The sequence below is a fragment of the Moschus berezovskii genome, chromosome 8 (genome assembly GCF_049115385.1).
Source record: "Moschus berezovskii isolate FMDL1 chromosome 8, NW_MosBer_1.0, whole genome shotgun sequence".
NCBI classification, from domain to species: domain Eukaryota; kingdom Metazoa; phylum Chordata; class Mammalia; order Artiodactyla; family Moschidae; genus Moschus; species Moschus berezovskii.
Window position 1 is genome coordinate 782,952 of NC_142467.1, and position 72,089 is coordinate 855,040.

Below are 72,089 nucleotides of genomic sequence, written 5' to 3' on the forward strand. Positions count from 1 at the left end.
GTTTAAGATTTCCTTTAGTTCTTTGTCTGTGGTTTTCTTCATCACCTTGCGTATATTTAATGCAGTTGATTTAACTCTTATCTAGTAAGTCTAGTGTTGGGTTTCCTCAGGGCAGCTCTATCAACTTCCATTTTCCTCTCTAAGGGTCATACTTTAATGCTTCTTTGTATGTCTTGTGAGTTTCTTTTTTTCTTTAAGACTGGGCATTTTGGATATTAGCATGTGATAATGTTGGAAATCAAAGTGTCTCTCTGCCCCAGGGTTCTCTGCTATTAATCATGACAGGCTGCAGCCATCCAGCTGTTTGGTGGCGTTTCCAAACTACTTTTGCACAGACTACATCTGGTGTCATGTCTGGACACTAGAGTCTGCTCATGCTTTCAGTTTCTTTGCTGGAACCGGGATGACGATGACAAATGCTGCTGTCTAAGTCTTTGCAGCTGAGCTTGATCACTGCTTCCCCACATGCCAGGCTGCGTCCCCTCTGCCCCAGCCTCTGTCTGCAATCAGAGAACAGAGTCCAGAGTGTGCAGGTCTGTCAGAGCAGTGAGCCTGTAGTCCTCTTGGGTCCGTTCTGATCGTGTGTCTGGTTCTGGGTCCTCAGGAAATGAGCTGACTCTTCTGAATATTGGCCTTTCCTTCTGCCCAGAATTCTTTCCCAAGATACTCATAACGCTCACCCTCTTCTTCCTGATCTCTGCTCATTCATCTCTTCAGAGACAACTTCCTTATTACAGACGTCCCCATCTGGTCAATCTTTATTACTTTGCCTTGCTTTGCATTTCGTGATAGCACTGATCACTCTTTAACACATAACCATTCGTATTGCTTTCCTCATCCACTTTAATGTAAACCCTATAACAGCAAATACTTTTGGTTTTCATGGCTGTATCACCAGAGTCCAGAATAGTATCCAACATGTGAGGATCCCTCAATAAATGAAATGAAAAATTCAAGTGAATTTAATTGAATTTAATCAAATCAAAATTTAGATGAAAAAATTAATAGAAAAAACATCACTAATTAATGGATAATTTTAATTTCTCTCAGTTATCCACATAATTTATTTATTCTTGTTGAGACAAGGTAGAAAAAAGAGAACTAACAATTTTTAAGAAAATGAAATTCTTGAAAAATTGAACTTGAATATTAGAAAATTTATAAAATAAATTACTTGAATTGATGCATATTTTCTGTTTTTTTATTTTCATGCACTTCTCTTATTTTTAATACAATTAATTGTTCAAAGTACCACAAAATTACTTCATGTTTAATTTTTTGTAAGAATTTTTCCTGCGACATAATATACATGTGCAGTTATTTGATCACATTATATGTCAGGAAGAAAATTGTTACATTCAAATTTGGTCATAACAACATACCTGTCATATGTTTTACTTTTCTTTCAGTTCAGTTCAGTTCAGTCGCTCAGTCGTGTCCAACTCTCTGCGACCCCATGAATCACAGCATGCCAGGCCTCCCTGTCCATCACCAACTCCTGGAGTTCACTCAAACTCATGTCCATCGAGTCGGTGATGCCATCCAGCCATCTCATTCTCTGTCGTCCCCTTCTCCTCCCGCCCCCAATCCCTCCCAGCATCAGAATCTTTTCCAGTGAGTCAACTCGTCGCATGAGGTGGCCAAAGTATTGGAGTTTCAGCTTTAGCATCAGTCCTTCCAATGAACACCCGGGATTGATCTCCTTTAGGATGGACTGGTTGGATCTCCTTGCAGTCCAAGGGACTCTCAAGAGTCTTCTCCAGCACCACCGTTCAAAAGCATCAATTCTTCGGCGATCAGCTTTCTTCACAGTCCAACTCTCACATCCATACATGACCACGGGAAAAACCATAGCCTTGACTGGACGGACCTTTGTTGGCAAAGTAATGTCTCTGCTTTTTAATATACTATCAAGGTTGGTCATAACTTTCCTTCTAAGGAGTAAGCATCTTTTAATTTCATGGCTTCAATCAGCATCTGCAGTGATTTTGGAGCCCAAAATTAAAGTCTGACACTGTCTTAAACCAACTCTCTCTATGATTTTTAACTTATCCTTGTTCTAAGCACTAATACTTCTGAAATCACAACGTTGATTGTTAGTTGCAGGTTTTAAATATACAACAGGCTAAGTGTGTGTTTGTGAAACAGAAGCCTGTCTGGGTCTGCACAAACCCTGCCGTGTGCCCTCAGCACAGCAGCATTGGGCACAAGTGATGGAGAATGGTGATGGGTTACGGCATCAGATGGGCACCAGGGCCTCTGTGACACTCCCTGAGGCTCAGCTTGTTCATTTACAAAATTAGAGGATGAAATGGGTGCTCTCCAAGTTCTTACCCTTCTCACAGTCCTCCTTCTAGGAGTGATGACTGGATCTGGAAAAACTTCTCAGGAAAGCGGACCTTGTTTCCTGGCACCCCAACTCACCCATGAGTAAGTAAATGACTCCACAGGGCCTTTTCTCAACCCTACATCCTAGACACTGAGAAAATCGGGGCTTTCTCATGGAATTCCAACCATATCACAGAAGATTTAAGTACATCTGCATTTGTAGTATGACACAAAAATGCAAAGCAATTAACTACTCTTCCTAGAATATACCTCATTTCTCTGGAAATTTTCTTAAACTTTTTGAGGGAGTTGAATTATCTGAATGAATAGCTTTCGTTTCTTCCTTCCATGTAGGGACCAGATTTTGGTAAAGTGTTCTCAACTAGAACTTTCCTGAGGACCACACCCAGAACAAGAAGCCCACAGTGAGCATTTCACATGCATCAGAAAATTTCCTTAATACTGTCCGGACGAGGACAGTGTTCCCAAGGCTCATGCGTGTTAGGGGAGACGTGATCAAGCACGAGCACCCCACAGTCGCTGTGAAGCTTTCATGGAAAACTAGCGTCATGAGTCACCACCAGATGTGGCACCTGCGGCGGATTCCACTCCACGTCAGGAAATCCCAGAGGCGGTGTCTGCTTCCACACGGGTGGCCTGCTGCCCTGGGCTTCTGTCTGCAGCCACTGTGGCAGCTGCAATGGCAAACCGCAAGCGAATTCCCCTTGCTCCAGAAGTACCAGCATCAAACCTTGGCGAGCAAGGCAGTTTCAAAGCAGAGGGCCTCCAGTGGCCACAGCATTTGCTGCTCCGCCTACCGCGGAGCGGCCTCTGGGCAGCCCTGCTTGAACGTGGCAGAGAGCTGCACACTCGCTCATAGGCGGGTGTTTGGGGGAAGCTGACTCCGGGGTAAAGCTTCATTGCTCTTCGTGCTTTCTCTCAGAACTTTCCACCACGTGCTCCCGGGAGCTCACCGCCATGGTGTTTTATCAAATTGATTCTAAAAGCAGTTTAGTGACAGCTAAACCACACATTCGTATACCCTTTCTATTTTATGTGCTGTGTAAACTGATGTACTATTATTTGACATATATACCTTTCTATTTTTACAAATGTGAACGAATCTTCACAGTATTTCTTTGTGGAGAGCAGCTGTCATTAACTCCTTTTATAATATAACGTTTATAAAAGAATACTAAAAGGGCCAAGGTGACTGTGGGGAAACTTGGTTTTCATTGGTGTCCTTTTGCCCCATGAGCATAATTATTTTATTTCTGGAAAAAAATGATAAAGTATGAAATGTAAAAATATATTCATAGGGAAAATAGGAGCACACATTTGAAGTAAAACTGTTCTAGGAATTCTGGTTGCCTGATTATGTGGCTGCTATCTAGGGAAAGATGAGCAAGTGAGATTTGGGCCTTTCATCAGTACCTTATTTTTCTAATCAGTTAGTTGAGCCAATTTTAGTTACAAGTTTTAGAAACTTAATTCAAATTACCTTAATTCAAACATATTTTAGAAACTTAATTCAAACAATGCAAATGATAAAGAAGTGATTTATTGACTTGCATTGAAAAAGCATGAGCAGTTTTCGGTCAGTCAGGTTAAATTCAGGAATCCAAACACCATCTTCAGGGTTCTCTCTCTCCTCACGCCTCTCTTTGGCTCCGTCTCCTCCCACATATATGCACTTTTTCACAGGTGCCACATCTCCCCGCAGGTGCCAATAGTAGCTAAAGATTACATAACCCTGCACCTTTCACAAGGCCATCAGAAAAGCAATTTATCTTTTTTCATACATAGATTCATACATAGATAACATTCCTGGATTTTTGTTGTTTGGCTCAGCATAGAATCTCTGCAACATAGAACACAGTGTGTAACCAACCAACCCTTGAATGAAGGAGGCTGGATATTATCCATCTTCGCTTCAACCACATGCACTGAAGCTCGGGAAGGGAAGCATCCTCCAAAAGCCACCAGAAGAAGAAGGGGACGTGTGCAGCAAAATCTCCACCAGGCTTGTGTCCACCAGCCCCTGAGGGTCCGGGTGGCGTCCTTGAGCAGCTGCGACTCTAAAGTGGGATCCCAGTCCTCACAGGGTGCTGAGTGGGTTACAGACAGCACAGCGCTGCGGTCTGGAATTCGCGGTTTTTACCTTCATACTTTTGAACTCGTCCCTCAAAAAGCGCAGCCTCATTCTGAAACTGCCCCGAGCACCCTGGATGGTGCTGTGAGCTGCCCGAGAAACGGTGCTGAGAGTGGGCACCAGGTTCCAAGAGACAGACGGGGGTGGTGGCACCCCCAAGGCAGGAGGAGCCGTGCCGCCCAGGAGGTCCAAGGGCAGGACCGCCGGTCAGAGACGAGCCCTGCAGGCAGGGGCAGCGGTGGGAGCCTGTGCCAGGCGACCTGCCAGCGACGATCACCAGAGCTGCTGCTCGGAAGCCCCTCTGGGAGCAGAAGGAAAAAGCCTTAGCCCCCTTGCTTCCTGCCCTCCATCCAAACTGGGGTTTAGTTCTAAACCCTTTACTCAGGGGACAAAACCCAGCACCACAAGAGAGCATTTCCTGGCTGCTGGAGAGTCTGGTTCACAGGTGACCTACAGGCGGCCTGTTGTGTACTCCTGGGGAATTAATACCTGCTTTTGGATAATAAGATACAAGCTGCTAGTAACTGATCTCAGAACTGCTCAACATTCTTTTGCAGAGTTGAGTTTCTTAAAGTTCTCCTTCATCTTTTATTTAGCCATCTTTACTATCCCATTATGGGGCTTCCCTGGTGGCTCAGTGGTAAAGATTTGCCTGCAATGCAGGAACCCCAGGAAATGCAGGCTCTATCCCTGGGTCAGGAAGATCCCTGGAGGAGGGCATGGCAGCCCACTCTAGTATTCTGGCCAGGAGAATCCCACGGACAGAGGACCCTGGCGGGCCGTAGTTGATGGAGTCACAAAGAGTTGGACACAACTGAAGCAACTGAGCATGTATGCCGGCTGGCACTATACCATTAAAAGTAAACACAAGGGTCTGGCATAAGGCTAAGACCACTGTTACTTTTAAATACTATGTATTTTATCGATATCTAGTTGACATATAGACACAGGTCTCAGAAGACCATTTCTATCCACAAGGGTCAAATTCACTCCTTTAATCCCACTCAGTTACTATTTCTGTACCCTCTCTCAGCAAAAGAGGAAATCAAAAGAAAAATTTTAACTTGCACCTCTGATCTCATTGCCATTTAGTGGAGGAAAGAAGTATGTAAATAAATGTTCAGAAAGCAATTATAACAGGAATAGTTGCAAAACATTATCTGGAGAAGTCCAAGGGAAAAAGCTGCCTTTGCCAGAAGGATTTGAGTAAAGCTTTCCTGAAGATTTTATCTGATCTAAATGAAGAGAAGGTGTGAAAGTCGCTCAGTCATGACTGACTCATTGTGACCTCATCGACTGCAGCACGCCAGGCCTCCCTGTCCATCACCAACTCCCGGAGGTTACTCAAATTCTTGTCCATTGAGTGGATGATGCCATCCAGCCATCTCATTCTCTGTCATCCCCTTTTCAGATGAGTCGGTTGTTCGCATCAGGTGGCCAAAGCATTGGAGTTTCAGTTTCAGCATCAGTCCTTCCAATGAATATTCAGGACTGATTTCCTTTAGGATGGACTGGTTGGATCTCCTTGCAGTCCTAGGGACTCTCAAGAATCTTCTCCAACATCACACTTCAAAAGCATCAATTCTTCGGTGCTCAGTTTTCTTTATAGTTCAACTCTCACATCCATACATGACTACTGGAAAAACCATAGCCTTGACTAGATGGACCTTTGTCAGCAAAGTAATGTCTCTGCTTTTTAATATGCTGTTTAGGCTGGTCATAACTTTTCTTCCCAGGAGTAAGCGTCTTTTAATTTCATGGCTGCAGTCACCATCTGCAGTGATTTTGGAGAAAAAAATAATAAAGTCTGTCACTGTTTTCATTATTTCCCCAACTATTTGCCATGAAGTGATGGGATCAGATGCCATGATCTTAATTTTCTGAATGTTGAGCTTTAAGCCAACTTTTTCACTCTCCTCTTTCACTTTCATTAAGAGGATTTTTAGTTCCTCTTCACTTTCTGCCATAAGGGTGGAGTCATCTGCATATCTGAGGTTATTGATATTTCTCCTGGCAGTCTTGATTCCAGCTTGTGCTTCATCCAGCCTGGCATTTCTCATGACGTACTCTGCATATAAGTTAAAGAAGCAGGGTGACGTACTTTTTTTCCAATTTGGAACCAGTCTGTTGTTCCATGTCCGGTTTTAACTGTTGCTTCCTGACCTTCATACACATTTCTCAGGAGGCAGGTCAGGTGGTCTGGTATTCCATCTCTTGAAGAATTTTCCACAGTTTGTTGTGATCCACACAGTCAAAGGCTTTGGGATAGTCAATAAAGCAGAAGCAGATGTATTTCTGGAACTCTCTTGCTTTTTCCATGATCCAAGGGATGTTGGAAATTTGATCTCTGGTTCCTCTGCCTTTTCTAAATCCAGCTTGAACATCTGGAAGTTCACGGTTCATATACTATTGAAGCCTGGCTTGGAGAATTTTGAGCATTACTTTGCTAGTGTGTGAGATGAGTGCAATTATTTGAGCATTCTTTGGCATTGCCTTTCTTTGGGATTGGAATGAAAACTGACCTTTTCCAGTTCTGTGGCTACTGCTGAGATTTTTAAATTTGCTGGCATATTGAGTGCAGCACTTTCACAGCATCATCTTTTAGGATTTGAAATAGCTCAACTGGAATTCCATCACCTCCACTAGCTTTGTTCGTAGCGATGCTTCCTAAGGCCCACTTGACTTCATATTCCAGGATGTCTGGTTCTATGTGAGTGATCACACCAGCATGATTATCTGGGTCATGAAGATCTTTTTTGTATAGTTCTGTGTATGGTAATCACGTTCCAAAGTGAAATATGAAATCATATTTCAAAGCATCACCTAGGAAATTATGGTTGTGTATTTTACAAATTAAATGAAGAAATAAGTCTGCTAGGTCTTAAAAGTGTTCAGGTTAAATGGCAAGTGAATGTTTGGAAAATATATTTAATGGATTAAAAGAATATTTCAAATGCTTGATATGTACATCATAAATATGTAGTTTTTTTCCCAAAGTTTGATACGATCTATTCCTAGATAATGTAAATTAAAATTAGCAAATTATAACTTAGTTTATGTTTACTTTCGTAGCCTCTGTTCCTTCTCACTATTATTTTCCTTATTTTATTCTCCAGAACTTTATGTCAAGCAGGAGAAGCAAGGTTCCATTGCCTAATTGTTATTATTTAAGAAATTGTTACTAAGTAAATAATGTTTTCATCTCTTTTGCTGAAAGTTATTATGTCATAGGCATTATACTATGTAATGTACAGATATTAAATTATTAATTCTCTTTAAATGCTTCCCTGGGGGTGCAGTGGTAAAGAATCCGCTAGTGAATGCGGGAGATCACGAAATGCAAGTTCAGTGCTAGTCAGGAAGATCCCCTGGAGCAGGAAACGGCACCCACTCCAGTGTTCTTGCCTGGGAAATCCCGTGGACAAAGAAGCCTGGTGGGCTATGGTCAAATGAGTCAGACAGGACTTAAAGACTGAACAGCAGCAACAACAAAAGGGCTATGAGTAAGGCAGCATTAACGACCCGTTTTTGAGTAAAGAGACTAAAGCTCATAGACGTTAACGAAGGACCACACAGCCGTGGGGGTGGCTGTCTAATTTCGGGTGTTGGAATAGGAAGTTGTAGGGCAGCCTGCTCTGAGCGTATGAGCTGCACAGAAAGGTGGAGCCCCCAGACCCGCCCTCAGCAGCCGGAGGACCCCGGGGAGCTCGGGGAGCCGCGCGGAGGACCCCGGGGAGCTCGGGGAGCCGCGCGGAGGACCCCGGGGAGCTCGGGGACCCCGGGGAGCTCGGGGAGCCGCGCGGAAGACCCCGGGGAGCTCGGGGACCCTGGGGAGCTCGGGGACCCCGGAGAGCTCGGGGAGCTCGGGGAGCCGCGCGGAAGACCCCGGGGAGCTCGGGGAGCCGCGCGGAGGACCCCGGGGAGCTCGGGGAGCCGCCGGGCCGCGGAAGCGCAGCCCCGCGCGCAGTCGGTGCCGAGCCCCGCGCCCCGCCGGGCCGCCGGGCCACGCGGGAAGGGCGGCCGCAGGGCCGGCGTGCGGCGCGGTCTGCGGGGCCGCTCGCGGGGCGGCCGAGGCCGGAGGCATCGTCTCAAAGGACTTCTGACTGGAGAGGGTCACAGATGTGCAGTGTTCGTCGTAAATAAACTGAAAACCCCCAAACAAAACAGAATATTTGTTTTGCGATGACTATTTTTAATACTTTCGTAGCTTAAGAAGAATAAGTTTGTTCTCCCAAACGTTTTTCCCAGTTCATAAGATGCTTCAGTTTCAAGATAAGTTTTCATGCTTATTTTCCCCAAACATCTAAAGACATGACTAAAACTAATGTTACGCAAAAATATTTTGAATCACAAATCAACACAGATCCCAGATAACCAAATACTAACCCATCCTTTCATAGACCGAGTGTTTTCCTGAATATGGAAGAACTTGGTTGTTTATAAGCCTTTTCAAAAGCTTGTTCATTTCTTCTAAATGATCTGTATATATGAGCCCCAAATGATCTTTCTAAAACAGTAAACTGTGAAAACACGATTTCACCTCACTCCTAAGAACATTTATTAACATGAAGACTAAACACCCTATGAACTCACTTATATGTGGAACCTTTAAAAAGCCCCAGACTCTTGGAAGATCAGATGTGTGGTTACCAGTGAGAGGTGGACTGTTTCCTGCCGTGTCAGTACACAGAGGCTATCACAGTCATGTGAGCTGCTGAGCCCCAAGGGAACTCAGGACGTGAAAACACAGGATCCCGGCCTCACATGGTGACATGCATGTCACAGGAATGCTTTCAGTGAGCCCGGGTCCTGCGCGTTCCCACACAAAGAAAAGTGCTAAGTTCCTTAGCATGGGGTGTCTGAATTTCTTTAACTCACAATAACCTTTTGATGCTCAGACTAACCGGCCTTTGTTGCGAAACTTCCCGGTGACCTGTCCCCTTCCTTTGCCCCCTCAGAGCGGTTCTCTCGTGTTACCTGGGATGCTCCCCCAGGATTTAAGTCGTAAAAATTCCCACTGAATAACACATAACTCTCAACTTTTAGGTTGTGAATATTTTTTAAGTCCACATCAGAGATGGGGAGTGGAGGGAGGGAGCGCTGCCTGAGAGTGATAAAATGTACATACAACCTTCTCCTTTGCAAGCACCGGAGATGTAACGCAGGATGCGGTGACTATCAGTCACACTGCTGTACGGTCGACTTCAGAGTTCAGAGAGTAGGTGCTCAGAGCTTTTATCACAAGGAAAAAACATTTTCCTTCCTTTTTATATCCACAAGAAATTACGGAAGCTAACACAACATAATCTGGTAATTATTTCACAGTATATGTAGGTACAGTCACTGTGTCACACACTTTAAACTTAAAAGTGCCGTATATAAATTATATCTCAAGAGCGGTGGGAAAAAAATTAATGAAGTCTCTGATACATGAAGAGTTGATGGGAGATCTGCCAATTAGGTACTGGGCTATACATAATATGACAGTTTGTGTGGTTTAATAAGATATATTATAAAAATAATAATAACACAAGTGATGTAACAGCTGGTAGCTCTCATTACACCTCCAACTCTTATATTGGGTGTTGCAACCTAAAGCTAAACTCTTGAATGTTCCCCCACTTCCTTATTTACTTGGGCACCCACCAACTGTTGGACAGGAATGGTAAACAGAGGCAGCGGAGTCTGATGGCAAGAGCTCTGGGAGGAGAGCTATGCGAGGTGGAGGTCCAGGTCAGGTCTGACTGACTTGCTGTACGACCCTGGACAGACAGCAGGCCTCTCTGGACCTCAGTTCAGTTAGTTCAGTCGCTCAGTCGTGTCCGACTCTCCGCGACCCCATGGACTGCAGCACGCCAGGCCTCCCTGTCCATCACCAACTCCCAGAGTCCACCCAAACCCATGTCCATTGAGTTGGTGATGCCATCTAGCCACCTCATTCTCTGTTGTCCCCTTCTCCTCCTGCTCCCAATCCCTCCCAGCATCAGAATCTTTTCCAGTGAGTCAACTCGTCGCATGACGTGGCCAAAGTATTGGACTTTCAGCTTTAGCATCAGTCCTTCCAATGAACACCCAGGATTGATCTCCTTTAGATTGGACTGGTTGGATCTCCTTGCAGTCCAACGGACTCTCAAGATTCTTCTCCAGCACCACAGTTCAAAAGCATCAATTCTTCGGCGCTCAGCTTTCTTCACAGTCCAACTCTCACATCCATACACGACCATGGGAAAAACCACAGCCTTGACTGGACGGACCTGCCAGGTTCCAGATCTGTAAAGGAGAACTGATGGCCCTGACATCTCTGCCTCTAACAAGGGTGAGACTGAAGCTTGGTGCTTAACGTGAAAAGACACTGCAGTTATAAGATGCTAGCTTTTTTCTTGTTTTGATTCGCTATAAATAACTTCATCTTATCCCTCTTTCTTGATCAGTGCAGCTTCTCTATCAAGGTACTGCAAAATCACCAACTAAATGTATGAGTTACCTATTGTTATGTAACAAGCCATCGCAAAGCTTAGCAGTTGGACAAAACCACCCCCATGCATTACCTCACTTAGTTTCTGAGGGTCAGGCATTGAGGAGCAGCTTACCTGGCGGTTCTGGCTCAGAATGTCTTGGGAAGCCACAGGCTGGCTCTCAGACAGGGTTGCATGCATGACAGTGTTTGGCCAGAGTTAAAGGATCTGGTTCTAGATTCTCTCACATGGTCTTAGTAGGCCCTGGATCCTCAGCAGCTGCTGACCAGATAACACAATTTGTCAGTATAAGATCCCTTCCCCTCCATGGCCTTATGGTATGGCAGCTGGCTTCCCCCAGCTGGAGCGGGAGAGAATTTTCATTAGCGTAAGATCCTCCAAGGCAATCCATGTTGCAAATGGCAAAGTTCCATTCTTTTTTCTGGCTCAGCAGTATTTTACTGTGCATGTTTTTAAAGCTTTTTACCCACTCATCTGTTGATGGGCACTTGGGTTGTTTCCATGTCTGGGCAATTGGCAATACTGCTGCTGTCAGCATTGACGTGCATGCATATCTTTGAATTATTGTTTTCATTTTCTTCAGATATATACCCAGGAGTAAAATTTCTGAGTCATACTAGTTCTATTTTCACATTTTTGAAGAATTGCTGCATGATTTTCCACAGTGGCTGCATTGATGGGCATTCCCAGCAACAGTGTACCAATTTCCCTTCCCCAAGTCCTCCCCAACGTTTGCTATTTGTATTCTTTTTGATAACAGCCATTCTGACAGGCGTGAGGTGATGTTTCACTGTGGTTTTAATTTGTGTTTCCCTGATGATCAGTCACGTTGAGCATTTTTTCATGGACCTGTTGGTCATCTGTATGCCTTCTTTGAAAAAATGTCTATTCAATTCTTCTGTCCATTTTTATTTGGGGGATTTGTATTTTTGATGCTGGGTTATACTAGCTGTATGTATATTTTGGATATTAACACTGCATCGATTAGGTCATTAGCAAATATCTTCTCCTATTCAGGGTTGTCTTTTCATTTCCTTGGTGGCAACAACCTTGGCTTTTGGAATGGTGTCTGCAGGGTAGGAGTGTATGGTGCGGAAGGCGGGCTTGTGGGGCTGCATCCTTAACCTGTGACATCTGATGCTATTTCCAGGTGAATAGCATCAGAATCAAGTTGAATTCTCTGATGCTCTGCTGGTGTGCAAGAGTTATTTGTTTGGTGTGGTGACCCATGTTGGAACTGGGACCGGGGAACTGAAAAGGTCTTCCTCTTGACTTACAGAAGGTTGGGAATGATGTCAGTGTTGTGGATTTTTCAGTAGCTATTTTGGCAGATGTTGTAACAGAGAATGGGCCTCCTTTTTTATTCAAGACTTGATCCTGCCAAGTTTATCTTTCCCAGGCCACAGATCTTTCTTTTCTGCTTGGCTCAGAAGTACTTCAGCCAGTCCAAAGAAGTATCTGCTCAGGAGCTGCAGCAGATCATTGTCTTTTTAAAGAAATAAAATGTACTTGGGCCCTCTGCTTCCATTGTTGGAGACAGGAATCTTCTGACTAAATCAGTTATCAAAGAAGTTGCTATTTCAAACACGTATTTGCCCTGAGCACTGGTGTCAAAGCGGGTCATGGAAAGTTTTCCTCTCTCAACAGGTTATATCAGGCGAATCAGATTTTACAACAGCCAGAAATGGGCTTTGTTTAGCACACGTTATACTTCTGTTTACGAATAGTTTTCAGTAGATCCCAGGAGAGTCCACCTGGGAGTACAGAGATTCTCTAAGCAGTCTTAAAAGTTTAGGTCTGTTCTGAGGCTGTGAGCCATTCATCAAGGTAGACCTGGGGATGCACCTTAGCCCCAGGGCTGGGTGTCAGGGCAGTTGTGGGAGCTCTGAACTCACTTTCTAGATTTGAGAATTTGATTATGAAAAGGCCTTTTCTTCACTGTAAAATTATGATCTTAACAAGCTACGTGCTTGTAGTAAATACAGTTTGTATTTTTGAGTACTTCTATGTGCTAAGTGACGTGCTATGTGCTGGAGTGGGATGGAGCAGTGAATCTATTTCTCACTTGAGATGTTTGGAAGGTGATGAAGGTCAGGGGTCGGTAATCAGCCAGAGCTTCTGCCACCTCAAGTGCTCGACAGACTTTGGCCAACTTAAGGGTATTTTTAAGCTTCAATTTTCTCCTACTAAAAATGATATAATAATGTATCAGTCAGTTCAGTTCAGTTGCTCAGTCATGTCCTACTCTTTGCGACCCCATGAACCACAGCACGCCAGGCCTCCCTGTCCATCACCAACTCCCGGAGTTTACCCAAACTCATGTCCATCGAGTCAGTGATGCCATCCAGCCATCTCATTCTCTGTCATCCCCTTCTCCTCCCGCCCCCAATCCTTCCCAGCATCAGAGTCTTTTCCAGTGAGTCAACTCTTCGCATGAGGTAGCCAAAGTATTGGAGTTTCAGCTTTAGCATCAGTCCTTCCAGTGAACACCCAGGATTGATCTCCTTTAGAATGGACTGGTTGGATCTCCTTGCAGTCCAAGGGACTCTCAAGAGTCTTCTCCAGCACCACAGTTCAAAAGCATCAATTCTTCGGTGATCAGCTTTCTTCACAGTCCAACTCTCACATCCATACATGACCACTGGATATAGCATATTAATATATTAAGAATAGTTATATTGATATAATTGTTATTAAATTATATTACCATAATAATTATTTAATAGCATAGAAAATAAAATGAGGAGGATAACCCTCATGGGGTCTCAGGAATGACCAGATGGGATAACACTTGTAAAATTTATAAGTAAGATTTGTAAAGCATTTAATAAGTGTTTGGCATACATCCAACCCTCAGTAAAAATTAGCCATTATTGCAATGGAGATTATAGTCTTGTCAAAACCATTATAAACATAGTCATTAAATAAGAAACCCATGATACCTGCCAGAGATAAAGTAAAGGTGTTCATGTCTGAGATGCTGGGAAAGATTGAAGGCAAAGGGAGAAGGGACGGCAAAGGGAGAAGATGACATGGTGAGATGGCCGGTGTCCCTGCCTCAGTGAACCTGAATCTGAACTAACTCTGGAACACTGTGGAGGACAGAAGGGCCTGTGTGCTGCAGCCCATGGGTCTGCAGAGAACTTAGCGACTGAGCAACATTTCTGTGAGATTCCAGGAAGGGCAGGATCAAGAGAGAGCCTTGCTGAGCGCCCCTTGTGCATGGCAGTGTCTCACCCTTGCTCTGCTCCTGGGTCAGAGCAGTTACCCGATGAAAACGTGCTCACTGCCATACAACCCAGCAATCGCACTCCTGGGCATACACAGCGAGGAAACCAGAATTGAAAGAGACACGTGTACTCCAATGTTCATTGCAGCACTGTTTATAATAGCCAGGACATGGAAGCAACCTAGATGTCCATCTGCAGACGAATGGATAAGAAAGCTGTGGTACATATACACAAGGAGTATTATTCAGCCATTAAAAAGAATGCATTTGAATCAGTTCTAATGAGGTGGATGGAACTGGAGCCTGTTATACAGCGTGAAGTAAGACAGAAAGAAACGCACCAATACAGTATACTAACGCATATACATGGAATTAAGAAAGATGGTAACAATAACCCTGTATATGAGACAGCAAAAGAGACACAGGTGTATTGAACAGTCTTTTGGACTCTGTGGGAGAGGGCGAGGGTGGGATGATTTGGGAGAATGGCATTGAAACATGTATATTATCATATGTGAAACGAATCGCCAGTCCAGGTTCGATGCATGAGACAGGATGCCCGGGGCTGGTGCACTGGGATGAACCAGAGGGATGGGATGGGGAGGGAGGAGGGAGGGGGGTTCAAGATGGGGAACACATGTATACCCGGGGCGGATTCATGTCAATGTATGGCACCAACCAATATAATATTGTAAAGTAATTAGCCTCCAATAAAAAAAAGAAAAAAAAAGTGCTCGGAGGACTTGCTGCTGCTGCTAAGTCGCTTCAGTCGTGTCCGACTCTGTGCGACCCCATAGACAGCAGCCCACCAGGCTCCCCCGTCCCCGGGATTATCCAGGCAAGAACACTGGAGTGGGTTGCCATTTCCTTCTCCAATGCATGAAAGTGAAAAGTGAAAGTGAAGTCGCTCAGTCGTGTCTGACTCTCAGCAACCCCATGGACTGCAGCCCACCAGGCTCCTCCACCCTTGGGATTTTCTTGCCTGGAAAATCCCATGGCTTTGAACTATGGTGCCATGGCATATTAACGCACTCTCTGAGCCTCAGTTTCCTTGCCTGTGAAACGAGGAAAGACATACCTCCCTGAAGGCCAAATGAAACAGTTTCTGTAAATATCCTGAAATACTGCAAGGTTTCCCCTCTCCCATCTCCTTTCTACCCCTGGAGTTTTCTTCACTGTCTCACATGTGTGTAGCAAGCTTTCCTTACAGCCTCACATTTTAAGAATTCTGCAGAGGATGAGTGGAGAAGGCAATGGCACCCCACTCCAGTGTTCTTGCCTGGAGAATCCCATGGATGGGGGAGCCTGGTGGGCTGCTGCCTATGGGGTCGCACAGTCGGTCGGATGCAACTGAAGTGACTTAGCAGCAGCAGCAGGGAAGGAGCGAGTCAGTTGGGAATGAAGCAAAGCGGAGGGTGGTACTGGAGAAGCTGATGAGCCTGGGAGGGGGCGATGCGGGGTTGCAGCACCGGCTCTGTCTTCCTGTGACCTTAGGAAAATCACCAAACATCTCCAGGTCTCGGTTTGTAAATTTGTGAAATGAGAGGTTTAGTTGAGATGATTTCCAAAGGTCACACTCAGTGCTGACATTCTAAGCTAAGAGAGAGTAAGTTTCAAAATATATAGACAAGATTAGTTACAAGAGTTTACAACATTCATGAATGCATGCAATGTCTATTATGCCTGCGTAATTTATTATGTTTATGTGTAGTGGGACTGGGGAGAAAGTATGATCTCTAGCATAAAGTTAGATAATGTAAGAGATGTTCACAGATTACTGTAGCTAGAAAGTTCATACCCTCTAAGAAAGAATTAAGAGGCTGGCTATGAAAGCTAGGACAAAAAGAAGAAAGTTATTTTCATCCTGGAGAATGGAGGGGAATGGTGAGGACGATGGAAGACCCAGCAAAGAGCTCTCAGGAGTCTTCCAGTGTAGACCCCAGTGCAGACTAAACTGAGAATTATTCAAAGCAAGGCAAACTTTGACCTAGTGACCAGCCGAGGACTGAGCAAGGTGTAAACCAAATCTGAGCTGCGCTGCTTCCTAACCTAATGGTCTTCGTTGCTGTTCACTTTCTCAGTCGTGTCTGACTCTTGGAGACCCATGGACGGCAGCACGCCAGGCCTCCCTGCCCACCACCAGCTCCTGGAGCTCACTCAAACTCATGTCCATCGAGTCGGTGATGCCATCCAGCCATCTCACTCTCTGTCATCCCCTTCTCCTCCTGCCCCCAATCCCTCCCAGCATCAGAGTCTTTTCCAGTGAGTCAACTCTTCGCATGAGGTGGCCAAAGTATTGGAGTTTCAACTTCAGCATCAGTCCTTCCAATGAACACCCAGGACTGATCTCCTTTAGGATGGACTGGTTGGATCTCCTTGCAGTCCAAGGGACTCTCAGGAGTCTTCTCCAACACCACAGTTCAAAAGCATCAATTCTTTGGCTCTCAGCTTTCTTTATAGTCCATACATGACCACTGGAAAAACCATGGCCTTGACTAGATGGACTTTTGTTGGCAAAGTAATGTCTCCGCTTTTTAATATGCTGTCTAGGTTTTTCATAGATTTTCTTCCAAGGAGCAAGCATCTTTTAATTTCATGAATTTAGTCACTGTCCACAGTGATTTTGCAGCCCCTCAAAATAAATTCTGTCACTGTTTCCACCGTTTCCCCATCTATTTCCCATGAAGTGATGGGACCAGATGCCATGATCTTAGTTTTCTGAAAGTTGAGTTTTAAGCCAACTTTTTCACTCTCCTCTTTCACTGTCATCAAGAGGCTCTTTAGTTCCTCTTCACTTTCTGCCATAAGGGTGGTGTCCTCTGCATATCTGAGGTTACTGATATGTCTCCTGGCAATCTTGATTCCAGCTTGTGCTTCATCCAGCCCAGTGTTTCTCATGATATACTCTGAATATGAGTTAAATAAGTGGGGTGACAATATACAGCCTTGATGTACTCCTCTCCCAATTTTGAATCAGTCTGTTGTTCCATGTCCAGTTCTAACTGTTGCTTCTTGACCTGCATAGAGGTTTCTCAGGAGGCAGGTAAGGTGGTCTTGTATTCCCATCTCTTAAAGAATTTTCCAGTTTATTGTTATCCACACAGTCAAAGGCCTTAGCGTAGTCAATGAAGCAGAAGTTTTTCTGGAAATCTCTTGCTTTTACTTTGATCCAATGGATGTTGGTAATTTGATCTTTGCTTCCTCTGCCTTTTCTAAATCCAGCTAGTACATCCGGAAGATCTCAGTTCATGTACTGTTGAAGCCTGGCTTGGAGAATTTTGAGTATTACTTTGCTAGCGTGTGAGATGAGTGCAATTGTGTGGTAGTTTGAGCATTCTTTGGCATTGCCTTTCTTTGGGGCTGAAATGAAAACTGACCTTTTCCAGTCCTGTGGCCACTGCTGAGTTTTCCAAATGTGCTAGCCTATTGAGTGCAGCACTTTCACAGCATCATCTTTTAGGATTTGAAATAGCTCAACTGGAATCCCATCACCTCCACTAGATTTGTTCATAGTGATGCTTCCTAAGGCCCATTGACTTCACGATCCAGGATGTCTGGCTTTAGGTGAGTGATCACACCATCGTGATTATCTGGGTTGTGGAGATCTTTTTTGAACAGTTCTTCTGTGCATTCTTGCAACCCCTTCTTCATATCTACTGATTCTATTAGGTCCCAATTATTTCTGTCCTTTATCGAGCCCATCTTTGCATGAAATGTTCCCTTGGTATCTCTAATTTTCTTGAAGAGATCTCTAGTCTTTCCCATTCTGTTGTTTTCCTCTATTTCTCTGCACTGATCACTGAGAAAGGCTTTCTTATCTCTCCTTGCTATTCTTTGGAACTCTGCAGATGGATGTATCTTTTTCTCCTTTGCCTTTAGCTTCTCTTCTTTTCTCAGCCATTTGTGAGTCCTCCTCAGACAACCATTTTGCCTTTTTGCATTTCTTTTTCTTGGGGATAGTCTTGATCCCTGCCTCCTGTACAGTGTCATGAAACTCCATCCATAGTTCATCAGGCACTCTATCAGATGTAGTCCCTTAAATCTATTTCTCACTTCCACTGTATAATCCTAAGGGATTTGATTTAGGTCATACCTGAAGGGCCTAGTGGTTTTCCCCACTTTCTTCAAGTCTGAATTTTGCTGTAAGGAAATGATCTTGGGCAGAGCTTAAAACTGCCAGCCTCAGTTCCTTCATTTATAAAGTGCAGATAGTATCTGTAACTACTTCACTCATAAGGTTACTATAGGGAATATATAAGATAATGCATTTGAGTTCTTAATGATCAGGCTGATACTGAGTGCTCAGTAAATGTTAGTCATTACTCTTTTCCTAAAGGGCAGATATTATTAGACCATCTCCTCCTGCCCAACTCTGAGAGGGCCTGTTATGGTAGGACACTGAACTAGACCATCAGACCTGTTTGATTTCTGGCTTTGTATTTAGTTTGCTTCTTAATATGGTGGTTGGTTCTGTGTTGGGGTAGTCCTTTAATCCTCAGCCCAGGCTCTTTACAATTTTGCCTCAGCTTTCACTCCCTGCCTGTCCCGTTTTTAGGTCATCCAGGAGTGAAACTCAGGGTCTTCTCAGTGTTTTTCTGAGCACGTGTCCTTCCCTGGGCATGTAGGTGGCTCTCTAAACTCCCTCGTATGCGTAACCACTTTCGAGTGCCCAGACTTTGGGAAGAAGCCATCTCCCGGACTGTTCCCGTGTCTTAGGGGGGTTCTCACATGTTTCAGTGAATTCTCAGCTCTTGGTAGCTGCTGGTTTTTCTGATTATTTTACTGTTTTCAAGCAATGCCCACCACCGTATCTATGTCCTCCCTAGACAGCACTACTCAGAGAATTGCCTGAGAGCAGCTATAAGGATCAAATATAGGTCTCTGCAATAACCAAAGAGTATACATAGGCAATTTCATGTAAGAAGTATGATATTTGTTTTGCACACATCACAGACATCGGCATTTTTTAAATAATGGGCAAAAATGTTAAACTTTACACAGATACTTTTCTTGATCTTCATTTGTACCTACACAAGTGTAACTTTTACTGCTGTCTGTAGGTGTAGGCGGAGAAGGCAATGGCAAGCCACACCAGTACTCTTGCCTAGAAAATCCCATGGATGGAGGAGCCTGGTAGGCTGCAGTCCATGGGGTCGCTATGGGTCGGACATGACTGAGCAACTTCACTTTCACTTTTCACTTTCACACATTGGAGAAGGAAATGGCAACCCACTCCAGTGTTCTTGCCTGGAGAATCCCAGGGACGGGGGAGCCTGGTGGGCCTCCGTCTATGGGGTCGCACAGAGTCGGACACAACTGAAGTGACTTAGCAGCAGCAGCAGCAGGTGTAGGACAACCTTCCCTTCTAGGTCTTTGGCTGGTCTCATAACTCAACTGGCATGAGACTGATTAACAGGAGAAAAGTTTTAATATGTCCAGGAGCCCCATATATGAGCCTTAAAGGAGGGAACCAGAGTCAAAAGCTTTAAAGCTTTTAGATGAAAGGCAGAGGCGTTTGTGGCAGGGGCGGCGAATGGTGAAGAAGCGACAGGTTTACTCACACAGCTTCCTCAGCCCGAAGTGCCCTCTGCTGGGGCAGGCGGGCTGACTTTCACACGAAGAATCTGCTTTCAGCGGAGCAAGGAAGGGTCCGAGTGTCCTTTGGCACTAGCTGTCTCTCAAGTACCTTTAATTCAAAATAATATGCCAACATCACATATTTTGGGGGGACATATTCTGAACCTCCTCACCACCAGACTTAGTAGTCTTCTAGCATGAGTAAGAGAAGTTAGTATTTTATTTCAACGTTTTATTTAACCTTTTCAAATTACACAATTTGCTGAAAACATTTAAAATACCAGTGAGACAAAAACAACTTAAAAAAAGAAAAAACTCACAGACCAAATACCTCTTCTAGCTGAGGTATGCTACATAAGATTCATTGTCAAATCACAAGTTTTTGTTACGCAATTATACAACTTGGAAGCATATCAATGATACACAGTCACTCAAAAGAAAGACATTATATACCCAGTTTATATGAGAGAGAGAGAAAAGGAGAGCAATGTACAGCTACTTGAAAGAGAAACCAGAAATGCCAAAGTTAAGTATCACTTATATTCTAGTGCAATGTGAGCTGTTACCAACGGGATTTTATTTCCATAATATTATTGAAAATAACTAATTCAAACCTATCTTCAAGAGCTGGCAGATTATTCATTTTTTCCCCATAAGATCTGGGAAGCAATCTAAGGGCAAATACCCTCCACAATGTCAATTGAAAAAACAAATATCCAAGCACTGTGTGTTGTTTCCTGAGCAGATGTATGGATACACGGAAAGACTGAAGTATCTGTACCCGTCAGTTAAGCGAATGCTTTGTGCGGTTTTAACAAGCCCGGTGCTGAAAAGACAGCTGTGAACAGGCAAGCATACCTTGCAAAAATGAGCGAGACCGCTTGCCTCTCCGTTTTACTTCTGAAAACACTATCAAACCCCACAGTTCACAGTCATCTTGGAATTTGTTTTGACGCATAACATCCAGTGCTGGAGTTTAAAGACTTATACTATTTACACTAGAGATTATTTTGCAAGAAACCATAGAGTCCCTCAAAGGAAAGAGATTTAGAAACAGATTTGGTAAGCCAGTTCATAAACTCACTTAACACAGTTAAGTGATCTTAACCAGATGTTTCAGTTTTTAATTGCATTGCTTTCAGACTATTCGAATTAAGAAACCCAACAATGTAAGTAAGGCAAGCCTATGACGCTTCAGCTCCACGGCCAAACCTAGCTTATGGAAGGGGACCATTGGGACTGTGAAATATTTTAATAGAATATTATTCATGATACTACTAATAACACTGAATTAAAAATGTTATTCTAAGGTATTATATTAAGAACTATAGCCTATGGGTATTTGACTTTGGCAGCTAAAGAAACAAAGCAATTTTTAAAAGGGAAAGAGCATGTCTAATGTTTATTTTGCTTATTCCTTTCTAAATTCAGTTAAACATATTTGGCCAACATTTAAGTGCTTCAATTTTAAAGATTTCTTTTTATATTTCAACTAATTTGGAATGGTAATAAAAAACCAGTATTTTACTTGCCACATTTCAACTTTAGTTTTAAGTTGTACTCTTTCTCCAAAGAGAAAATAAGACCAACCTACTTGTGTGTGGTTCAGCTTATCAGTCTTATGATGATTTCATAATGAGACAGTACTATATAACTGAATCTTCATGATAGCATCCATAAAAGAATCTTGAAATATCTAGTTTTTAGCTAGATAAAGGATCCTAGATTTTCACTAGTAGATACTTGATTCCATTCAGATTCTGTTCTATAAATTTTCTAAAACCTGTAATTTTCAGAAGTTTACTCTTTTCTGAAACCATCTTTGATTATAATAAAAATGAAAGGGTTTTTAGGAAGTTGGACATATTATAAACATCTAAAACTTTACTCAGTAATTCAACGGCAATGAAAACAATTTATATGCTGCAAATTAGACAAATCATTATCTGAAAGTGTATAACTTATGTTTAATTTTATTTTCCCCCTCTTGGTAGAACGGGAAAATAGAAAACCTGTGTGCTTTAGTCAGCAAAAAAAACCAAAACGCATTCACGTGATCGTCGAGAGCTGCCACATCCATACCGTTTGATACCGTTTGATCCTGTTTGGGTATCTTTTGGTTTCAACATTATTAATCACAAAAAGTGGCCATTTCACTGACATTCAGCAAGTAAAATAGATCTCAGTTTGTATGCATTCTAGGTTGGACAAAATCAGTGCAGTCACCATACTCCAGCTTGCTAAATGGATCAATCAAATGCATATTATTTTACTATACAAAGAGCCTCACCCACCAAATTCAATTTAGGGACAGAATTTTTTAAATTAAACTGATTACCAACATTGTTGCTTATTATTTGTTCAAATTCTTTTCTTCACCCATAAAAAGCAAGGACAAACTTCCTTTAAAGTTTCTATTTTTCATCAGTATTCATCCAAACAAGTTTCAATAAAGGGTGATAAACCTGCATTTCCCCCTTATGTATATCTAGTTTAGAGAATACAACTATGAACAAAAACTAGAAGAAAATAAAAATTAAAGCCATTATTTAATGATGACTCTATGAAAGGCATGAGGCACAAATTCCCAGGTAAATTTTAATCATGTCTTCTCTAAGACAGGTCATTCAGAAGTGAAAAGGCAAGTGACATTCGCTTTTAGTACACAATTTGTAAATGTGGAAACAGGAATAGTCGTCATGATTATTTTCTGTCTCTGTTAATAACAGTGGCTCTAAAAACAGTCTGATGATTCATAAAACTAGGTAAGCAAATCAAACTTTATAAACGTATGACAGATTATAAAGTTGCTGGCACTGCAGTGGTGGGTTTGATATGGACAAGTATGCCGTTTGCCTTTAATCTTTTGGGTAACTTGCCTTTTAATGCTTTGTTCTGATATTCAAGCAGAAAGTACCTAACTTCGTTTTATACAGTAAGCTGATCTAAGAGTGGAACATATGTAGGGATGAAGGAAATTCCAAGTTATGTGTATGCATATAAATGGCTTTATAATAATAGATGTTCAGCCATTAAAGTTCTACAGGGACAGTGCAATTCAAAACTCAGCTTCTGCTTACAGACTGCCAAATCTAATCCTTCTTGTCTTTATTACTGACAACATAATTTGCTTAAAGGTAAAGTATGACCTCCTGCTACTATAGGCTGTACTAAGAATGACACACTAATGTCAATCCAGAAGGTGAAATAAACGTGTAATAAACATTAAAGTCAGATGAAACAAATTCAGCTCTGTGAAATTTGGTTTTCAATTTGCTCACAAATATTTGCTTCTTCCCAAGATTCTTTTTAGTTTGGCATTAGTGCAATACTAGCTAGAATTTAATTCATACGAGTGTTTTTACTGAGTTTTCAAATTTGGAATACTGTGAATCCAAAATATGTATCTATGCCTTTTTTAAAAAGTGGAGAATCAATATAATCATCATGGGCTGTCCTGCCAGTTTCAGCTCTTATCCATTTTGAACCCCCAGTTTTTCACTTTTGTCCTTCATAATTTCATAACGAAGTATCCAGAGGATGTCTTTCAGACTAACCAGGACTCTGAATCTCAAGCGCTATTCTGAAGCAGTGTGGAGTAGAGGATTTTGGTAATCTGTAGCACGGCCGCGTGCAGCGTGTACTGGACGACCACGGCGCCGAACCCTTTGTAAAAGCCGAGCGCGCCCTCCTCCCTCCTGATGCTGTTGACGCAGTCTCGCACGCCCTCGTACTGCGTGTTAATCGGCAGCACCTCGTAGCCCAGGTCCGTGTTGTCGATGATGGTGCGCGTCCCCTGCACGTGCAGGCGGTGCAGAACCGTCTCCAGCGGGTAGAGCGTGACGTCAGAGCAGAGGCTGGCCGCGAAGTTGGCGATGAGCTCCGGAAAGTAGGCGTCCAGCACGCTCTGCACTGGGCTGGCGCTCTCGGCGAGGTGGCCGTCGTAAGCCCTCCTCTTCAGGACGAGCAGGACGACCTTCTGGACGACCGAGCTGATGACGTAGTGCAGAAGCCCGTGCAGCACCGTGGGGAAGACCAAGGCCAGGAGCGGCAGCAGGCGCTTGCTGTGAGGCACGCCCAGGCCCATCGCTCTTCCAATCCCCTCCTTCACACACTCCAGAATCCCGGCGCCGTCTCGGATGATCTCACTCTACGAAAGGGAGGAAACGACTGAAAGTCATCATCTGCTTCTCCCGCCACAGAGGAGGATTCTTCTTAGGCCCCTTTAAATCCCTTTTAAATTAATGTTCTGACTAAAGGGGAGAAACATCAATGGTTTGCAAATGACAAATGTTATCTAGGCACTAGATCCTTTTTTCAAATAAAATTTCACAAAACAGCAGCGAAGCTGGGAGCTATTCCAACTGGGGAAGGGAGACAGGGAATGGGATGTGGAGGGGGACACACCAGGTGTCCCATCCTCAAGAAGCTCCCCAGGGCTCATCTGAAAAGCAGCAACTACCGTACACGAGGCGGCTCAGTGCTTGGGTCGAAGGCACGGCTTTACCCCCTGGCTCCAGCACGGACTGGCTGGTTCTGTGATCACTGCACATTCCTTTACTTCTCCTAAGAGCCTACTCTTCTACAAAAGTGGGATTAGGCCGACCCACCTTTATGCACAGAGCTGCTGGGAGCATTAAATGCAAGGCCTGGTGCACAGAAAGCCTCAGGAGGTGTTAAGTCATTATCACCCACAATGTCTCTCCTTTTTATAATTACAGGATGTGTATAAGAAGTTGTGATACTGGTTACAGAGGCGCAGACAGGCAGAAAAGGACTTCCCTGGTGGCTCAGTGGTAAAGAACCCAATGCAGGAGACAAGGGTTCGATCCTTGCATCAGAAAGATCCCCTGGAGGAGGGCATGGCAGCCCACTCCAATATCCTTGCCTGGAGAATCCCATGGACAGAGGAGCCTGGCAGGCTGCAGTCCACGGGGCTGCAGAGGAGCTGGACACTTAGCGACTAAACAACAAAGAGGCCAGCTTGGCTGCAGCAGTGACTGAAGAGAAGAGCAAAACGTGAAGTTAAAAGGTATTCTGGGGCCACACCGTGCCACCGTGCAGACTTCGGTCTTCAGTCAGATGGGATGACTAGCTGGTCTGAAGCCTGAGGCGGATAAGATGTAATTCGTGTTACAGTGGCTGTGGTGCAGAGGAGCCTGACAGCAGAGGCTGAAAGATGTGATGGTGCACTGGAATAGCAGGCGCAAAGGAATAAGGTGCTTCAGTTGTGCTTTCATCATAAAATTACAGCCGACAGGAACTCCTGGTGGACGGGACGTAGGTTATGGGAAAGGGAAGACAAGCATGAGCTCAGAGCCGCCAGCCAGAGGAGCTGCAGGGACAGCAGTCCTCTCACTAAGCCGGGCTGGCAGCAACCGGAGAGCTCCAGAGTTCAGAAAGGAGTCTCAGCTGTGAGCTCCAAGTGCAGTTTATAGTCTAAAAAGAAAAGGTTGGAGCCGGACACATATAATGTGCGAGTTTTCAGTAAAGCTAAACCGTGAGACTAAGATGACCTAACCTCGGTCATTCCCTGCCTCTGTCTCCCTTCCCTAGCAGCCAAAGAGATCCCACTCAGGACCTAAGTCAGATCATGCCATCCTTCTGCTCAAGCCCACCACCGACTTCCCGTCGCCCTCAAAGCAGAGCCCAACCATCACAGTGGTCTGCAGCGTCCTGCGTGTGCTCTGCCCTTTTCCACCTCAGACCTCACCTCCCCGTTCTCCCGCCCCGAGTCAGCGTCAGCTGTGCCGGCCTCCCCTCTGCTTCACAAAGGTTCGTCGGATGCAAGGCTCTCGCGGGGTCTCAGATGCTCTGCTCCCAAACACCCGTGTGGCTCTTATGTTCACACCGTTATGCAAAGGACCTCTCCTTCTGAGCGAGAACTTTCTGGGTCTCTAAATAAGAGTAGTCACTCCTCTCTACCCATCACACCTCTTAATTTCCCTGTTTTATTTTTATTCTCTTTGGCACTTAGCACCATGAAGTATCCTTTTATTTGTCTTGTTTACTCTGCTGAGAAGTCTGAAATTCATCTCAGAGAATGAGTCAACATGGATCCGTACTCAGCAAAAGGATGTGAGCATTGCAACTTAAGGACACTAACCCTGCATGAGAAAGTAGAAAGGCCTTTAAATCCAGGAAACAGAACAAGGGGTCTTAGTAAAGGACAACAACGCACTAGGAAGTTGATATTTAAGAGCTCCAGGAAGTGTTCTTTAGGAGATCTATGCATAAATGTGTGATTTCCAAGGCAAAGACTATTCTCAAAGAGATCTAAGCTCCCCAGACAAGCAAAACCCCCACCGACTATGAAGCAGGAGCAGACCACCTCAGACACTCCCTGAAGTCAGAGCTGAGGACAAGGTGACTGCCTAGTTACGAAGGGTGAAGGAAATACGAAGGCGAGGCTTCTCTAATTCTCAGACTCATAGAGGTGGGGCTGAAAGGAGTACAGCCACTGTGGCGCAGAGCCGGGGGCCACGGCCTGCGCCCTGGAGCGCAGCGAAGACGTTGGAAAGACTGCACTCAAGCAGGGAGGGCGCGCCAGAGAGTGGAGATCTGAGGAGGGGAAGAGAGAACCAGGAGGTCAGGCAGGAGGAAGCGGTCAGCAGGCGGGAGCCCAGGCAGGAAGACATCGGAGATGCTGGGCCAAAAACTCAGAATCAACAGCTAGTGAGCCAGGAACTCTACACAAATAATTCACTTAATCTTTGTAGTTCAGTTAAAATACTGTTCCCATTTGATGGATGAGAAAAATAAGATTTAGAAAGGCTAACACATCAGCTCTAAGTCACACACCTAATTTAAGCAGAGAAATGATTGTGATGCGGGGCTGTCTGACGCTAACACTTGTTTTCCCCAATGTATCACCCTGTTTGTTTTTCCTTCATTATCTTCCTGCGATTGTTTTCCTTAACTTTGAAATGATGCCATCTTATAGTGATAACTCTTTAAACTGCAGCCCCATACAAAGATTATACCATTTTCACACTGTCAAGTGCAAGGGGATAGGAAACACCTGGGTAGCAAGACATTAATGTCAAATAATAATCCTATAAAATACATAAAGAAATCAATGATGTGGCCAGAAAAGCACCTGAGTGGACAGAGTACTCTGAAGAGGTAACGCTGATCCGGTGAGGCTTTTATAGAGAAAACTCGTACACGCCAAAGACAGAAATATGCTAGAGCATCTGCCACTGGAGACAGAGACGGGGGCAGGCAGCTGGACTGTGAGGAGGGTAAAACAGGCTCGCTCAGGGTTTCAAGGGGAGGAACGGCATTGAGAAAGGACCTGAACTCAGGGTGCCCGCGGCGCCACCACGTGGTTAGAAACAGTGTAAACTGTGAGCAGGAGACTGCTCCAGCTTCCTTAGCACACAGCATCAAATGCTCCTTAAAGGGAGTGTTTAAAAAGAATGCTACCTGGTAACTAGCTATGGGAACTACTCTTCTCACTGTTTCTCCTTCAAGCAGTCATTTATTATCTGATAAGCCATAACCATTTGAGTTATGTATAAGCGTCTTAAAAAGTTGGGGGGAACCCTATAGATTTTTTCCTATTCAGAGCCAGTCACAGGCTGGGTTCTGAGACATCTGAATGGACAGTATAGCTGCCTATCATAAGGGATAAAAACCATTAACACTAGAGGCATAAATTAAATTTGCAAAGAAAACTGACACACTGGCAATGTACCTAGTATACAATCTCTGATATATGTACAGTATCTGTGAAAAAAAATTTTAGAAGGATATTGTCTTAAATTTTTATTACATTATCAGACATACATAATATACTGAATATTCCAAGACATTTTTAATGAAAAAAATGACAATAAAAAATAGCTCACCTGTACTGTTTCAATTAGACTTGCTGAATAAAAAGGCATTGCCACTATATAAGTTAGGCTGTAGAAATTAAAACAAACTTATCAGTACACTGAAACAAGAAGCTTACACTAAATTTTTTAATACCTATTTTAATGTATCATCATAATTTATATCAAGCTTGGATAACAGCTTCAAGGTTTTCAACTATTAATATCTATAGCCTGAAGATATCCAGAGACCTATAACGTAAGATGCTTTACTCAACAATTAGAGACGAAAAACTATGTATTAAAATAACACAGGGACAGCCTGCAAAGAAAATAACCTATTTTGGACCAGTAAAATGTCGGCTTGTTTATGACGCACTGTTGGAACATCTACCTGTACACAGCTAATGTAGCCTATGAATCAGATACTTCAAATTTAGGATGAGGGATCCATTCCATTGCTTGCCTTTTTAGTGACATCTGAACAAGGCTACTGTTCTGCTATTGTCCTATCTATTATCATTATTCATTCCCAGATTTCCCACCCAGCAGAGCTAACTAAGCCAGTCTTCCATGGTGAGTGAAGTCCCCTTTCATTATTAAAAAACAATATTGTACAGCTTTGCAAAGTTGCTTCCTATTGCCACTGTTGAGACATACAACTTTGCAAGCCTGCAAAATATAGTCACTTAAAATAATGTCAAGGTGGGACTTACCTAACCCCATGGGCCAGGTCCTGGCAAGTAGTGGTTTTCAAGGTGAAGGGAACATCACTAAGTAATAATGTGCTGGAATGTCCCACAGAGGGAGCCAGCAAGCTGGGGGGTTTCCAATTCACAATCTTCAAGAAAAATTAAAAAGTGAAGAGTAAAATTCTAATCTATAAAAATGGTCAGTGTTGTAATGTCACTAAGTGCCTTTAGGACTACATTTTAATGACACTAAGGTTTTGAGTTTGCTCATCACCATACAAATAAATTTGTATGTCTGCTTACCAATAAAATAATGATAATAATTATAGTAATAATAATTTTCCTGGCAATTCAGGTTTAACAAGTTGACGATCCTTGCTAACTTCCTAAGAACACAAAGAAAAAAGTTGTGATTTCAGCCTTCCAAATTAGAAAGATTTGAAAGATAACATATATTTCAGGATTTTATTCCTAAACTTTGTTAATTTTCTTATTAAGTTTTAGTCCCACAAATATTCTTTTGCTCTTATTTTCCTTAACTTTTATTTAATAAGTTTTTTTAAGTTCCAACACTATAAAAACTGGTTAAATTTCAATACAAATGCTGCTTTTGATACTTACGATTTCAATAGAAGGTGTTCCCCTATTTGTTTAGGATTCCATTTATGTGAAATCTCCCTAAAAAATAAATAAAACAAAAGCCATGCTATTTAAAACATCCTGAATTAGCTCAAGTTTTAAAAAGGTAATCAATTTTTTTTTTTTTTAATCTGTAGGAGAAATATATTCTAAGGTTGAACAATTTTCTTTCTGGGACCCGTCAAACAATTACAGTGGGTTGGAAAGAAAAAAAACATAGGCAGTCTTTCTGTCTGCGCTGACAAAGGAGGAAGCATTATAACTTATGACAGAAATAGACACGGGGGAGCTCCCTGGTAGCCCAGGTTAGGACCCCATGCTTTCACTACCGAGGACCTGGGTTCAATCCCTGGTCTGGGAACTAAGATTCCAGCAGCCATGCAGTGTGGCTGCAAAAAAAATGGCAGACAGGAGAACAATGGATGCGGAAGGGAAAGGCAGACAGGAAAACAGAATAAAGGAAGGAGCGCTAAAAGACATATACATTTGTGTAGCAGCTAATTTTCAAAGTGCTTCTACTTATTAAGATGGCATTACTTTTGTGCTTTTTATTGTATTCTATCATCTTTTTAAGCTCCTGCTCTATGCCAGCCATTGTGCGAAGCACTTCAGATAAATTATTTCTCAGCGTCACAATGAACCCGTAACCCTCATTTCACAGATGAGGCAACAGGCTCAGAGATGGTTCGTAACTCACCCAAAGCCACACAACCAGTTAGTGGTGGAACGGGCTCTAAACCCTGGTCCACATGACTTGAGGTCTATACGGTCTGCCTGTACTGCCTCTCATCTCACTTGACAGAAGAAGGAATCCTGTGAGATAAACAGATATTGCCTTGTATATCTTACTGCCTCGTAACACCTATGAGGTATTGCCTTTGACTTATGAGAAAAGTAAAGGTCAAAAGGATCACAGGGATATGTTCGAAGGAGAGGGACAGAATGCCAGGTCTGGGACCGAGGTCTAGGACTGTGTGCTTCCTGCGACTTAGGTTACTTCTGGAAACCCGAAAAGAGAAGAGAGGCAAGGTGAATGGAGAACAAACAGGGAGAAAGTCACATCAAGAGAAAAGCCAAACAAGAGAACATACGGAGAATAGAGGGGAAATCGAAACAGAGGCAGAAAAACACGAAGAGGCGGACAGAGAGGGTGCGAGGCGGGGGGGGCGGAAGGTGCAGTCACAGAAAAGGAAAACGTACAGCCAAAGGAGACTGGCGGCCAGCAGCTCGGCGATTACACTGGGCACGTGCCAGACCCTACAGCCAGAGCGGGAGCCCGACAGAAACATTCTGTGTGAAACGAGCAAACATGACATAAGGAGACAAAGGTATGTTTCATATGCGAAAGGTTAAGGAAACCACTGATAACACAAGTGCTCTAGAAACAAAGCCAGGACACTCACGGCATGCGTGACACATGGATATTGCTACATTTTCTAGAGACTGAAAGGTCTGTAGAGAAACTCTGGGAAAACAACCATCTCTGATTTTTAACACCTTAGAGAATGTTCTGGGTCCCATTCTGATGAAATTATCACCAGAATACTATACTAGCTCTGAACAATTGTAGAAAAACAGCTGGAATGACATTTAATGATTCTATGACAAAAACTGTAAAAAACACTAGGCTACTCATCTTACTGACAGTGACTTTATGATTATAATGCAAAATATGCTAAAAGGTCTGTAAATCTATTACTCTTGCGTGTGTGCCAACTTGCTTCAGTCATGTCCCACTCTTTGTGACACTGTGGACTGCAGTCCAGCACGCTCCTGTCCATGGGATTCTCCAGACAAGAATGCTGGAGTGGGCTGCCATGCCCTCCTCCAGGGTCTCTTCCCGACCCAGGGATCGAACCTGTGTCTCCTACATCTCTTGCTCTGGCAGGTGGATTCTTTACCACTAAGGGCACCTGGGAAGCCCTCTATTCTCTTATATGGCCTCAAACAGGGTTACCACAGGTTATTATGATGTTAATTTTGAGCATTTCATTAACATTATGGATACGCGGGTCTGTAACCTGCCTTTCTGTAAGGACTGGGACACCTTTGCTTTGAGCACTAATTGTTGTTCAGTCACTAAATGTTGTCTGACTCTTCGCGACCCACGGACTGCAGCATGCCAGGCTTCCCTGTCCTTCACCATCTCCTGGAGTTTGCTCAGACTCACTGAATACTAATTATTGCTGCCAATTCTTAAGATCATTAGGATTAAGGTAAAAAGAGCAAAAAGAGAAATTTAAAACCAAGTATAAAAAAAATGACACACTCTTCCTGGTATCTGGTATCTATTCCTTTATAAAATGTGTAAAACTTACTGCCACAGCTCTAGAAATTTAAACTAGTGCATTTAAATCCTTCAGGAAAGAGGGTAGTGTAAAAGTCTACTTCTGATTAAACCTTTTTATATTTCATCACCAAATACCAGAATATGTAGCTATTTTTAATTCACTATCTTCACAAGCAAACACTGCCCTTCAAACGAGCAACAATATTAAAGAGAAGTGACTTGCTTTTTATCAGGCTTCTTATTTGATATACACACACTCCCATCACAATCAATATACAAAAGCAAGAGAATTCTGAAATAACTCTGTGCAGCCTTTACTTTTTAAAAATAATTATTTACTTATTTAATGGCTGTGCCGGGTCTTGGATGCGGCACTGGTTTTGCTCTAGTTGTGGTGCACAGGCTTCTGACTGTGGCACTTCTCTCGTAGTAGAGCACAGGCTCTGGGGCACACGGGCTCGTCAGTCGCGGCTCGCTGGCTCTAGAGCACTGGCCCAGCACTTGTGTCGCACAGACCCAGCTGCTCCATGGCATGTGGGATCTTCTTCCCTGCATCTCCCACACTGGCAGCAGATTCTTTACCGCTGAGCCACCAGGGAAGCCCCCAGCCTTCACTTTCAATTGCTTCTGACTTTCCCATGTTCAAAGAGCTACCCTCTTTAAGAAAAAACATCTAGCCCAAGCCCCTCACCTTCCAGCTCCTTCTCTTCTTCTCTCCTCTTCCCAGCTGACTGTCAGAACTTACTGTTTCCATGCCCTAACTTCCCACTCATCACGGAGCCCATTCCAAACTGGCTTTTGCCCTATTATTCTACAGAAACCGCTCCTGCCAAGGTCCCCGTGGCCTCCATCCACACTGAATCAAATGGGCATTTTCAAGGTTGTGCCTTATTTGACCTCTCAGCAGCCATCGCACCTGTGCTCCCCGCTGCATCTGCACGCCGTCCCTGCCCCCGTATTCCACTACCCCAGACTCTTCCAGCCTTCCCCTCTCTTCTGGTCTCTACTTGGGACTCCTGTGCAGGGGCATTTTTCTTAGCTCAGTGACTTACGCTGGAGTTCCTAAAGGCGGAAGCCCTCTTCTTTTCTTGCTTTATGTGTTATCTCCTTCCCTAGGCAACCTCATCCAACAGGACGCTTCAGAAACCTCCCAAATCTGTTGTCTTCAGTTTAGACTTCTCTCTGTGTCAGAATGAACTTGTCCAAAATCAAACTTACGATTTTTCTTTCTTAGCCTCTTTCAGTGTTCCCTAAGGGAGAACTGTTAATCAGAAAGGAAATCTACTCAACTGGAGAAAGATTTCACTGGATTTAAATTGGAATGTGCTCAACGTCAGTGAATTCAGAGCAGTCATAAGGAGAAACAGACAACAGGAGAAGAAAACAGTAAAATGTACAACTGCACACGAGAGATGAGTCAGACTAGCAGCCAGATGGATTCCGTGAGAGACTGGACTACACAGGCAGCCTTGGGTGCGGTGCTCCTTATGTGAGTGACCTGAGAAAGGCCACTTCAGGGCAGAGCACACAAAGTCTGACTGACTCTGCCTCAGGGAAGGTTTGGGGAAGGCCCGGGATGGATCTGGGCAGTAGACAAAGAACGATCCCAGATGATGACCCAGGGTTATAGTCATTTTTTTTTAGGAGTAATAAATACTGAGCAACTATAAGTGTGGTGACTTAACAAGCATCACAGATTTATTCTTTCTCTTCGATGTGATCGTCGTCAGTATAAAAAGACTAAATACTGGTGAATCCATACCGTCTCACCTAGCGATCACCATGCAATTCAAGAACCTCGGTCTCAAAGACCCTAGAGCCGTCCTCAAAGTATAACTTCCGTGAAACGCTGAGGCTTACTACTTCTTACTAGTTGGATACTTTGTCTGCTATGACTTTGTTTTCCCCCAAGAAAAGTCAACCTTGCCCAAAGCAGTCAGAATTTTAAAAAAAGAAAAAAGGTTTATACTCTAAGAATGGCTTTATTTAACATCTAATTGTTGTTCAGTCGCTAAGTTGTGTCCAACTTTTTTGCAACCCAAGGACTGTCGCCCATCAGGCTCCTCTGTCCATGGGATTTTCAGGCAAGAAGACTGGAGTTGGTTGCCTTTCATTCTCCAGGGGATCTTTCTGACCCAGGGATCGAACCCGCATCTCCAGCATTGGCAGGTGGATTCTTTACCACTGAGCCACCAGAGAAGCCTGACATCCAGTTACATAACCCAAAATCCTAGAAGTCACCCTTGACACCTCCTTGTCTATCACTAACCAACTTTAATCCATCACCAAGTTCAATCAATTTTCCCTAAATATATCTCAAAGTCACCCATTTACACCCATCTCAAAGATACCATCCTGGTTCTAGTTACCGTATTTCTTTCCTAGGCTGTGATAGCTTACAAACACGTATTCTTATACCTATTTTGGTCCTCCTGAGGTCTTTTCATCTCCACTTATAATGACCCTTTAAAATACATCTGATTATGTCACTGACGCCTACTTAAAACTCTCCAATATTCTTAAGGTGGTCTACAAGGTCAAGCACAGACCGGCTCTTGCTCTCCATCCTGCTCTGAGTTCAAACTCTATGAGCGTTTCCCTCAATTACCAGGGTTGCCCAGGTGGCTCAGGTGGCAAAGAATCTGCCTGCAATGCAGGAGATTTGCATTCAATCCCTGGGTCGGGAAGATCTCCTGGAGAAGGGCATGGTGACCCGCTCCAGTATTCCTGCCTGGAGAACCCCATGGCCAGAGGAGCCTGGTGGGGAATAGTCCACGGGGTCACAAAGAGTCGGACCGGACTGAGCAACTAACACACATTCCCTCAGTTACATGAACTCTTCACATTCCCCCCACCACACTCTGCACAAATGAGTCTGTGTCTCCTGACTGCCATTTGGATCTCAGCTTAAGTGTCACTTTCTTAGCGACACTGTTCCTAACCCTCTAACACTGTCATGGAACCATATTCTTTTCCTTTAGAGAACAAATCTCAATTTGCCATTATTCATACATTATTGGGATTATTTTACGTAACATATGTCCCTTACACTAGATCCCAAGCATTGTGGTCAAAGGTACCTTTTGTATCTTCTCCTCACTGTACATATACCTGATTTTAGCAAGGATCAAGCACATAGTAGGGACTCAGGAAACATGAGCTAAACAAATAAATGAAGTGATGAGTGAGATTTACCACCAAAAGTTAACCCAAGTAGAATATCTCAAAGATAACCTTTAATGTCATCTTCAATAAGATTCAAAATGACCAGGAGAAGATATATACCCACACAACTAACGTGTCTGTATGCCTACAGGATAAGAAAGTTAGATAACAAAATTCTGTCTTCTCATTCCCACTTTTCTTTCCCCTTCCCTTAACCTGAAGTTAAAGCTACTACTTCATCTCTGCTTTAGAGAAATGCTGCTGCGTCCCTAAGGGTCCAGAACTAGACAGCAGTGTGGGTGCGTGCACGTGTGTGCGAAGCCGCTTGACTCAGTCGTGTCGGACTCTCTGCAACCCTATGGACTGTAGCCCACCAGGCTCCTCTGTCTGTGGGACTCTCTGGGAACGAATTCTGGAGTGGGGAGCCATTCCCTTCTCCAGGGAATCTCCCGTTCCACAGATCAAACCCACGTTTCCTGGGGCTCCTGCGTTGCACGCAGATTCTTCCCCACTGAGCCACTGGGGAAGCCCAAAAGCAGTATAGCCAGGACCAAGAGTGTTCTGACTGCAAATACAGAATTCTTTACACTTTATAATACAGAAATCACTGAACTCTGTTAAATTTTTATTTAGCTCATGTTTCCTGAATCTCTACTATGTGCTCAAAAGCAGGCACACAGGAAGGAGAAGAAACAAAAGCAATCTGTGACCCTACAGGCTGGAACCTAGTGTAAGGGACACACGTTAAAATAAAATAAGCCCACTAATGAATGATGACAGGCTGAATTTTGTGTTTTTGGAGAATGTCAAGGACACTTGATGATAAGTACTACATATTGACTGTGTGTGTGCTGTAAAAAGCAACGGGGTAAAATTATTGAAGGTTAGAAATTCGTATTTTTTTAAAGTATGAGAGGAACAACTTTTAGCTGATGAAACGTTTTTGTCTGCAACATTTAGCAAAGCTATGTGAAAGGAACTTCAAGGCTATGTGGTCCTTTGAAAGCACTCACAGTGGCAAACCTGATATCAGTCTCTTCTGTGTTTATTTCCTTCCCCATAAAGACTGAATCTCAAGTCTGAGATGCTAGTGGCTGCACCTTCAACTCCCTCACTTCCTTGTCAATCCAAAAAATTAACCCTGCCAGGAGCCAATTCTGGATTAACAAACCATTTGCTCTTTAACTCCACCCCTGGGGTTTACCGTTGATAGAGAAAATCAGAGTCCTGCTAAACAGCACCTGAACACATTTATGGGATCCCCAACATCATCTCTTAACGCTATTTCCATGGGTTCCTTACACAGTCCCCTCCTGTCACTCATGCTGTTGCTGCCCCAAACAGGTGTCACTGGTCTGATGCTCTCTGACCCCTGTGCTCAGCCTTCTTCCACCCCATCCTGCTTCAGAGAGAAGAGGGACCCGTAAGCAAACATTCCGAACCTTCCTCCCGCCTCCCTCCAGGAGAATCCACAGTTCTGATTCCGCTCTCAGCTTCCAGGCCACCACTGTCCTCCAGCTTACTGCTCCTGCCAATTTGTTCTCTGAGCATCTTTCTACACATCCAGCTGCCCGCCCACCCCCACGCAGAGCCCGGGGTTCTGTCCCTGGTTCACTCTGTCATTTAATCTACACTTTCTCCTTAGGGAAATTCACCCATCCCCAAGCTTCAACTGAACACTCAAAGCCACGCCTCCAGGTTCAAATTTTCCCTGAACTCTGACCCACAGTTCCAGCCTCTTCTAGGCATGTCCCCTGGATGTCTCAGACTTCATTTATTGAGAGCTGCCTTCCTCATCTTTCCCAATCCAGCTTACTCTTCTTTATGAATTCTCCAACTCAGTTCCAATCGAGAAATCTGTCACTGCTGCTAAATCACTCTCCTACAACTCCATTCCCAATATTATCAATTATACTTCAAAAATGTCTGTCCAGCTTCTGTTCTATTCCTTAGTTGAGGCCCTTCTCAATCTGGCCTATTTTACCATAACAGTTTTCCATAAGTCTCTATCTGCATCAGTCCTTTTTCTAAACATTGCCACTTGAATATATCCTTGATCGAATAACCTGTATATTAAAAAAAAGCAAACAATCCCCCACCTTAGATTTCCAACTCCATAGACAATAAAATCTAAGTCACTTAATAAAGGCAGAACCATGCTGCAGTCTAGCACCTCAGCTTCTCATCTTATCCTGCTCCATACATGCCCAATATTCTAAGCACAAGACACTTCTTACCACTCAGACCTTCCAATTTCCATAAAATTGTGGACACTGTCACCTCGACTTGCTCTCCTACTCTGCCAAGTTATTTCCTACTCATAATTCCAGATCTAGCTCAGACTTCAGGTTTTAAAAAGAATGTTTGCCGATAAATCCATATAAAGTGTCCCGTGGACTCCAAAAGGGGTTTAATTATAGTATGAATCATGATGTGGGCTTCCCTCGTGGCTCAGTTGGTAAAGAATCTGCCTGCAATCAGGAGATCCGGGTTCCATCCTTGGGTCGGGAGGAGCCACTGGAGAAGGAAATGGCAACCCACTGTGCCTGGGAAATCCCACAGACAGAGGAGTCTGGCGGGCTACAGTCCATGAAGGAAATGGCAATCCACTCTAGTGTTCTTGACTGGAGAATTTCATGGACAGAGGAGCCTGGCGGGCTATAGTCCATGGGGTCGCAAAGAGTCAGACACAACTGAGTGACTGAACTAAACTGAATACACAGCAGTAGGAGCTGAAAGACATATCTTAATAGATACTAGACCAGGAAGGGTTTTCTTTATTGCATACCAATTCCGTAAGACATAATTATTGATTCTGTTTCTTCTCTTAGCTACTTTAGGCAAGTTTTCAAATTCAAGGTATTTTTAGCAACTATCATTTTTTCATATTTTTAATATGAAGCTAATAATGAAAAATGCCAAAAAGGTACCTTGGTAAAGGTGTGAATTCACTAATTATTCCCTCTGCTCCAAGTGTGATTCCCTGCACGATAAATGTACTTCCCATTCCTTTCCAAAGGGCCCTTGGTCCCTAAAATGAACAAAATTTATTATTATTTCTGTTAATGCCTAAAAAGGAAGTATAAAAGTTCTTAATAAAACTTGGTATTAATGTTTTCTGCTCTTTTCCAGTAAGACATTATTCTAAGAACATTTAAGTAGAGAATGACAAGTATATTAACTCCTTTCTTTAATATTTGTTGGGTGGCCTATATTTAGGCCAAGACACTCCAAATTAATTATCTCTAATATGGATTAAGTACCCTTAATATTTAATTAATTTTGGCAAAGGTGTGAAGTTACTGACTATTCAGTGATATCAAAAGATATCATTACTCAGCTAAATTAGTTTTAGCATAAGAGTTATAATATCTTCAGTAACTAAATTAAAAGGAATTATTGTTGGTTTAACTGTTACTAAGGCCAAATGGTACATTATAAATAACTTTAATAGAAGGGACAGATTATTTCTCACCTGGGTTTTGTTGAAGCTGTACATAATATTGATGACTGTAAATGGGGTGAGATGATAGTGCCGAGCATGGTAGTTAACCTGTAAAAAAGATATTTATGATTATTGTTTTGTCAAGAGATAAGAGCATGAAAGATACACAGTGGGGTCATAGCATAAACAGAAGTTCAATTGTAAAGTCAGCATGAATTATACAGAAGCAAAATTACTTTAGAAAATGCCTTAAATAACTTAAAAGTAAAGAACATGTGGTTATACACACACAACCCTGAAAGACCAATGCATAATATATCCGGGCTTCCCTCATAGCTCAGTTGGTAAAGAATCTGCCTGCAATAAAATATATAATAAAGAAGGCTTTGTTGTTTGATATTTATGTTTCCTTAAACAGCAGCATGAAATTCACTATGGCAAAATGCTCATGCCATTTGACACACAGGAACCACGAAGAACTCTGGGAACAGAATTCTGTCTTCCATGGCAAGCAGTAACAAGTTATAAACAACTGGGAAATTATGAAATCAGTATAGGGGATCAGAACTAATATTTATTAAGTGACATAATAAAAAAGTATCAGAATGCATCATACACTCTGAAAGTATTACTTTATAAAACAACATCACTCATACATGTATACACTGGATCACAATGCAGTACTGTCACAATGTAAAAAATGTATCTAAAATTCGCTCTTCTATGGCACATACTGTTCATGCTATTTAAATACTGAATTCTCTCTATATGCTTACATTTTGGTGCTAAGCATAAAAAACTTATTTTTTAAGAAAACTAGTTTATCTTTTCTAACTCAATTTTCAAAGAAGATGTTACACTATAGTGCTTTTGCCAGTGTGGCCCACTAGCCCTCAAAAGTCTCATTATCCTTTCAGGGGATAGACAAGTTCCAGGTTATTTTCCTGATGCTAAGGCATCATTTTCCTTCTTTACTATGATGACATTTCCAATGCTGGTGCAAAAGCAACAGTGGGTGAGATGCTAACTCTGGCGTGACTGAAGGCAGTGGCGCCGACTGCATGTTTGTATTCATCTGACTCACGGGTGAAGAGGCAAAAGCCACTTTCCCTAAAAGATGCCCTTGGTGAAGCAGTAAGATAAACTAATTTTATAGAATCTTGACTCCTGAGTACGCATCATCTTTCTAATTTAATATTTTGTGTACTGCATAATGAATATGCTGTCGTAAGAAAAACAACTTGTCTGATGGAGCTATGAGTCTGAAAATAGCCATTTTTTCATGGAATCCATTTTTTTTCTGGAAAAACTAACAAGACTGTAGTTACTTGGGACAAACATATTTTTAAAACTAAACAAAATGGCTCATTGATTAGAAAACAAGAATATTAGTTGCCAATGATAAATTTGAGCCTATGAGCAAAAATTAGAAATCTGGAAACCCTATGTCCACCATCATGAACCTACCAAAACTCAAACACTTTTCTGGTGAGATTTATAGTGATTGCAATGATGGTGGTTTTTTAATACAGTAAAAGCAAATGTCATAACATTTAGAAGATCTATATAATCAGTAAATCAATGTTTTTCAATTAATCAATGCAGGATGGAACAGAATCACACATGGGTGAAAAGAAACCCATTCAACAGGAAGGACAGATCAATAGGTTTTAATGTAAAAGAATAGAAAAAAATTTAATCTGTGTGGTTTCAGATTTCACATTGCAAATAACTTTATCTGCCAATTATCTAAAAAGATATAAAACTCCCATTTTTAAATACATATGTATATAAGGCTAGGCTTTCTTGTTTCTTTCAAAAACCACGTGTTGTAACAGACTGACTGCAGAAACAGATGTGACAATCGGGCTGCCTTCTATGATGCCAGACATTAAAGATACTTTCAAAAAAGGTACAGTGATTTTTCATAACAATGTTATTTATGCTAATACCTCATCAATTTATTATTATTTTTATGAATTAAACATATGTGTATATATATATAGGAGAAGGAAATGGCAACCCACTCCAGTATTCTTGGCTGAAAAATTCCATAGACGGAGAAGCCTGGTAGGCTACAGTCCATGGGACTGCAAAGAGCTGGACAGGACTGAGCAATTTCACTCATACATATATGTAAATTTTCCCAGTCTGGGGTTCTGAAATGGCAAATACTGGTAGATAAAATCCATAAATGTGAGAGTTGGACTGTGAAGAAAGCTGAGCGCCAAAGAATTGATGCTTTTGAACTGTGGTGTTGGAGAAGACTCTTGAGAGTCCCTTGGACTGCAAGGAGATCCAACCAGTCCATTCTAAAGGAGATCAGTCCTGGGTGTTCATTGGAAGGACTGATGCTAAAGCTGAAGCTCCAATACTTTGGTCACCTAATGCAAAGAGCTGACTCATTGGAAAAGACCCCGATGCTGGGAGGGATTGGGGGCAGGAGGATAAAGGGACAACAGAGAATGAGATGGCTGGATGGTATCACCAGCTGGATGGTATCACCGACTCGATGGACATGAGTTTGAGTAAACTCTGGGAGTTGGTGATGGACAGGGAGGCCTGGCGTGCTGTGATTCATGGGGTCGCAAAGAGTCGGACACAACTGAGCGGCTGAACTGAACTGAATCCATATAAACAATCGTTCTTTGGGGATCTCAATAAATTTTAAGACTTAGCTTTCAAAGACCAAAAAGTTTGAGAACTGATGTATTTACATTTTGGTATACATCACGTGGAATAATGGTTACATGGTGTCAGCCATTTATCTGAGGCCTATATGTCAAATCAAGCTTAGGATCACTGTTTAGAAAACCACAAAAAGTACATTTACCTGACACTGGCGGCGCAGAACGATGCAGGGATGGGCCAGTACGTTTTCTGTAAAAAGACTATAAAAGGACAATTCATATTTACAACACACGTAAAACTGAATTTATTCTTAAAGAATCATGTATTACTTAAGTGATACATTGTTCTTAAAAGTAAAAAAATAGAGTTTTCAAATGTTTAGACACGTTTACAAATCACTGTACCAATAACAAGATTCAATATGAAAAAAAACTAAAGTCAGACTTGCAAACTGGTAAGCAAAGAAACAACATAATATTAATATGTACAGTATAAAGATGAAATTAACGATACACTTGTAGGCCTGATATGGAAAACTTACTTCCTAGACAATTTAAATGTCCCTTCCCCTTTCTTTCAGAGGATGTGTTGTGAACTAAGTTCTTACCAGAAGAGCCAACCATCCTATAAATTTTGGCGTGGATGTACTTTGCACTTAAGTTATAGGGATTTTAATGAACATATTAGGTGAAACCTAGATGCTATGCTTTTTCCCTAACAACTCTTTATCATATCAACCCTAGCTGAATCAAACATCACAAAATAAACATTAAAGGCATCTCAAAAATTATATTCACACAATATTTTACAATATATGGAAATGTTGATTCTACAGATACTATGCTGCTAAATATCTTGTCATAATTCTGATGTTGAGGAAAAAAGTTCAATGCAAAATTACTTGTTTTTGGAGGCGGAGATAAGATTACACTTTATTTTTTGGACAAACAAATGAAAAGTTATTACAATATTCCTTTAAATTATTTTGTGTTTATAAAATTGAATGAATTTTCACTATCATTATGGGGGGAAATTATAGGTTTTAAATAATTTTTTCTGCACAGAACTTTTCAATATTTAACTACTTCTCCAAAAATCAATCTAAAGGAAGTAACACTATTTAACATTATAAAGAAAAAAACTAAATAAAACTTGAATTAAAAATCTTTATAGACAAAATATTACCTTGCAAGTCCAATACCAAATCCAGCAAATCTATTCAACTGCTCTAAAATAGAAGGAATAAGATTACTCATAACCATTATTTAGGTTTACCGTAGAAAAGAACAAAAAATATCTTTTTACTAACATGATAGTCATTTAAACTCCATGTCCCCAAATCGAATTTTGCCAGGGGCCAGAAAGGTCATTTGAACCAGTGAAGAGCTCCATTGGGGCTTGTGGCAAGTTGCAAGGGGTAGACTCCCTAACTGCTTTTCAGCTCCAATTCACTGTTGCCACATGGAACTCCGAGTCCAGGGTTTCAAAGCCGTGATTTTTCTAAACAGATATTCTCATTTTTATATAGTATCTTCCAATTTTAAAATATTGGCACCTATTTTAAAAAGGATTAAAATTTCATGTAGACCAAATCAAACATGTTTGCAAGTAAATGCCAAGGACTACTAGTTTTCAACTTCCGACTAATTTTTCTAGTGAAGACTTTGAGTGATAACTTTCATCAACCATATCTTCCGTGCTATAATCAGTCATTCACTGTGACTGGTGGAAAGTATCTGTGTTCCACCAACAGTTACAAGCACAATATCTCATGAATGTGATTAAGTTGGAAGAGCACTCAGGGTAGCTGAAATGGGAAAAGGAGGCGCTCTTCTCTCGCCTCCCAAGTTTTAAAGACTGATGTGTTGTTATTTAGTTAAGTCGTGTCCAACTCTTTTGTGACCCCAGTGACTGTAGCCCACTAGGCTCCTCTGTCCACGGGATTTGCCAGGCAATACTGGAGTGGGTTGCAATTTTTCTCCAGAATAGTTTGATAGTAGCTGCTTAATTCCTGGAAAAGGATATGGCAACCTACTCTAGTACTCCCGCCTGAAAAGTCCCAGGGACTGAGGCCACCTAACACCCTACATTCCATGGGTGGCAAAAAGTCGGACATGACTGAGTGGCTAAACATGCAGCTAAATCAGGTCTCCAATACACTACTGTGTACATCCGTGCTGCTGCTAATGGCACAGCTATAGTCTGATCAGGAGGGCTTACAGCTGGAAGATTCCTACTCATGTGTCAACAGAAAACAAATTTTTTTCTCCTTAACTTAAAATCATAAAGATGAAATATCAAACCCCGAGAGACTAGACATTAAATTTCAGCTATAATATTCACAAGGGATGATTATTCTCCCATTCTCTTTCCCCTCCCCTTCTCCAATCCCTCCCTCTCATCTCCGCTCTGCTAAATGAAGTAATGCCCTCACTATTCCCGAAGAGACAGAACAAGACCATGGAAACAACCCCTGGGGAAACCACCATTGCCTTGAAAAATGTACAAGGGCAGAGGCTTTTTTTGCCCAATTAAGATACTTTCCGCCTTTCATCTTTTCCCTTTGTGTTTGCATAGGTCATCCAATAAACTAACAAAAAATACCACTGACATTTTCTGGAAGGTGTCAGGAAGGTTTACTAGTATTAACTAAGTCTCCCAGGCGTCTATCCTCTTTGCAGTTTTTCACCAGCCTCTTAACTGCTGCAAAACACCCCCCCACAAAACCCTGGATATTAAGATCTCCCAGTTGTAACCATCAACGCATAAATTATGAAAAGATAAAATGTCTGCCTAAGAAGGTAACTGTGAGGCAATCACATATGCATTTTGAATAATCTATAACTTTCCAGTACTCCTGGGACCTATGGGAAAAAACAGCGCTAGACACAGTGAAAACCTAACTGTATATATAACACTGAGTAAGTCACTGATCCTCCATCTATCCTCACTGGATGATAGTACAGTGTGTTCCTTCCCGTAACCCAAACCAAATAAATGTTACTGTACTTCCTAGTCAAAGAAATGAGACTAAAACTTATGTCTAGAACGTACATAATATTTGAGAATATGGTCTATTATTCTAACACTTTCTGGAGAACGGGAACATGCAGCAGCTATTATCTCCATTTTATAAACCCAGACGATGTTGAAAATATCTAGATTACATAGGATTGCAATTAAAACATCTCTTATCTTCTGACAAGGAGGCCTGGAGTGCTGCAGTCCATGGGGTCGCAGAGTCCGACACGACTCAGCGACTGAACTGAACAGAACAATTATGTCTTGATTCCAAATTCTTATCTTGAAAATGTCTTGTTTTTCATTCTTCAGTGCAGTTTTTAAGTGCAAAAAAAAAGAAATCAGGAGGTGGGAAAATACAGTAGTTTGGGATCTAGAACACAAACACAACTCCTATGACTACACGGAAAGAAGAAAGGTTGACTTTTAGCCTGCTGTGTGCTCCACACTGTGTCAGGCATTACTGACACTTCATTTTGTTTGTTGTTGTTGTTGTTTTTACAAAACCCTGAATTATTCTTCTATACACTTAAAGATGAGGACAGCAAGAGAGCACAGAAGTGAGCCCAAGACTGCCTATGGTCTCGGAGAAAGTTCTCTGCGCAACGCAAAGTCACCACCGATCAATGGAATGAAGGTGATACAGCGGCCGGTCAATTAGCTATTTTTCACGTGAGTCCCGATAAACAGCAAACCAGTTTCCTTTGCGGTTCAGGGCATGGGAGGTAGCATGCCGAAACCCTCCGTGGTCGCTGCCACGCCAAGGCTAAGGCAAGCCTCTCCAGACAGCACTGGAGTAGGGAGAGGGCGAAGCAGCGCCGAGGGGCGGCGCGGCGGGTCTCTGGGGCGCGACCCCGCGCGGCTCCGGGGTCCGCGGGGCCCGGGCCGCCGACCACCGCCCCCGCCCCTCGACGCCCGGGGCCCTCCCGGCCGCCCCGCGCGGCCGCCCCCGGGCCTCCCCGCCGCCCGCCCTGCCCCCGGGCCTCACCGCCGCTGCGCCCCGCGCCGCCGGGGCAGGGCGCCTCCGCCGGGCCCTCGGGCGGCGAGCAGGGCGCGGGCGCGCCGCGCGGCGGGCTCTCCTCGGCCCAGTGCAGGTTGCGGCTCCCCGGGATGTCCGGGGGCGAGGTCACCCAGCGGCTCAGGTCCGACGCGGAGCTGAAGGACCTCGCTGGAAAGGCGCCGCCAAAGCCCGGCTCGTCTCGGGCCCCACCGCGGTAGCCCAAGCCGTCGAACCCGTCCGGGCGCCGCGGATGCATCGCGCTCGGGGGCAGGATGGGGCCAGCCCGCCCCGGAGCCCGCCGCCGCCCGGGCCACACAGCGTCTCCTCAGCGGCCGCGGCGCCCGGGCAGCCTGACACCCGGAAGTCACGCCGCCAGCCCGGACGTGCCGGGACCACGTGACCCTACGGCTTCCTGCGGCCGCGGGAGGCGCGGTTGCTAAGGAAACGCGGCGGCACGCGGAGCGGCGGCCCGCGCGGGGGATGCCGGGAGGCGGGGCGGGCGGTGCCGGGAGGCGGGGCGGGATAGGGGGTGCCGGGGTTTGGAGGGAGGCCTGTAATCGCGCGAGAGGCGACGCGCGCTGGGCGTCTCGCCGGAAGTGCCTCGCCCCACATAGGGGCCCGAGATCTCCATTGCCCTCGCTAACGCCCCGCCAGCCACGAAGGGGCTCTTGGAGGCCCCAGTCTCCGGTGCCCGCAAGGTCACAGCTGGCTCTCCCTCCCGTGCCTGGCTCTCTGACTGAGGTCTGCTGGGACGGCTGGTTCGGCCCCGTGAACCCGGCAGCGTGCGCACGGCTGGAGCAAGCCTTACACTAGAAAGCAGGCGGCGGGAGAAACCCTCCTGGCCCCACCCCGAAACACAAACTGCTCCCCAGGACTTAGGAATTAAGCATCTTGCTTTTCTAAGGCCACGAAACGACTTTGAATAGTTTTCTGAAGTTTCTTTTTTCCCTTTTGCTTCTCAGTCATTCAGGGGCATATTTAAATCCTAAACGATACTGTTCAAAACTGAGACCTAGTTGGAAAATTAAGAGGACTTGTAAAGAGTCATCTACTACCTGTTTTTATTAGCTCCATGGGCCCTTTTGGCAGCATGTCTCTCCGTAGATCTCAGACAGCCCAGCATGTGTTCTGCCTCGGTCCTTTCTTCCCCCGGCCGCCCAGGATTCTGAGGGCTTTCAGAGGAGAACTCTGACGCGCTATTCTCAGTCTTCCACAAGCGAACCTTTTTTTCAAAGTCTTGAGTTGTGATGTGGCTGGGAAAATGTATTCTTTTCCTTAGTAAGTGTATTCAGTATTACTCCAACGCTAGTACCTAGTTACTGGATATTTAATATCCAGTTAGTTACTGGACGTAATAAAGATATATCTGTGTTCTTTAAAAAGGATGGCTCAGGGTTGGGAATGGCTAAGGTCCAAAACTTATTGTTTATTACAAGGAGGAGAAAAAGGCCTCCGTGTGTGTATGTGTGTGTGTGTGTGTGTGTGTGTGTATATATATATATATATATATATATATATACATACTTTTCATATAAAAACAAGGGTATCTCACAATTTCACATCTATGTCAATGGAGAAAGGATGCCTTATTAAAAGGATAACTGGGTAGCCAGTTGAGAGGAAGAAACAACAGCCTCACCTCACAACCTACTGTTAAGTGAATTCCAGCTGTAATATATTGCTTTTTATTTTTAGTTTTTGCATATTGAATATTGGAAGAAAATACTTGCTGAATATTTCAGATAGTGGATTGGAAAACTTTATGAAGGTGACAGCAAAGTTAAAAGCAGTGTAGAGAAAGAGTAATCAACTTGACCATACAAAATTTAAATTTCTACATGAGATAAAAAAGTAAAAACGCAATAATTGAAATTTAAAGACAAACCACAGACTGGGAAAATGACACTTTAACATGGTTTGGACAATGGGTTCAGTTCAGTTCAGACGAACTCTTATCAGTAAGGGAAAAGCAGTAGAAATATAAGCAAAGGACATGAAGAGGCAATTAATTTTTTTTAAAAAATGCAAACGGGTAATAGTTAAATTAAGAAGTATCTGTGTAACTGGAGAAAGGCAAATTTGAGTACCATTTTTCCTCTATAAAAATAACTTTAAAATGGCAATACACAATATTGTGCAAAGTGAGAAAATAATAGCTCAGATTCATTTCTGGAGTGGTATAAAATATTAACTTCATGTGTGGTGTGTGTGTGTGTGTGCACACGTGTGCGCGCACACTCAGTTGTCCAGTCGTGTCCAACTCTTGTGACCCCATGGACTGTACTCACCAGGCTCCTCTGTCCATAGAATTTTCCAGGCGAGAAAACAACTTATGTATTTCTTTATTTGGCTATTCTAAGTGTTACTTGCGGGGTTTGGGATCTCTGATCTTTGTTGAGGCATGCAGGATTTTTAGTTGTGGTATGTAGGAGCTAGTTTCCTGTCGTGAGATCGAACCTGGGCCATTTGCATCAGGAGCTTGGAGTCTTAGCCCTTGCGCCACCAGCGAAGTCCTAAAATATAACAACTTTTCGATAGAGGGCATTTTGGCAGTATGTATCAAAAAAACATAAAAATAGTCATAGCTTTTGACTCCTAAGTCTTAGGAAACAAACATAGGGTGTAAATATTTACTTATGGACGTATTCATGATATAATTGCTCACAATAGGCAAAATTGTTAGGATTTAAAATATCAAGTAAGTATTGCTGCTGCTGCTGCTAAGTCACTTCAGTCGTGTCCAACTCTGTGTGACCCCATAGACGGCAGCCCACGAGGCTCCCCCGTCCCTGGGACTCTCCAGGCAAGAATACTGGAGTGGGTTGCCATTTCCTTCTCCAATGTGTGAAAGTGAAAAGTGAAAGTGAAGTCACTCAGTCATGTCTGACTTGTAGCGACCCCATGGACTGCAGCCTACCAGGCTCTTCTGTCCATGGGATTTTCCAGGCAAGAGTACTGGAGTGGCTTGCCATTGCCTTCTCCCAAGTAATTATTACTAATAATTAAAATGGTGCATCCATACGGTTCTTAAATCAAAATATATTTACTGAGCACCTAACTGTACCAGGTACTATTCTAAGCAATGTGGATAGAGTAATGAATAAACAAGATGAAGTCCCTACATTGCTGAACTGACATTCTTATTGGGAGGCTAATAACAGGTAAATTTATTATGTCAAATAATGAAACAAACATCTACAATGTCAGATAATGACGTGTATTATATTTTAAAAATTAAATGATAGAGGCAGAATTTTTAGATTGCTTGGTCAGGGAAGCCAATAATCTTCGAAATAATCTTTAAACAGACATAAATGAAGTGAAAGAATAAGCCATGTGTGACTATCGTGGAGAAAATTTTTCAAAGTAGAGCTAAGTATAAGGTCTGATGACAAACTAGGTAGCCAGGGAGCAAGGATTCACTGAGAGCTAAAAGGAGCGCAGGGGCCAAGTTGGACAGGGCCTTGTTGGTGATAGACGAGAATTGAGGGTTGGTGACCTTAATGATGTTCTAGAAGGAGAAATCTGGCTTCCTTTTGGGGCAAAGGTGAAAGTCTCCTCTACTTGGCAGGATGTTGCAAGCTGCTGAGGTAAGCGATAGTAGTAATTTGTTCTAGAGTGATAGTGGTGAAGGAGCTGAGAAGGGCTTGAGGCAACGTGCAGAACGATTACATCAGAGGTAGATAGTAAATGACAAGTGAATGTGTTCATATTAGATTAAAACTATTGTGCATGATATGATCTCACTTTTGTAAAAATAACAATAAAGATACACACGCAATAAAAGGATATATGTTATGTCTGGGTGTAGGTTTACTTATGTTTTATTTTTTTACTCTCCACTTTCTAATTGTTCTAAGATAACATTTTATGGTTTTTGTTTTTGCTAAGAAGAAAAATTATTTTATAAAAAATAGATACACTAGATTTAGTTATGGGACACAGCAATAAAATATTTTTAGATTATTAAATCTGTCTATAGCAGTTCATCAAAAATCTCTAGAGCACTATCAGGCTTCCCAGGCGGCTCAGTGGTAAAGAACCCACCTGCCAATGCAGAAGATGCGGGAGACTTGGGTTCCATCCCTGGGTTGGAGGAGGAAATGGCAAGCCACTCCCAATATTTTAGCCTGGAGAATTCCATGGACAGAGGAGCCTGGTGGGCAGGCTACAGTCCATGGGGTTGAAAGAGTCAGACATGACTGGCGATTCAGCATTCATGCAAAGCACTAATAAAGCCCTTCCATCATATATTTCTTCAAAACCTTTCTAAAATGATAATGTTGAAAAGGTACAGAATACAAGGCTTCAAACTAGTTTAAGAATGACATCACTCAGAAATTAATGTACTTAATTCTCTGTAGCATTTAAAAAAGAGTGGCCAATATGTCCTTTATGAGAATATCAGTGTAATATTTGTATTGGTTCTCTGTTTTGTCAAAACAAATTACCCCCAAAAGAAGCAGCTTAAAACATTTATTGTCTTGTAATTTTTGGAGTGAGACATCGCTTTGTCAACAAAGATCCATATAGTCAAGGCTATGGTTTTTCCAGTGGTCATGTATGGATGTGAGAGTTGGACTATAAAGAAAGCTGAGCGTCAAAGAATTGCTGCTTTTGAACTGTGGTGTTGGAGAAGACTCTTGAAGAGTCCCTTGAACTGCAAGGAAATCCAACCAGTCCACCCTAAAGGAGATCAGTCCTGGGTGTTCATTGGAAGGACTGATGTTGAAGCTGAAACTCCAATATTTTGGCCACCTGATGAGAAGAGCCAACTCATTGGAAAAGACCCTGATGCTGGGAAAGATTGAAGGCAGGAGGAGAAGGGGACGACAGAGAATGAGATGGTTGGATGGCATCACCAACTCTATGAACATGGGTTTGGGTGTACTCCGGGAGTTGGTGATGGACAGAGAGGCCTGGCGAACTGCAGTCCATGGGGTCGCAAAGAGGTGGACAGGACTGAGCGACTGAACTGAACTGAACTGAACTGAGTTTCTGTAGTTTGAGAATCTGAAAGTGGCTTAGATTAGTGGTTCCGGCTCAGGGTGTCTCATGAGGTTGCAGTAAAGACTTCAACTTGGGGTCCAGTCATCTTAGACTTGGCTGGGCTTGATCGGAACAGGAGGATCCATTTCTAAGATTATCGGGGTCCAGCCCCGATATGACCCAGGGTATCCTCGGGATGAACGGCGTCGGCGTCAGAGAGAGAGAGAGAAAGAGAGAGAGAGACAGGGGCTGATGATTCCTTGGTTTACGCTGGAAACCAATAAAACCCCAGCACGGGGCTTGCTCTGTTTACGTAGGCCGCAGGCGCCCTCTCGAATCACTTGAGGCACCCCACCAGGGCACCCCCTCGGGTGGGTCTTAGAAGCCCAGGCAGATAAGTAAACTCAGAGGGCCCAGTGCTCCAAGGATCTCAACCAGAAAAAGGAGAATAGAGAAAAGGATGGAAAAAGAGAAAGAACGACACGGGGAGACCAAGCTTCAGTGAGCAAGGCCCAAAACTTTATTTTCCAGTGCTGCTTTTATACCCTAAGTTATGCGCATAAGAAACAGAGAAAGGGAGGTATAGATTCACACCAAAATCACGTGGGGTCAGCAGTCTTGACCCTTATCAGGATCAGGGCTTATTTTTGTGTGATAAAAGTTTTAGGTGATTTACATCATCTTCTGGCCAGGGGGCCTGCTAACAGTTTTATGGCCCTCTCTCCTGACAATAGGTTAGTTAGCAAGTAAAAGACTTTTCTTTTAAGGTGACTTTCCTAAAGTTAGGTGGTAGACACATAACAAAGTTACATTCCTATAAGGCACCGGTGTAGTGAGCTGCAAGAAAGGAATTTATTAACTTAAGATCTGATGTGGTTAAATCAAAGGATTAATATATTTCCAAGGATACAATAGAGGAAACTGCAGCAAGCATTGATTCAACAATGAAATCTTTTCTAGTACTATTCTAATGATTTTAACTTCTTCAACAGATTCCTGTATTTTAGAATATTAGGCTTTCTGTCCTTGCATGGCTGGGAGGCTATAAACAGTCACACTCATAGTTGTAAGAGCCCAGACAAACTTGTCATGCAAGTTAGAAAGCTATCAGAGGGGCTTGGATTGGAACACTCCTATTAAGCCGAGGAGAACTTTTAAACTACAGCTCTGAATTAATGTTTTCAGAGAAAGGTGGTTGGGGGGAAGCCCCTGTAAGTATTAGAGGACTTGGTAAGAGGCGTAAGATAGTAAAGCAGTCAGACTCCAGTTTTCTTTGGGGTAGATGCTCAGGTAAGTCCAGGGGGTTCCTCGAGCCCTGATTAGCCTTTGCCTGTCAGGCCTCTTCCCCAATTGACCTTTGCCATGGGTAGGATTTCCCTCGCTGGCTCCCGGCATAAGATAGCTTGCTTGGCTAACTGTGGAATTCTTGCTGGTTTGATATCACGAGGGCTCTGGATACCTTGCCATGTGCATCTCTCCCTAGAACTTCTTGAGTGTCCGCATAACGAGACAGCTGACTCCTCAGAGCAGGTGATCCAAGACAACAGAGACGAAGCCGTAGAAGCCTTTTGTGACCTTACCCCACTTTCTCACTCCTGCCGAGTTCTGTTATCCAGAAGTGAGTCACTAAACCCAATGCGAGGGGGGCGGGGTCTGGCTTCCTCTTTAGCAGGGAGGGTTATCAGACAATTTATGTTCATATTTTGAAGTCACTACATTTAAACCATCATATAACAATTGATAGAAGATATTGTTAGCGACCCCATGGACTGCAGCCTACCAGGCTCCTCCGTCCATGGGATTTTCTAGGCAAGAGTACTGGAGTGGCTTGCCATTGCCTTCTCCGATTGTAAGCACTAAACATTAATAATTAAGGACATTTTTCAGACGAACATTAATAGAATCATATAGATTAATTTTTTTACCTTGTTGCTTAGTAAATAGATGTGAATGATTTGTTTTTGGAAAATAATCATATGATGGAAATATTTATAACCATGAAATAGTTTAATAAATATTTTTAGTCCATTTATTATTCACCTGGAACTTCCCTGGTGGCTCAGAGAGTAAGGAATCAGCTGGCATTGCAGGAGACCTGGGTTTGACCTGGGTTTGATCCCTAGGTCAGGATGATCCCCTGGAGAAAGGAATGGCTAATCAGTCCCGTATTCCTGCCTAGAGAAATCCATGGACAGAGGACACTGGTGGGCTAGAGTCCATGGGGTCACAAAGAGTCGGATACGACTGAGCAACTAATTTTTTTTTTTTATTATTCACCTAGATGTGAGTCAAAATACGAGTGAAGATTACAAAAGTATGAAACAAGCAGGTCATTCATTTATATTAATATTTTCACTCAGAAATTCTGACACTCAATAAATTTGGCTCACAGGATGAAATGAAAATCATCTACATTTCTATTCAGGAATTCACCCAACACTATTTATTAAGCATGTACTATGTTTGAGTCACTGAATTAGGTACTGTGATGCAAGTACCATTTTTGAGGATGGAATCTGAAGATATTTAAAATATTTTATTTCTATGTAGTACATGGACTAATAAATAATTCTCACAGTAAGTTTTAATATGTACTAAGACAAGCCCTTCTGTGCTTGCTTCCTTTTTGTGACCTTTTTGGCTAACTTGCCATTTAGTTTTCCAAATGAACTTTAAAATCATTTCATTTTTCACTCTCTCCTAAAACACACACACATTCACAAACTTTGAGATTTGAAGTTTACTTGAATAAATTTATTTGATAACCCTAAGAGGTTTTTTTTATTTCATGAAATATTTCTTTCTTTACGCCACTAAGTGTTCTCTTCCAAAAACATGTTACAGGTTTCTATTTGTTGAGATCCATTATTTCATGTATAGTTGAGGATCTAACTGAATTCCCCAAGCTCACAATAGTGGAACATCTTTATTTTACTTTCCTTTTTGAAAATTGAGAAATGGCCCTACTACTTTCTCACACTTCATTATTTTAACTTGAATTATAAAAACTATAAACATATCATCTCGTTTAAAATGTTTTTGGCCATTTCATTTTGTGGCCAAGGAAAAATTAAGTTATTTAGGTACATCTTGTTTTAGGGCTCAATATCAATTCTTTCTGGGCTTCCCTTGTGGCTCAGCTGGTAAAGAATCTGCCTGCAATGCATGAGACCTGGGTTCAACCCCTGGGGTTGGGAAGATCCCCTTGAGAAAAGAATGGCTACCCGCTCCAGTATTCTGGCCTGGAGAATTGCACTGTATCATCCATGGGGTTGCAAAGAGTCGGACACAACTGAGAGACTTTCACACACTCATTCACTCATCAATTTTTTCCAACTTTCACCTTCTTTAGTTCTTAATTTTGATTGATGTCTAAATGATCTATCCTTTGGTTAATATTGAATGGTTTAATCTTACAGTGTAAAAGTAGGGAGATTGTGAATTCTTTCTTATACAGTCATGTTCATTAGATATCTTTCCTGTAGAATTCCATGGGTAGTGGCTTTTTTTGTAAATAATTTGTAGAATCAATTGACTTTTATATTAAAGAATTTTTTAACCTGCTTTTTATTCCTTTGAAAGTAACCCATTTAACACTTTGGATTTTTTATACTTTTAACATTTTTCCTAGATCTCTTGAAATAAATTTTTTTAAAAAAATCACCAGCTGATTTTTAAGTGCAGCAGTCTTCACATATTAATTTTATTTGAAATATGGTGGCACTCTTGATTTGCTATTTCAAGTTGTTTTTTTTTTTTCTTGTCTCAAAGAAGTTTCCCCCACACTAATTTTTTAATATTATGTATATTTTCTCTCTTTTAGAAACAGGTACTATGTGAGTTAGCACTCTGGGATCTGCTAAGAAATACCCTTTACAATCTCCCCCAATTTCACTTTTGTTCTTATCCTCAACTTACTGTTCCATTAGGAGGATATGTCTCTGAGAAGCCTGGGATCAAAACTGCTTTTTAAGTTATTATTTGCAAATACTTTATTTTTGCAGTCTGTATTATTACTATTTTTAGAGTATTTCTAGGTTCACAGCAAAATTAAGATGAGGGTAGAGTGATTTCTCATATACACTCACCACTTCCCTTTAGTGATAGCCACCCCCCATCATGAATGCTCCAATCAGAGCAGTAATTTGTTACAACTGACGAACTTATATTGACACATCATAATCATAATCACCCAAAGTTGATAGTTTGTATTAGAGTTCACTCTTGAGGCATTCTATGGGTTTGGACCAATAATTTTTGTTTCAAATATCAAAATGTAGTTTAAAACAATAAAAGACTTATTTGGTGCCTATTATGAACAGAAACAATTCAGGACTGATGTATTTCATCAGGATTAGTTAATTTTTATTTTGAAAATTAAGAAAAAAAATTAAAAACTAAGTTCCTAATTTTTAAAGGCAATTTATTTCACCAGGACAATCCCTGTTCCTTAGCTTTAAATTGCATCAGAATTGCTGTTAGTAAAACCCTTGTGAACTTGAGCAGAATATTTGAAAGCGTTCACCCGTTACTAGACATAGAGATTTTTGTAAATATACAAATTTCTTTTTCTGGGGGGATACTACATTTAAAACTAGGCATTTCTTTGTGTTTAAATTTCCCCCCTTATAGTTGGTATGTATAGAACCACCTGGAAGCCTTTCTTCAAAATCCATGACCCTAATTGAGAAGGATTCTTATATGCACAGTATATCATGAGAAATGCTGGGCTGGATGAAGCACAAACTGGAATCAAGACTGCCAGGAGAAATATCAATAACCTCAGATATGCAAATGACACCACCCTTATGGCAGAAAGTGAAGAGGAACTAAAGAGCCTCTTGCTGAAAGTGATAGAGGAGAGTGAAAAAGTTGGGTTAAAACTCAACATTCGGAAAACTAAGATCATAGCATCCGATTCCATCACTTCATGGAAAAGAGATGAGGAAACAGTGGCAGACTTCAATGTTTTGGGTTCAAAATCACTGCAAATGGTGATTGCAGTCATGAAATTAAAATTAGAAGGAAAGTTAATGACCAACCTAGACAGCATATTTAAAAGCAGAGACATTACTTTGCCAACAAAAGTCCGTGTAGTCAAGGCTATGGTTTTTCCAGTGGTCATGTATGGATGTGAGAGTTGAACTGTAAAGAAAGCTGAGCACAGAAGAAGTGCTGCTTTTGAACGGTGGTGCTAGAGAAGACTCTTGAGAGTCCCTTGGACCACAAGGAGATCCAACCAGTCCACCCTAAAGATCAGTCCTGAGTGTTCATTTAAAGGACTGAAGCTGAAACTCCAATACTTTGGCCACCTGATGTGAAGAGCTGACTCATTGGAAAAGACCCTGATGCTGGAAAAGACTGAAGGCAGGAGGAGAAGGGGACGACAGAGGATGAGATGGTTGGATGGCATCACCAACTCAGTGGACATGGGTTTGGGTAAACTCTGGGAGTTGGTGATGGACAGGGAGGCCTGGCGTGCTACAGTCCATGGTGTCGCGGAGAGTCGGACAGGACTGAGCTTCTGAACTGAACCGAACTTCCTTGGCGGACTCTGATTGGCTAGCACTGGTCTGTTCAGTTCAGTCGCTCAGTCGTGTCCAACTCTTTGTGAGCCCACGGACTCCAGCACATCAGGCCTCCCTGTCCATCACCACCTCCCGGAGTCCACCCAAACCCACGTCCATAGAGTCAGTGATGCCATCCAACCATCTCACCCTCTGTCGTCCCCTTCTCCTCCCGCCTTCAAACTTTCCCAGCATCAGGGTCTTTTCAAATGAATTGGCTCTTCGCATCAGGTGGCCAAAGTATTGGGGTTTCAGCTTCAACATCAGTCCTTCCAACGAACACCCAGGACTGATCTCCTTTAAGATGGAGGGGGTGGATCTCTTTGCAGTCCAAGGGATTCTCAAGAGTCTTCTCCAACACCACAGTTCAAAAGCATCAATTCTTTGGCGCGCAGCTTTCTTCATAGTCTAATTCTCACATCGGTACATGAGTACTGGAAAAACCATAGCCTTGACTAGAGGGACCTTTGTTGGCAAAGTAATGTCTCTGCTTTTTAATAAGCTGTCTAGGTTGGTCATAACTTTCCTTCCAAAGAGTCAGCGTCTTTTAATTTCATGGCTGCAGTCACCATCTGTAGTGATTTTGGAGCCCCCCCAAATAAAGTCAGCCACTGTTTCCCCATTTATTTGCCAGGAAGTGATGGGACCGGATGCCATGATCTTAATTTTTGAATGTTGAGCTTTAACCCAACTTTTTCACTCTCCTCTTTCACATTCATCAAGAGGTCTTTAGTTCTTCTTTGCTTTCTGCCATAAGGGTGATGTCATCTGCATATCTGAGGTTATTGGCATTTCTCCTGGTAATCTTCATTCCCAGCTTGGGCTTCCTCCAGCCCAGCCCTGCTCTGCTGCTGCTGCTGCTAAGTCACTTCAGTCGTGTCCGACTCTGTGCGACCCCATAGACGGAAGCCCACCAGGCTCCCCCGTCCCTGGGATTCTCCAGGCAAGAACACTGGAGTGGGTTGCCATTTCCTTCTCCAATGTGTGAAAGTGAAAAGAAAAAGTGAAGTCGCTCAGTCGTGTCCGACCCCTAGCGACCCCACGGACTGCAGCCTACCAGGCTCCTCCATCCATGGGATTTTCTAGGCAAGAGTACTGGAGTGGCTTGCCATTGCCTTCTCCGCAGCCCTGCTCAGCTGACCCTAAAGAGGCTGGCCTTCCTCGGCGGCCATGATTGGCTAGCCATGGTCAGCTGACCCTAAAGAAGCTGGCCTTCCCTGGCGGGCCCTGATTGGTTAAGCCTGGTCAGGTGACCCGAAAGTGGCTGCCTTCCGGCCCTGAGTGCCTCCCACCGCGTCCTTAGCAACCAGCCGGACCGCGCAGGCGCAAGCCCTGGGTGAGCTGCTTCTGGTCACTCGCGAGCTGAGGTTACAGTCGCGTCCGCTACCCCGCAAGTGGGGGCACCGAGCCTTCCCCCTCGGGTTCCTTGGCCCTGGCTGTCATAGGAGCTCGCTGCCGCGCTCCTCGCCCAGGTTCACCATCTGGGCCCTCAGGCACCCGGGGGAGCCCTGCAGCAGGGAGTGCAGATAGGCCGGGGATGGGCCATGGCTTTATGCTGGGCAGCTTTCCCGTTGCCGTCAATCGGGGAATTCTTTTAGTTTCCTCTGCACTCGGATTTCCTTGTCCTGCGGGAATCCTTAGCTCTGAATCCTGCTTTCCACCCTGGGAAGGGTGGAAAGACCTTACAGACTTGGTGAGATGGGCCTCTCGCCCCTCTTGTAGACTTGGAAATTTCAAAAAATTTCAAAAGTTTGGCAAGTAAAGGGTCCAGGGGAAAATCCTTGAGAATGTGAAATGCAAGGATTTTTTAAAAAGCAATTAATCTTGAGAAAAGGGCACAAGTTATCTGTTAGGAAAAATTTCTACGAAGAGGTAAGGTGATGGTTGGAGAAGGAGATGGCAGCCCACTGCAGTATTCTTGCCTGGAGAACCCCATGGACAGAGGAGCCTGGTGGGCTACAGTCCATGGGGTTGCAAAGAGTCGGACAGGACTGAGCAACTAAGGCAAAAGGTGATAGTAGGATCTTCCCTTCCCCCTGCTTTTTAACCTTATCTCAACAATACATCTGAATGGATTCTATCTTTTTGGTTATCTTTGGTCAATTAACCATTGTTTCTTTCTTAAGGTTAGAGTCTAAATCTTGCGTTTTCTAGTTCATGTTACCAAGCCAAAGGCGTACTATAATTTTGTATAGCTCTCGGAAATTGTTTTTTAAAATATACCTTTCTAACTTTGTTTCAACTGGAGCTTAAAAAAATACACTAGGGGTTAATGTTAAAAACTTAAATTTTGAGTCTACGCCAGATAGGTATGAAACATGTCTAATTCATACTTAAATCTGACTGTTCTCTAGATCCTGTTACTGAAAGCTCAGCCTCTTTTTTACATGGGTGAGGAGTCAAATCTGAAACAAGAGTTTTGGGTGAAGTAGAAAGGCTAGTTTTATTACTTTGCCAGGCAAAGGGGGGCACAGCCAGCTCTTGTCTTGAAAAACTGGTTTTCAACCCAGGAGGATTTGATGAAGGGTTTTATAATACTGGTTCAAAGATGGAGTCTCTGACAAGGTTAGCGTTTGAGTAGGGCTTTGTTGTTGTTCAGTCACTAAGTCATGTCCACCTCTTTGTGACCCCATGGACTGCAGCACGCCAGGCTTCCCTGTCCTTCACTATCTCCTGGAGTTCGTTCAAACTCATGTCCGTTGAGTTGGTGATGCCATCCAACCATCTCCTCCTGTGGCACCCTCTTCTGTTTTTGTCTTCAGTCTTTCCCAGCATCAGGGTCTTTTTCGGTGAGCTGGCTCGTCACATCAGGTGGCAAAGGTTTGAAGCTTCAGCAGGGCTTGCAGGCCCTTGGTCTCATCTCAGGAGGTCAGGTCTTCTAATCTTGATGAACCTCTCTGGTCTCTTTAATCATGCTTCAGATGGCTTCTTGGCTGATCCTCCCTTGATTAGCAACTGTTGAATCTGCCCTTTGAAACCCAGGGAAGGTCCTAAAGGCTGGAGTCTTGCCTGTAAGAAACAGGGGCCAAAAGGGCCTCGACACCTGGGGTCCAACAAGGCTCCGCCTAGCTTCAGTCCAGTGTCAATGATGTTTATAGAGCGCTGGCACACAGCAGAAATCCAATACAGTAATTCAGGGACAATTATATCCATTTTTGCCATTCTTCCACAAACATTCCTCATGTGAGTAGTTTGCATTAAAGCAAAATGGCTTCCTATATTGGGTATCATCCTAAGTAAAGAGGTAAACTGAGGCAAGCTGGAATTGCCAGCAGTTGAGTTTATTTGGGAATAGCAGAGGAATTGTAATTTGGAAAATGCAAACCACAGCAAGCTACAGGTGAATCTACTGAGGGTTTGAGAGTGAGAGTTTAGTCGCTCAGTTGATTCCGACTCTTTGTGACCCCATGGATTGTAGCCCACCAGGCTCCTCCGTCCCTGGGATTTTCCAGGCAAAAGTACTAGAGAGGGTTGCCATTTCCTTCTCCAGAGAATCTTCCCAACCCAGGGATCGAACCCGGGTTTCCCACGTTATAGCCAGACACTTTACCATCTGAGCCACCAGGGAAGGCGTGGGCTGTATTTTTTGTGGAAAGAGTCCAAAGAGGGGGAAGTCCAGCTAGAGTCCGACAAGTGCATTCATGGATTGAGAATGGGGGAAAGATTCTTTGTGGATATTCATTGATCTGGAGACAAGTTCTGATTTTCTGTCAGTCGGGCATTTATGGGAAAACAGTCTCTCAGTTCTTAAGTTTTATTTTCCTGAAGGTACATGTGTGAGATTCTCTGGTTTCATTTTTAGAACGAATTCTCTTCAGTGAGTAAATGAGATCTAAGATATTTAACCAAGTCAGAACAAGACTGTCATTTAAATGTCAGCTCATTGCAGGTTTCCTCAGTAAATGACTGAAGAGAAGTGAATGAGAATAGTTCGTGTTTAGACCTTAATGGTGCCTTTCGCTTCATTCTCCTCATTGCCCAAGGCTTTCTAAGTCATCTGTGAATACTTTAACCACTTCAGTTTTCAGTGTTTTGAATATCACTATTTCATGTTAATTATGGATTATATTTATTTATTATTTCTGGGAAAATGTCAAGTACTTTATTTACTGGTACAAAGATAAAAAGACATGAAGTAGTTATGAATCATAGTTGAGGGACTTATGTGTGCGGGAAATATTCCCATATTTGAATTGATTGTATACCATCCAAACCTCTATTCTGATTGGATATTCAGTCTTAGTTTCTGTTAAGCCTGTCTCTACCCTGGGGTTATACAAAAGTCCTGGGTGCTCACGTATCAACAAAACACTGGAGGGGCACCACGGAACATTTGGCCAAATGTTGCATCCAGAGCATCTCTGTTTTGTTTTCTCTTCTCGACCACAGCCAGGCCAGCAGAAAATTTTCCTACCCCTACTTGGTTAACAAAAGAGTCCGAAATGTAGTACTTGGATGCAATCTTAAAAATGACAGAATGATTTCTGTTCGTTTCCAAGGCAAACCATTCAATATTACAGTAATCCAGGCCTATGCCCCAATCAGTAACGCTGAAGAAGCCGAAGTTGAACGGTTCTATGAAGACCTACAAGAACTTACACCCAAAAAGATGTCCTTTTCATTATAGGGGACTGGAATGCAAAAGTAAGAAGTCAAGAAACACCTGGAGTAACAGGCAAATTTGGCCTTGGAGCACGGAATGAAGCAGGGCAAAGGCTAATAGAGTTTTGTCAAGAGAACGCAGTGGTCATAGCAAACACCCTCTTCCAACAACACAAGAGAAGACTCTACACATGGACATCACCAGATGGTCAACACTGAAATCAGATTGATTATATTCTTTGCAGTCAAAGATGGAGAAGCTGTATACAGTTAGCAAAAACAAGACCAGGAGCTGACTGTGGTTCAGATCATGAACTCCTTATTGCCAAATTCAGACTTAAATTGAAGAAAGTTGGGAAAACCACTAGACCATTCAGGTATGACCTAAATCAAATCCCTTATGATTATACAGTGGAAGTGAGAAATAGATTTAAGGGACTAGATCTGATAGATAGAGTGCCTGATGAACTCTGGACGGAGGTTCCTGACATTGTACAGGAGACAGGGACCAAGACCATCCCCATGGAAAAGAAATGCAGAAAAGCAAAATGGCTGTCTGAGGAGGCCTTACAAATAGCTGTGAAAAGAAGCGAAAAGCAAAGGAGAAAAGGAAAGATATAAGCATCTGAATGCAGAGTTCCAAAGAATAGCAAGGAGAGATAAGAATGCCTTCCTCAGTGATCAATGCAAAGAGGAAAACAACAGAAAAGGAAAGACTAGAGATCTCTTCAAGAAAATTAGAGATTCCAAGGGAACATTTCATGCAAAGATGGGCTCGATAAAGGACCGAAATGGTATGGACCTAACAGAAGCAGAAGATATTAAGAAGAGGTGGCAAGAATACACAGAAGAACTGTATAAAAAAGATCTTCACAACCAAGATAGTCATGATAATGTGATCACTGACCTAGAGCCAGACATCTTGGAATGTGAAGTCAAGTGGGCATTAGAAAGCATCACTACGAACAAAGCTAGTGGTGGTGATGGAATTCCAGTTGAGCTGTTTCAAATCTTGAAAGATGATGCTGTGAAAGTGCTGCACTCAATATGCCAGCAAATTTGGAAAACTCAGCAGTGGCCACAGGACTGGAAAAGGTCAGTCTTCATTCCAATCCCAAAGAAAGGCAATGCCAAAGAATGCTCAAACTACCGCACAATTGCACTCATCTCACACGCTAGCAAAGTAATGCTCAAAATTCTCTAAGCCAGGCTTCAGCAATATGTGAACCGTGAACTCCCAGATGTTCAAGCAGGTTTTAGAAAAGGCAGAGGCACCAGAGATCAAATTCCAACATCCTCTGGATCATGGAGAAAGCAAGAGAGTTCCAGAAGAACATCTATTTCTGCTTCATTGAGTATGCCAAAGCCTTTGACTGTGTGGATCACAATAAACTGTGGAACATTCTGAAAGAGATGGGAATCCCAGACCACCTGACCTGCCTCTTGAGAAACCTGTATGCAGGTCAGGAAGCAACAGTCAGAACTGTACATGGAACAACAGACTGGTTCCAAATAGGAAAAGGAGTGCGTCAACGCTGTATATTGTCACCCTGCTTATTTAACTTATATGCAGAGTACATCATGAGGAACGCTGGGCTGGAAGAAGCACAAGCTGGAATCAAGATTGCCGGGAGAAATATCAATAATCTGAGATATGCAGATGACACTACCCTTATGGCAGAAAGTGAAGAGGAACTCAAAAGCCTCTTGATGAAAGTGAAAGAGGAAAGTGAAAAGGTTGTCTTGAAGCTCAACATTCAGAAAACAAAGATCATGGCATGTGGTCCCATCACTTCATGGGAAATAGATGGAAAAACAGTGGAAACAGTGTCTGACTTTATTTTTTGGGGCTCCAAAATCACTGCAGATGCTGATTGCAGCCATGAAATTAAAAGACGCTTACTCCTAGGAAGGAAAGTTATGACCAACCTTGATAGTATATTAAAAATCAGAGACATTACTTTTCCAACAAAGGTCCGTCTAGTCAAGGCTATGGTTTTTCCCGTGGTCATGTATGGATGTGAGAGTTGGACTGTGAAGAAGGCTGATTGCCAAAGAATCGATGCTTTTGAACTGTGGTGTTGGAGAAGACTCTTGAGAGTCCCTTGTACCGCCAGGAGATCCAACCAGTCCATTCTAAGGGAGATCGATCCTGGGTGTTCATTGGAAGGACTGATGCTAAAGCTGAAACTGCAATACTTTGGCCACCTCATGCGACGAGTTGACTCACTGGAAAAGACTCTGATGCTGGGAAGGGTTGGGGGCGGGAGGAGAAGGGGACGATGGAGAATGAGATGGCTGGATGGCATCACCGACTCTGTGGACATGAGTTTGAGTGAACTTCGGGAGTTAGTGATGGACAGGGAGGCCTGGCGTGCTGTGGTTCATGGGGTCGGGGAGAGTCGGACACGACTGATCGACTGAACTGAACTGTGCTGTGGGGTCTAGTCCATCCATACTCAGTGCCCAGACATTGCTTCTGTGTTCTTGGGGGTGCTGCTACAATAAAGGAATTTGTTCTGAATGACCTGTAACCTCTATTCCAGTCTCAGGGAACATCTCTCTGTTACCGACCCTCTCAGATCAGGTAGACTCCAATTAGGGTCTTTCCTTCAGTTCAGTTCAGTTGCTCAGTCATGTCCAACTCTTTGTGACCCCATGGACTGCAGCACGCCAGGCCTCCCTGTTGATCACCAACTCCCGGAGCTCGCTCAAACTCATGTCCATTCAGTCAGTGATGCCATCCAGCCATCTCATCCTCTGTCGTCCCCTTCTCCTCCTGCCTTCAATCTTTCCCAGCATCAGGGTCTTTTCAAATGTCAGTTCTTCATATCAGGTGGCCAAAGTATTGGAGTTTCAGCTTTCAAGGGTCTTTCCTTGCCTGGTGTCATTTGGGCCTATTGAAGGAGACGAGGTTTGGCAAAACAGAGCAGAAAATTTGTTCATGGATCAAGGAATGGGGAGGGAGAGATCATGCCCTAAAGACCTCTTCTCCCCTACAGAAGAAGCTGGAGGCTTTCTGAAAGGTGAGAGGTGTGTGTGCTGAGTGTTAAGCCGCTTCAGCCCTGTCTGACTTTGCAACCCTGTGGAGCACAGCCCACCAGGCTCCTGTGTCCATGGGATTTTCCAGGCAGGAACACTGGAGTGGGTGGCCATTCCCTCCTTCAGGGGAATCTTTCCAACCCAGGGATCGGACCCACATCTCTTAGATCTCCCAAATTGGCAGGCAGGTTCTCTACCACTAAGGAACCCACCTGGGGAGAGGTGGGTAATCATCAGAATTCAGGCAAAGTGGCACCGAGTTTCAGAAACAGCCCGAGTGTGCACGGGCCCTTGAGCTCCTTTGCAGCTAAGAGTTGCGCTAAGGGTGCCCAGCATTGCAGGGGCCCCTCTGGGCAGAGATCTGAATGCAGTCATGAGGCGGAGGCTGCATGCCCACCCTTTGGCGCTCATGTGGGTGGGCTTTGCCCTTGGGGTCCCGCTGGGAAAGCTTCGGGTCAGTGTACTGTCACTGTCTTGGGCTTTTCTGGCCCAGGTTAGCTCTGTGGTTTATGCAGCGGTCTCCTTTAGTTTCTGGTAAGGAACAGGTCGGTGAGCGTTGATGAACCCACTATCATGCAGGAAAAGAAGAGCAGCCTCTGTGTCCATGTGGGTCTCTTCTCTGTGACATCGCCACGGTCCCCACAATCTCCAGGAGCCTTCCTCCCTACAGGGCACCCTGTGCAAGCTCTTCAGGAAACTAATTTTTTTTTTTTTGGTGTTTTTAAGTAAGGAAAAAGTCAGTGCCTTCAGGCAGTTTCACCTTTCTGCCTTGGAGAAATTCAGATAAGAAAGAAAGGGAAAAACATTACTTATTTCCTCAGCATAGAGAAGTACCAACTAAATGGGAGAGGGGTTCTTAAAAAACACGTAGATTTCATGTTTATGAGGGCATCAAGGATGACCCACCCCCATACTCTCTTTTACAAGGTCAAGGTCTTTAATCTCCTAACTAGTTCCAAAGGGACATGGTCTTACATGTCCTCCCTTTTCCCTCATGCTGAAACCAGACAGGACGCTATGGGACCCTCCTGGGTGCAGAGCCCGTCCGTGTCCCCCATTTCTTGTTTGCAGGAAAAAGGCTTCTAGCGCCCTCAACCTTCCCTGCCTTCTGAGGCACAGACCGACGGAGGTGCTCATTAGGGGCGTGTGGGCTTTTCCAGCACGAAGGCTTGCTCCCCGTGCCCGGGCCTGCGATCAGCCTTTCTCTGCTCCAAAATCAAGCTGCTCACTGTGCGCAGCGCACACACACTTGGGTTTGACAGCAGTGGGGATGGAAGAAGTGAAAACTGATCAGAAAATTTATGTTTGGAATAGTTACTCTGGCGGTCACATAAAAGGTGAGCCTAGAGGAAAATAAATCCAAAGTAGACTGGAAGGTCAGCAGTCATTGTGTTCATTTAAGACAAAGATAATGGCATCCTGATTTAGGAGAAGAGGAGGGATGCAAAGGAGCCTGGATTAGCCTTCAGGAAAGGGGTAGAGTGACTGGTGGTGCCTCCCCAATGACTTGATGCTGCATGAACTGGTTCCTCAGCTGGTAAAGAATCTGCCTGCAATGCGGGGGATCTGGGTTCGATCCCTGGGTGGGGAAGATCCCCTGGAGAAGGAAATGGCAGCCCACTCCAGTATTCTTGCCTGGAGACTCCCCATGGACAGAGGAGCCTGGTGGGCTGCGGTCCATGGGGTCGCAAAGAGTCGGACACGACCGGGTGACTCACACTTGGGTTGAACTGGGGAACAAGCTGATGCAATGTCGGCCTGCCAGTCACCATGACGGGCCTGTTTACATGACCTTGGTTTCTTAGGGCTGTGACGCTGACAGACCAACCCTAAACTGTGTAGCTTTAGACTTAATTTTTTCTTTTTTTAACACTGGGGAGAAATACCTCTATGTTGTCTGAGGTATTGTCATTTTACTCCTGTTAAACGTCACTAACCCTAGTTCTCATGTATGGATGTGAGAGTTGGACTGTGAAGAAAGCTGATTCGCTGAAAAATTGATGCTTTTGAACTGTGGTGCTGGAGAAGACTCTTGAGAGTCCCTTGGACTGCAAGGAGATCCAACCAGTCCATTCTAGAAGAGATAGATCCTGGATGTTCATTGGAAGGACTGATGCTGAAGCTGAAACTCCAATACTTTGGCCACCTCATGCGACGAGTTGACTCACTGGAAAAGACTCTGATGCTGGGAAAGGTTGGGGGTGGGAGGAGAAGGGGACGACAGAGGATGAGATGGCTGGATGGCATCACCGACTCTGTGGACATGAGTTTGAGTGAACTTCGGGAGTTGGTGATGGACAGGGAGGCCTGGCATGCTGTGATTCATGGGGTCGCAAAGAGTCAGACACGACTGAGCGACTGAACTGAACTGAACCCTAGTTCTAACGTATTCTCTTCAGTTCAGTTCAGTCGCTCAGTCATGTCTGACTCTCCGTGACCCCATGAATCACAGCATGCCAGGCCTCCCTGTCCATCACCAACTCCCGGAGTTCACTCAAACTCATGTCCACAGAGTCGGTGATGCCATCCAGCCATCTCATTCTCTGTCGTCCCCTTCTCCTCCCGCCCCCAACCTTTCCCAGCATCACAGTCTTTTCCAGTGAGTCAACTCGTCGCATGAGGTGGCCAAAGTATTGCAGCTTCAGCTTCAGCATCAGTCCCTCCAATGAACATCCAGGATTGATCTCCCTTCGAATGGACTGGTTGGATCTCCTGGTGGTATAAGGGACTCTCAAGAGTCTTCTCCAACACCACAGTTCAAAAGCATCAATTCTTCGGCGATCAGCTTTCTTCACAGTCCAACTCTCACATCCATACATGACCACGGGAAAAACCATAGCCTTGACTAGATGGACCTTGGTTGGCAAAGTAATGTCTCTGCTTTTCAATATATTATCAAGGTTGGTCATAAATTTCCTTCCAAGGAGTAAGCATCTTTTAATTTCATGGCTGCAATCAGCATCTGCAGTGATTTTGGAGCCAAAAAAATAAAGTCTGACACTGTTTCCACTGTTTTTCCATCTATTTCCCGTGAAGTGATGGGACTAGATGCCATGATCTTTGTTTTCTGAATGTTGAGCTTCAAGCCAACCTTTTCACTCTCCTCTTTCACTTTCATCAAGAGGCTTTTGAGTTCCTCTTCACTTTCTGCCATAAGGGTAGTGTCATCTGCATATCTGAGGTTATTGATATTTCTCCCGGCAATCTTGATTCAAGCTTGTGCTTCTTCCAGCCCAGCGTTCCTCATGATGTACTCTGCATATAAGTTGAATAAGCAGGGTGACAATATACAGCGTTGACGTACTCCTTTTCCTATTTGGAACCAGTCTGTTGTTCCATGTACAGTTCTGACTGTTGCTTCCTGACCTGCATACAGGTTTCTCAAGAGGCAGGTCAGGTGGTCTGGTATTCCCATCTCTTCCAGAATTTTCCACAGTTTATTGTGATCCACACATTCTCGTACCGTCGTTCATTGGGGTAAAAGTTACATTCAGTGAAATGCACTCATGTTCGTTGTGCAAGGCGGTGAGCGCACTGGGTACCGGTTGCTGGCAACCATCACGGAAACTCAGTGCCTGAAATTTCTACCGAGTTTCGGTCCTGGAGTTGGCTGTTCGCAGCTGGGCGGGTCACGTGGGCTCTCGCCTGTGATTTCACCTAAACTTCAGCCAAGGCTTCAGTTTCCCGAGGCCTTGAGCAGGATGGACGGCGCGCAGCCTGGCCTGCGGTTCCTGCGCGCGGCCAGCGTCGGGCCGCGGTGCGCGGGGAGAGCTGGCAGCCCGCGGGCTCGGCGTGCTTTCCGCGTGGGGCCTCTGAGAGCACAGCCAGGAGACCGAGGAGGCCGCTGCAAGGGCTTCTTTATGGTCGGGTGTCTGAGAGTATTGCTCTGCTCTAGTGCGTCAGTCAGGGCTTCCCTGGTGGCTCAGAGGTTAAAGCGTCTGCCTCCAATGTGGGAGACCCAGGTTCGATCCCTGGGTTGGGAAGATCCCCTGGAGAAGTAAATGGTAACCCACTCCAGTATTCTTGCCTGGAGAATCCCATGGACGGAGAAGCCTGGTAGGCTACAGTCCACGGGGTCACATAGAGTCGGACACGACTGAGTGACGGAAGGGAACGGAGTGCGTCAGTCAAGTCCCTGTGGTAAGCCCAGAGGCGTGGGGAGAGTGGGTTCACCCCGTCTGTTTTGGGGCAGTGACCAGCCACATTCCACGCAGGACAGTCTTCAGAAGGGGCGGTATTGCATCGTTCTGCAGACTGCACTCTGCTTTGAGCGTGCTGCACCCATGTCACCCCCAGTGTCTTAGGCGTCTGTTCAGTCCCTACTGTAGGCCCCGTTCTCACGTGCTCTGGGATCAAAACCATGAGACAGTTTTGCCTGTTGACCTTTGTACAGGGCATCATGCACGATGTACACCTCTGTATTTGGCTGCTTTCACTCAGCGTAATCTATTTCTGTTGCCTGTTGCAATAGTTTTTTGTTTGTTTGTTTGTTTTTATCACTGGGGAAGAATCCTATCACATAAACAGATCACAAGCTTATCCATTCTCCTATGGATGGATGTTTGAATTGTTTTCAGTTTGAGGCTGTTGTGAATAATAATCCTGTGAACATCCTCGTACGTATCTTTTTGAAACATTTCTTTTGGAGTGAACTTTCTGGGTCAAGTGACAGGTGTATGATTGCCTTTCTAAGATGGAAATAGCTTTCCAAGATGTTTACGGCTTATTTTCACTCCTGAGGCAATGTATGAGAGCTCCATTGTTCTACACATAACAAAACCTAATATTGTCAATTTTTAAAAAATGTTAGCCCTTCTGTTTGAACAGAAAATATAATTGTGGGCCTAATTTGAATATTCTTGAAGATTAATGTTTTTGAGCTTACTTGATTTTTTTTCTCTCAGATTTTGTTCTGTATATCATTAATTTTTGTTCTTAATTCTCTTCCACTCTTTGGGAGTATATCTTATTTTTCTTATATCTTATGGGAGCTAATTTTTTAGCTTTTTTTTTTGTTTGAGGTAAGTGCTACTTTAGTTGCATTTCACAAGTTTTTATGTGTGATGTTTTTATTATCATTTAGTTTTTTCTTGAATTCCATTATTTTTCTTCCACAGGTGACGTAGAATTGCAACCTCCACAACACAGAGTTTTGATTGATTTTTTTTACTTTTAATTTGATTGTGTTTTGATGTCAGGATTATCTACTCATATAAATTACCTATTCTTGGTAATTTAAGACTTGCTTTAGTCTAGAATTTTTAGAAACTTGTGCTTGGGAAAGACAATATTGTCTGATTAAACGCAGAATCCTCTGTGTCCATCATATGTTGTTTACATCTTCTCTATCTTTGCTGGTTTTCCTTTTGTTTCCTACTGGACTTGTAAACAGTTAAAGCATAGCTTACACTATGTTTTGCTAATTTATTTTCTTAGAGCCACACTGGCTAACTACTTCTTTGTCTACCCATATACAACCAATTCCTAGTAATTCATTTCCCCCTGTAGATTAGCTCAGGATGCTTTCCCTTATGTCTTAGATTTCAAGTTTCCCTCTTAGTCCTACAAAGTTGCTTTAAAAGACAGGATCCCAAGTCTATGTTAATTAGTCATCTTTTCTGAAACTGAAACCCCTATCAGTAATTTTTATTGGCTCGTCTTTTAAAATTGAATGTAACGTATATTTTGTATGTGTATTCTTGCGATTTTTATGTAACTCTTTTTCAAATACACTGTCCTCTCTCCCCATGTTTCTGCCTCTTTTACTTTTCTTACATTTCTGTTGGCTGCGTGTCAATCACTCAGTCGTGTCCGACTCTTGCGACCCCGTGGACTGCAGCCCCCCAGACTCCTCTGTCCATGGGGTTCTTAGGCAAGAACACTGGAGTGGGTTGCCATTTCCTCCTCCATTTGTTGGTTAGGACTACCTATAAAATTTTGAAGAATGGCAATAATATGGATATCCTTGTATTGTTCTTGGCTTTTTAGATAAAGGTTCTACATTTTTCCTGTTAATTATCATGTTTCTTTTGGATTTTCCTAGACACCTTTAATTAAATTGAGTAAAACTGCTAACTTGTAAAGTTTTTATTTTATAACCATGAGTGAAAACTGGATTTAATTGAACTATTCTTTGCCATATATAAAAATATTTTCTTTTTCACCTAAAATCCATCAATGTTATGGCTTATAACAATATAGTATTACATTATTTTTGCTCTTTTGAGGTTGACCTTTTTCAGTTATAAAACTTTTTATTTTTTTATTGATGTTGTTGGATTTGGTTTCCTTATAGTTTCATCTAGGATTCTTACAGGTGAGCTTTCCCTATGAATTTATTTTCCCATACAGAGCCAAATCCTCTACCTTGAGTAATCTTAAAATGTATTTATATAAGATCTGATAAGACTGTGGAAATTTTAAAAAGGTGTAAAGCGGTAACTTTATAAAAACATCTTATAAAGGTTTTCTGGAGAGAAAGAAGGAGCATAAGAATAAAAGAAAAGGATAAACTAAATAATTGTATTAGCATTTTTAAAATAGTCTTTGTTCAAGTGTTAGGGTTATTCTTTTGGTATTGAAATAGTTAGATATTATGTCTTTTTTGGTTTATTAACATTAAAGAAATAGATATATACTGTATCTATGTAAATATGATTATTTTGTAATTTTTAATTAAATGCTGTAAAAGAAATGATTAAATATATGTGATTGCCAATCAGTACTTTATAAAATTTTTATTATAAGAAATTCTCTGGTGGTCCAATGGTTAGCACGTGGCACTTTTACTGCCTGAGGCCACGGTTCAATCGCTGGTAGGGGAACTAAGATCCTGGAAAACACTTGCTGTGACCAAAATGTATATATACATGTATGTATATATGTGGTGTGTGTGTGTGTATGTATGTGTGTATGTATATGTGTGTGTGTGTGTATGACATGGGCTTTCCTGGTGGCTCAGATGGTAAAGAATCTACCTGCAGTGTCAGAGACCTGGGTTTGATCCCTGCGTCGGGAAGATTCCCTGGAGAAGGGCATGGCAGCCCAGTCCAGAATTCTGGCCTGGAGAATCCCGTGGACAGAGGAGCCTGGTGGGCTGCAGTCCACGGGGTCACAGAGAGACGGACACGACTGAGTGACCGAGCACAGCACATGGGGTCACAGAGAGACGGACACGACTGAGTGACCGAGCATACACAGTGCATATGTGATAAAAGCGTCAATCACGCAGAAGAACTGAAAGCATAGTAGCCTAATCTTCACTTTCTTCCGACCCCAGATTTAACAGTTATCAGTTCTGTCCGTACCATGTAGTTATCAGTTCTGTCCGTACCATGTGATGTATTGATCATATAATTTTTATGTCTAAGGGGTTTATTGTATGTACGTGATTAGTTAGTGTATCACACAAGGAACAAACACTAATGAGCCGTACGCTTCACTTGACTGATGAGTCGCTAACAGAAGATACTTTATATCCGAGGAAACTGAGGCGTCTGCAGTTAAGCAGTTTTCACAGCAACAGATGCGTTCTGCGGCAGTGCAGACAGAATTTACAGTCGATTCCCGCACTTGCACGTTTATCCTCTTCCCCAGACAAGCTCTGAGGAGGAGACGTCACAGAGGCAGGGGAAGAGACCAAGGGAGAAACGTGATGAACGAGAAAGACTCATTTCCAGAAGAAATGGTGAAATCAGTAACTATAGAGCAGGGGTCGGGGAGACCAGTCCGGAAAAACTGACAGTGGAATTGTCCACCTGGAAATCATTGTCAGCCTTGGAATGATTGTCTCAGGGTGGGGATGCCAGAAACTAGATTGCAGATGTGTTTTGTGAACTAAAATTTAAGGGTAGATATCATTTAATATAAAATTCATGTGAAGTAGAAGGTAAAAACAAGCTATTTACTTGCCCACTTCAGATAAATATGCAAGATAAAATTTCAGAGTCTATTTAAATTATTGAAAATCATCTCTGGAATGTGGTAGAGAAGACATGCCTTGCTGCAGACCATACTCTATAGTGGGTGCTGGATATGCCAAGAGATTGTATCAAGAGCGCAGGCGGGAGCACGTCTTCGAAATAGTTGAGTCAGTAATGATTTTTTTTTTTAACTTTTCATTTCAGAATTAACAGACTTTATTTGAAAAGATTAATTTCAAAGTCTTTTGATCTAGCCTTTAAGCTCAGTTTTATTCACTTAAATTTTGTTTCCATTTCAGTCCACAAACTCAGTCAGTACTCCACATTTTGGGGTACCATAGTGAATAAAAGGATATTTAAATCTTAACGTTCTAGTTAGCTTATTAAAAAAAACTCATTTTTACCCTTATGTCACAGTTTGCTGATTCAGGAAAAAATGATGGCTATTCCTTGACAATGATCTAAGTGTGGAATAATCCAGTTTAGCAATCCGTTTGAATCTCTACATTTAATTGTTGCGATTTCCCAGCAGAGTCAACCAAGTGAGTTTTTGTATTTGACAGCAGAACACTCAAAAGTATATGGCCTCGTTTTCATTTTCTCTTCCTCTTTTGAGGTGGTCTGGGTGTTGCTGGCTCTAGTCCCTGGACTCTCTAATCGGTAGAAATAGGTAAGAGGCCAGATGAGGAACTCAGGCGGCAGGAGGAAATCAGAGCAGAAGCAGGCGCCCTTGCTCACCCCGCGGAGGGCAGGCTGCTCCCTTCCCTGCAGACCTTGAAGGTAGCCACGTGTGGCAGGCTGCCACGGCTCCGGGGTCCGCCCGCCCCTGTGGGTGTGCTGTGGGCAGGGGTCGGCACGGTATGCTCGTCCCCTCTGCCCCTCGGATGATAGTTGATTTGTGGCCTCTTTGTATCTAGTGGCTCATAATGTGCTCCAGCTATGTGTCACGCAGTTATTTTTAGTCCCTTATAGTTTCTTTGTATTCCGTTGCTGAAAGACACGTTTGTCCAGCTGCAAGCTCTCCAGTGAAGGGTATCCAGGGTACTAAAGACCCTGAGAGAAGCCACTGTTTGTCTCTTTCTATACAATTCACAAGTCACCATCACTGCATGTCGGTGTCTTGGGGAGGCATAAAAGGTACAGATCTCCCATGTAGGTTTTAATAAATGGTTTGAAAATCCTTTTTTATCAAATAGTATATTAGGCATTGACTGTTTTAGCTTGATTAATGATTAATATGTTTGACTCTGGTTATAGTAATACAGTGCAAAAAGTCCTGTTGCACATATAATAATAATAGCAACAATTCCTTGTTGATGACTTCAGGTTTTAGAAGATACTGAGAATTTGAGGAATATTCTTAGGAAAATTTTGTGAAAGTTGATGACATTTTTATATTCATTTTTTTTGAGTTTTTTGTGGGGTCTAGAAGGGAAGTCATTTTAAATCTTATTTTCTTTGTTTATTTACCTGCCTGAGAGTGTAATTCCACCATCTCTATG

The 72,089-nt window shown here is 43.2% G+C and overlaps 1 protein-coding gene across 1 annotated transcript; it reads right to left on the reverse strand.

The window, feature by feature from the left end:
* Positions 1 to 19,899: 19,899 nt before the first annotated feature.
* Positions 19,900 to 44,835, reverse strand: SLC25A46 (solute carrier family 25 member 46). Its single transcript, XM_055430410.2, has 8 exons — positions 44,454 to 44,835; positions 41,630 to 41,672; positions 40,647 to 40,704; positions 37,844 to 37,921; positions 37,299 to 37,399; positions 28,896 to 28,952; positions 27,616 to 27,673; positions 19,900 to 23,912 (listed from the first exon to the last, which is right to left on the reverse strand). The coding sequence occupies exons 1-8, from the start codon at positions 44,719 to 44,721 to the stop codon at positions 23,334 to 23,336; spliced, it is 1,242 nt and encodes a 413-aa protein (XP_055286385.1). The 5' UTR covers positions 44,722 to 44,835; the 3' UTR covers positions 19,900 to 23,333.
* Positions 44,836 to 72,089: the final 27,254 nt, after the last annotated feature.

Excerpts from the sequence above, each read along its gene's own strand:
- SLC25A46 (XM_055430410.2), bottom strand. The coding sequence starts at position 44,721 with ATGCATCCGCGGCGCCCGGACGGGTTCGACGGCTTGGGCTACCGCGGT. Across the intron at positions 41,673-44,453 it reads CGGCGCGGGGCGCAGCGGCG|AGCAGTTGAATAGATTTGCT; the intron begins GTGAGGCCCGGG and ends CTTCTATTTTAG. Across the intron at positions 40,705-41,629 it reads TTTGGTATTGGACTTGCAAG|TCTTTTTACAGAAAACGTAC; the intron begins GTAATATTTTGT and ends GTCCTTTTATAG.